General features: G+C 39.1%; 1 long non-coding RNA gene and 3 pseudogenes across 1 annotated transcript; 3 read left to right on the top strand and 1 right to left on the bottom strand.

Moving 5' to 3' along the window:
- Positions 1-634: 634 nt before the first annotated feature.
- On the bottom strand, positions 635-24978 carry LOC144368305 (uncharacterized). The gene is made up of 4 exons (XR_013428112.1): positions 24617-24978; positions 13316-15460; positions 3980-4159; positions 635-2897 (listed from the first exon to the last, which is right to left on the bottom strand). It is a non-coding gene; the product is annotated as an uncharacterized LOC144368305 (long non-coding RNA).
- A 2096-nt stretch (positions 24979-27074) lies between these two features.
- LOC144368649 (poly [ADP-ribose] polymerase 1 pseudogene) lies at positions 27075-41879 on the top strand (annotated as a pseudogene).
- Positions 41759-42993, top strand: LOC144368304 (myb/SANT-like DNA-binding domain-containing protein 3 pseudogene; annotated as a pseudogene).
- On the top strand, positions 42788-45591 carry LOC144368648 (autophagy-related protein 16-1-like; annotated as a pseudogene).
- The last annotated feature ends 15357 nt before the right edge of the window (positions 45592-60948 follow it).

Raw genomic sequence — 60948 nt, 5'->3', positions numbered from 1 at the left:
CAGGTACAAATATCACTTGCCTAATGGAATCTCTCATGAGCTGGGCACCTTGGAACATCTTTCTGTGAGCAGGGCCTCTGGGCACCTTACAAAATGCTCTGCCAACTTGTGCTCTTCAGCCAGTTCCTCTCGATGGCCCTCAGGGTCATGCTGGATGAGGAGGTCCTTGATATGCCTACTGAGGAAGAAAGAAGCATCTTCATCTTCCTGCAGCTTCAGGGGGCCAATTCTGGTGCCTGAAATTCAATCAGGAAATTAAAATCCCTAAGGTAGGATACAAGGGGAAATTTATAACTAGAACTCAATGAATGATGGGATAGTAGGATTTGGACACAGATTTCTATGACAATATCCCTTTGAAGCCTTCAAACCAATATTCTGGTAATTTTGAGCAATTGTTCACACATTGTTGCACTTGCCAGTTTACCTCCTGCAGACTACTACACACCCAATGCTGGTAATTCATGTACTTACTTGGTACTTTTCTTTTGATACTATGAAAAAATACATTTGTACATGTGTATATATTTATACATTTCGGCATATAAATGTATATGTATACACATGTACACGTACATATGTATAGATAAAAACATACATAAGTACAGATATATATCTAACTGCATTCCGTGCTTTGAGAGCCCTACTACAAAAGAAGAAGTATGTGGAAGGAAGTCTGAATTTAACCCTGCATTTAGACTCTACATGAGAAGGTGGATGGGACCTGGGTACAGGAAATCCCGAGATTGATTCATTCAGAGTGACTCTACAAGTACCAAAAGGAAAACAAACTTATGTGGGGAATGACATTGCTGTTTGGGTGAATGGAATTGGTAGTAATCAGCAGCTTGTGTGTACAGGGTCGTGTTTCTCTCTGTCCTTCCACCTGGGTTGAGCTTGGAGACAAAGTGCTGTGCCAGCCTGTTCCTATCAGCAATTTGCTCTCAGAGGACCTTCCCCAGGGGACTGTCAGAGTCTTCCATGTGAGGAAGTCCTTGAGATGCTGACTGAGGAACAATTAGGCATCTCTCCCTTCTGGGGACTGCTGGGGTAACTGGGTGACAGCTCTCAAGCCTGAGCATGACTTATAACAAAGAATTTCCTGACGCAGGTAGAAAGGAATGCATAAGAATGGATGCAGTATTGAGAAGGGATAAGGATTTGAGAGAGGTGTTTCTGAAGGTATCATGAGGAGTCCTTCAGTGCAATTCTGACTCATTTAATGCCAGAAGCCCATGAGCATTCATAGTTTACTTGAACTCTATTTCAGTAAGTTCAGAAATAATAAGATTTGACATTTATTACAGGAATATTGAAGAAAGCAAGCAATATCCTTTAAAAACACACTTTGAAACTCTGTGCAACACGCACAAACATACAGAAGACCAATTTTTCCCTGGATCTGGAGGGAAGAATATATACAATCAACATATCACATTGGTTAGCTCAGCACCCCTGGATGATCAGAATTACCTGGGGGCATTGGCTCCTGTCCTTCATCCTTACCATGGAATTTATTTCCTGCCAATAAAACCAGACTGGACCAGCCACATTAAACTACTCCTGCTTTACACATTGCAAACACGAGCATATAAATGTTCTCTGGGTACACTGGGATGTCCTGAGAAGAATACTGAAGGAGAACTTAAAAGAAGGTACCCTGCACTTACCATAAAAACTGGCCTTGTTTTGGAGACCAGGGGAGTAGGCAGTCCTGTTCTGATAAATTATTCACCCAGATCCTGTCTCTGAACTCTGGAAAAAAGTCAAGCATGCACTTTTTTCCCCCCAAGAGATTCTGGTAAAAGTGCCTAGCTGCCTTCTAAAACACGTGGGTAAGTTCCCTCAGCAGACACTTTGTTTTATGTTGGTTCAGATTAGAAAAGACACTGAAAATAGATTTAGATGGAATATGCAAACTCTCACAAAGGAAACATTTATTGGTGTGCCATTGACACAGTATCCTTGGCTATTAATGGATTTTGCAGGTGACAGGGTAAAGCCTTATCTTCAGGGAAAATGCCATACATAGGCAATGAGAATTTGGGACTGGAGCTTAGAGCCAAGCAAACATGGTACCATCTTTAAACATATAAGTGAATTTGCTGTCCTTCTTGGATAGCCACAAATGTTCAAAAAACACTGCGGAGAATTGATATTTTAACAGGACAAGTAGAGGAGAGATAAGAGGACCCACTGCAAAAGAGTCTTTTGGATAGATGATTAGGCATCTGCATGCTAAAGAACTAAATGAGATTCTTTGAATACATTCACTCTCCTCATCCCTGCCTGCAATGTTCCATAGCTTGCATTTGCCAGTGAGTGCCAGGAGGGACAGGTGGGGCTAAAAGTTGGAAGAGTGCAAGCTACCTGACCCACCCAAAGGCTGTACTTCAGACCTGGTGCTAGTGTTTGACTCATACCAATGAGTAACCATGGGACCTGCCTGCAGGGAGATCTCTCTACCCACATAGAGGGTTGAAATTGAAGAATAGGGAGGCTACCTGGGAACCCACCAGGAGCCACCTTTTTCTTTTTAATTTTTTTTAATAATTGTAGATGGACAGTTTTATTTGTTTTGTTTTTATGCTCTAATCTCTTTAGTTTTTTATGCAGTGCTAAGGATCAAACTCAGTGCCTCACACACATAGCCAAGCACTCTGCCACCAAGCTACAACCCCATTCCACCACCTTTTTCATGGAAGCAGTGTATTCACTGGCCCCATCCAGAGTAGAGTAAACCACATGTTCCTCAGAGAGGGAGGCTGGACTCTTGCTTGGGAGGCCAGAAAAGTGAGACAAGTCATGACAGCTGGAATGAGCCAAAAGCACCTCTTTCAATGAGTCCATCAGCATTTCATTCATATCCTCCTCCACTTGCAGCTCCACGCAGAGACCTGTATGATATACAAAACAATTACATGGCTGCATTTTCTTAGTTTCAGAAGAGTATATCACTGCAGTGTTTTGTACAAACACTAGATTTTCCTATACTTACACACAAAAAGCAACCTTCAGTGACAATAAATATACTCTACGTGAATGGCAGTAGTGATAATGATTTATATGCTACATTCAAAGTTAGTAACATGAAACGCAAAAGTACTAAAAGAAATGATCTGAGCAAGTTTGACAGCCAGAATCGAAGATTATTATCTTATATCATCTTGTTATTCTGAATAATTGTAATAAATGTGCGTGAGGTTGTATATTCTGAACTTAGTCCTATCAACAAAATTAATTATTTGACGGAATTAATTATTTTGAGTTTCAACATTCACAGGCAGGGATAGAAACATTTTTATATGCAGATCTAGCTTCCAGGCCACAGGTCAGAACACCCAGCATCACATTTAATTCCCATTAGTAGTCCAGTCATTATTTTATTATGATTATACAGTCTTGTAAAATGTCCTTTTTTATGAAATGCAATCAATTTTCATCTAATAACATTTTAGATGCCAAGTATTTAGAAGTGACTCTGAAGAACAAAGTTATTTCCTGAAAATGTTCATACTAACATACAAATTAGCACCAGACTGAAGACAAGGACAAAACAAAATCAAATATAAAGACTGGATTTTAAATGCCACTACTAATGCCAGATTAATTTTGAATATTCCTATTTGTACTGGAGTATTCATTACAAAAAGAACATTTCTAGTTTAACATCTTCAGAATAAAGTTTTAAATAGCAATCCTTAAAAGAGTTCATTTGAAAATATATAGAGAAATGTAATAAGCATGCATAAATGTTTTTTCATCAGATTTGATTACATACTTATTGTAGATATTTATAAGTTATTCACCCCTGATTATCAGTAAAGTTTGCTAGATGTCATGAAGTAAAAGGTCCGAAAAAAGATTCTAGAATAAACACTGCCACTGGAAAAGACACTGAAAAGCAGCCGTTTGCAACATTTTGAAAACCTGCTTTCATATTTCAGTTTTATAAGAAGTAGTTTTAAGTATTACATACATGATGATAAATTTATACTTGTCTCATGTAGTCCTGAATTTGGTACAAAAGAAACTACTTTAAAATCACATCAAGGGCTGGGGATGTGGCTCAAGTGGTAGCGTGCTCGCCTGGCATGTGTGCGGCCCGGGTTCGATCCTCAGCACCACATACAAGCAAGATGTTGTGTTCGCTGAAAAACTAAAAAATAAATAAATAAATAAATATTAAAAAGATTCTCTCCTCTCTCTCTCTTTTTTTTTTTAAAAATCACCTCAAATCTCAAATCGAGAAGAGTAGTTTTGTTTTGTTTTTTCCTTTTGATAAGTGAGCATGTGTTTTGCAATCTCTCAATTCACAGGAGTACAAAGTTAGACCCTGAACATGTTTTGTGGCTGTCTTTGCCTTCCTTCAGAGCTCCCAAATCACAATGAAGTACGTTGTAACACAGTACTGAGATTCAATAGTTGAACACCTGCAAAATATGACTGATTAATTGGTTAAAATGTAATCATATTTGTCAATATAATTTAAGATTAAAAATAATTCTCATATCTTACTACTGATTTTCAATATAGCCCATCATTTTGATTCTTTAATACTTGGTATATTTCTCTTAAAAAACATATTGGGAAAAGACAGTTTCATTGAGATAAGGACAAGAACAAAAATTATTGAGCTCTATGGAAACTTTGATGATTAAACAGACAGCAGTTCAAGGACCTCTTAATTTCTTAGCTAAAGGTACTATTGAGGAGCACATCAGGTACTAGGAAGGTCAAAGTGCATTGTGCTAACAGACAGGAGATTGTATTTAAGGTAGTGTGTTAATCAGCACTGAAGAGATCCATTAGTAACTACAATGAGGTTGTTTTAGTCAAAGGGAGTAATTAATAGAATTATGAATAATGGTTGTTATGCAATTCAACCCTAGAAAATGATATTGAATATGAAAAGACAGACTTGATATTATCCAATAATGTAGTGTTTGGCAAGTGTCAACGTTAGACTGAAAAGGAGTTGATTGTGTATATCTCTAAGTTAAATACTATTGCCTAATTGTTGAGTGACTTCTACAAGTGTTTTGTTTGTAAAAAGGCTTTTTTTTTTCTTTAAAAGTGGGAAGACACAAATTGCTATTTGCTTACTGTATTTCAAACTTTCACAAATAGTGAGGATGGGGGTTAAGAGCATAATGTTGGATAAAATGTTCAAATGTTCTAATAAAGACCAAAAAAATGTCAATAAATCTACAAGTGCTGCAAGACTACTTATTTCTCAGTTCAGAAACTGATTTTATGACATCAATGACAGCTCATTGTTAAAAAAAAAAATTGAAGACTAACTCTGATAATAGGAATTTCTTAGAAGATACTGAAATTGATCTTTTCCTTCATTTAATAAAATTGATTCACTTTCTGCATTCCCTTCTGCTTTCTACCTTTCTTTAAATACATTAACAGATTAAATATATTAACAGACTTTCCCACGAAATATATTCACAGATTTGTCCATTCTTATTGACTTTCTATTCTCATTTAACATCCCCCAGCCTTCAGTGCCAAAAGGAAGCACTAAAATAACAAAATGCTTGGCTCCAGAAATTACTCTAGGCAACAACCTTTATCTTCTGTCCATTCTTTTTCAGTTCATCTCCCATTGACCATGAGCAGTCTTCCTCCTTTCTTTTGACATCTTAGAGACTTCACTGGCTTTGAATCAGCTTCTACCCAGATGGGAGCTAAAAACTACTCCAGTAATCACAGAGGACTGTGTAAAGGCAAATTCAAAACCTTTTTCATGGTGAGGAAGAGATGAAAGGCTTAGAACCCTCATAAATTAATAAATTCTTCTAATCACAATTCTGAAATAGTATTCTTCCTTTATATTCATGTTTGTCTTTCCAGAGCTCAGATCTTCAACAATTATTATAATAGTATAATTATTATTCATTTCCTCCTCAATTCACTTAACTACATATACACACATACAATAAAGGACTCTAATAACTCTATCAATGCAATTTTCACAGAAAGTATACCCGATTGCATTATTGTCATTAAAATCATTCAATATCACTCTTTGTTTTTAGAAAAATTCTATTTGGGGGGATGGGTGTTTCATGACTTGGATCCTTTTCACTAATCGGACCTGCTTCTTTGCACTTTAAAACAAAAATGCTAATTCTAGTGTTGCAAACCACTTTGGGTTCTCTAGATGGTCAAGCTTGAGTATTTCTGTGCACCTTCAGTCCCTTACTCCTTAATATGGCATTTCCAATGACTTATAATTCCTGCCTCATATCATGTCATTGCCTGACTGATTCCTACCTAGCTTTCTAAAGTGAGTCTATCAGTGGGATGTTCTGAGAACTGGTGCTTACAGTTCGCTCAGTTGCTCTTTCTAGGTGATTCTATGGCACTCTGTTAATTCCCATCCAACAGATACAGAACGTGCACAAATTCTTTTTCTGCTTGCCACTTTATGCAACTATACCACACACCACCTGAGGGTCTTATATCTTGTATGTTTGAATTCCAAGCACTTTGTCACAGGAAAAGCACAAAAAATGTTTGCCAATTGCGTGCCATAAACTCCAGATACTAAAATATTAAAAATTTCATATATGGAATTTCAAACTTAAATTTGAAAATATGAATATTGATGTTAGGACATAGTTTCCCTTTTAGAGTCTTTCTATTTGACTAACTGGATTCTAAACTGGATATCAGAGCTCTTGGAACATGAGGCAACAACAAAAGCCAGGGACACTTAATACAGGAACTTTTCTCTACCTACTGGACTTCCAGAATACATCTCTGTGTTCTATAGATCAAACAAAGCTCCCAAATACATAGCAATTCTGGATGTTGAGAAACTTTAAAAAAGGAATGTCCAAAAGAATATCACTTCAACAAAACACAGAAGTCAAGGGGAAGAGAAAAGGACGAATAGCCAATAGTAGTGAGTGACATCTAATATTATGATGATAAGATGGAGACAAAATAGTCTTTATGCTCATTTATGATATGAAAATACTACAGTTTATATAGCGTAAGGATGAGAGATTAAATAGAATATCAAGCATAACAGACAGAAGAAGCTATTTAAATTTTTTTTTAAAGAGAGAGTGAGAGAGGGAGAGAGAGAAAGAGAGAGAGAGAATTGTAATATTTATTTTTTAGTTATTGGCGGACACAACATCTTTGTTGGTATGTGGTCCTGAGAATCGAACCCGGGCCGCATGCATCCCAGGCGAGCGCACTACCGCTTGAGCCACATTCCCAGCCCAGAAGAAGCAATTTAAAATCATGACTACACAAGGTATTTGTGACTAAATTATTAAATACATCTTATTCAGCTTTACATGGTTTCCTTTATTTTGGTAATTTAGCTCAATGTCAGTATTTCCCTTCAAATTACTGAAAATAACTTTAAAACACTTTGGAAGATATTAAACAGTTAAAAGCATACACTACTTATAATTCTTACGAATTCCACACTTAAATGTATGACTTGTACAGTTGTTAGTACGTATTATATTAGAAACAAAAAGTTGTCGCCCACATCTTTCTCTAGCTGGGCCCAGTTTTACCTTAGAAATTGTATTATTTTAGGAAGTCAACTGAGTGGTCCTCCCAATTATGCAACAGTGTGACGAAAAATCACGCTTCTGTGAATGGGGACAGAGATACTTGACCTTCAGTGTTCTGACTGAAGCTTCCCTGACCACTAGCCCCTTTCTGTGTAGAAATGATTGTAGAAAAAGGACAAGGAGGCTGCTGGGAAGAAAAGGAACAGAGTTCAGGAGTCAACATCCAGAGCCCACAGAGACTAAATTTCAGAGCTACTTCCAGCAATAGGGCCCAGAAGCATTTGAACATGGAAACTTGTGTGCAGCATACTTTGAGCTCATCAACTTACATTTGTGTATTCTTTGGAATGGAAAAACCTCCAAACTAATAGAATTCTGGAATTTGTGAGGTCCAAAACAGTTGATATTAGACTTCTTGGCAAAAAGGAGAGAACTCATGCCATTAATTGGGCAAGTACAATATTCAACGGTATTTGTACCACCAAACTTGTGAAGCAGTTCATGCAGCTTGTGCTGAAGGCGAAAAATAGCATTTGTAACACTCATTTCCAGATATGAAATATTTTTACTACAAAGACATCTGTCTCTGCATAACAAAGTTATAAATCATCTGGGGAAAAATTATTTCCTGTAACTCTACCTTGTATGGATGCTAAAGCATCAATCATTTTTCTTCTACAAATGCTATTTTGGTTCCAATATTAATAAATATAAACCTATTTCCTCTGTTGACCTCTCAGTCATGTTAAAACAACTGCTGCCTTAGCAATGCTTTTCTCAGACAGCACGTACATCCTAGCCAAGCTAGATTAATTTTATCTGCTTTCCTGTTTCTCTTTAACACAGTACAATAAATTAATTCAATATGAAGTAAACTTTAACATATCCAAAATTTTGTACACGTAACAGATACAGTATTTGTAAACTTGTTTTTGAGGGAAAAAGTAGCTTAAATTTTAGTTTTTTCAGTCCACTTAATCTGTATTAATTACTACATTCTTACTTTGAAGCCTAAAAGCAGGCAATATGTACATGAATGATCATGGTTATTCTAACAAAAGTTTATTTACAAAACACTCATAACAGGTCAGATTTGAACTGTGGGCCCACTTTTTTTTATCCCTGTCATGTATTAAAAAACTGGGAAATAATACATAAAAGAACGTGCAGTAAAGCAAACCATGACTAATACAAGTAACTACAAAAAATTTCTAGGTCATAAAGTATATTTACCTCAGATTTGTTATTATTATCTCATAATTAAGTGGCCTACAAATGGTTGAATAATGGAAATACTCTACCAGCATGCAGGTAATTCTAACCTAGGTCAGTGAAAATCATATTGCCTCTCAAAAATTCTTTGTTGGGGCTGGGGATGTGGCTCAAGTGGTAGCGCACTCACCTGGCATGCACAGGGCACTGAGTTTGATCCTCAGCACCACATAAAAATAAAATAAATATGTTGTGTCCGCCTAAAACTAAAAAATAAATATTAAAAAACTCTCTCTCTCTCTCTCTCTCTCTCTCTCTCTCTCTCTCTCTCTCTCTCTTAAAAAATTCTTTGTCAAAGCTCTAAACAATTGCTTTGGCTATTATTGAATTTTAATAGTACACTTGCAATTTTCAGATTATCATGTTTTCACTAGTGATCCTTAAATTGATGAGGAAAAAAAACTGTATGGAATATGGGTGTTAATTGAGCCACCTTCATTACACAGTCAAGAGTGTGGTCATGAAGTTTTGATATCCTCTGCACTCACTTCAGGCAGAGTTCATATCCACAGACCCTGTGATACTACCTATCCCTGCAATAAAACTACAGATTACATGAGCTATTCCTCACTGGGCATACAGTGTCAATAATGCAAGCTGAATAAATTCTTGACATCTGCTGTACAAATTTGTTCTTCTTAACCACACTGTCTTCTATACCTAAATGTTTGTTAGGGGATACATCTTATGTTAAGTGTTCTTACCACAATAAAGTAAAATTTAAAAGTCACAATAGATTAAATATAAGCACAGACATTATATTATTATAAACAGGAAGAAACAAATTGGAGTTACCTCATTTCTGTCATTCAATGTAACAACTTGAGTTTTTTTTAATATTTTCTGGAATTTATTTTGAAATAAACTTTTTATGTATCTTTCAAATTGATTTTTCTTTTTAAAACGTTCTGTTTATTATTCATGTTTCAGAGAACCTGCCCTTTACTAGTGTTCTACTAGAGCACTCCTCATTCCAGTTCACCCTGACATGTCACACCTCCCTGCCTTTGCATAGGTTCTTCCCCTGCCAGGTGTCCTTCCACTTGATGAGCTCTTTCTCCTCTGAAAACCACATTCAGAATTATTCTCACTCTCTTTGGATACCCCATAGTACTTTCTCTTTCAAATATTTTGTTTTAGTTGTAGTTGGACATAATACCTTTATTTTATTTGTATATGGTACTGAGTATCAAACCCAGCTAAGCCACAACCCCAGCCCACCCTACAGCATTTTAAAAGTATCCGCATTATTCTGCAGTGATAATTTATTAGATTATAGACTGAGGTTTTGGTTTTACATATTTATTTTACTTTCATGAACTCTTAAAATGATTAAGACCTTGTCTCCTCGCACTGGATTTCCTACAGCCTACTCTTATCTCTCACAGAAGAGAAACATCAGTAAATACTTGTTAAATGAGTGAGTTTATTGAAAGGTCTATCCATCTTCATTTCTAAGGCGCTATCTATTGTAATACTGTCTTTCAAGTCGACAAAAGTTTTTCAAAAAAGAAAAACTACATTAAACATTTACCAATTTAAAAATGCACCTTAATTTAGGGAATATGAAAATGGAAAATTATTTACATATCTGAATTGATGTAATCCAATAATGTCCACAAAACAGACTAAATATATTAAAATAAAGCATGTGCACAAAACAAATTAATGGAAAACAAAATATTCCAAAATAAAACTGCATCTTCTGTTTTAGAACATAGTACTGCATGGAAAATGTTGCTTTTGTTCAGAAAAAGCTTTTAGTTCTAACCCAGTATGTTTTCTCTCTAAGCAGTTTTTTGCAAAAATACAACTGCTTCCATTTCTCCCTTCTTTCTTGATAATTACTTCACTCCCAAGTAATTATCTCATCTTTTCATCAATTATTACATTTCCCACCTTTCGGTTAATGATGCCTTTGCTTGCTTGCCTATAGGTAGAATTAAGATTAAGGATAAAAGCACATTATTTAAGTGAATTGCAATCATTTATGTTATTATTAAATGGAGAGCCAAAGACTGTTAAGGTGAAGTTGGAATTTCTGGATTACTACCATCCTGTGGAAGTTATTAATCAGCTACATCACAATGGCCTGATGGACCATAAGAACTCAGAAGCCTTCAATTATGTCACAAGGTCTACACTGCTGCAACAACTAACACTCTATGTCTCTAGAGGGTGAAGGAGGAAAGTATGTACCTAGTCTTGTGTTTGAAAATTTATGTCTAATCTGCAGAGGAAAAAAGTAATTTAAGATCTACTGTTTTTAGAGTATTAGCTTCATACCATAGCCATGTAAATTAGGAAAAAAGTAAAATTACATTTAATGATAACAAACTAGAAATTGAAATAATTTTATATTTATTTTAAATGCTAAATGTTCACACATACTTAATTTCATTTTGATGAAATTCTAATTCTCCAATTTTTAGATCTTGAAAATATGTTCAAAGTATACTATAAGGAATCACAAAATCATTATCTTTAACAGTAAGATGTTCATTTAGACACAATAGAGAATAATATAGCTCATATTAATTATCCTCCAATTCTAGGCACAAAATCAATATGCTATTTTCACTGTGTGGCTAATAAGGGCAACAATTAGTCAACAGTAAATCAGTTACCTATAAGAGTGTCACCAGTCTTATTACAGTACACAAACTATTATATTTATGCTATAGTACAATAAATTATTTTGTTAGTTTGTAATTCTTTCAAGGATGAGTATATTAGTGGAGATCATTTTATACCTATAAGAACAAGATTAGATACATAGGTCCCTGGAGCAATTTAAAAACAAAACCCAAAACAGTGAATCACTATTTTTAAGAAAATGTGCTCCAAGATACACAGTTCCTTATTGTGTGTGTCTATTTTCTGTGGGACTTGCTTCATGACCATTTTGTGCAGCTTGTGTGTGTCTAGTTAGAGATTTTTAAGGTTGCTAAATGTTGAATGGAATTTCAGTGGCTGCTTGGCTGCAGAAGAGCATAGATAAAGGGTGTGATTATTTAACAGCTAAAAGAACACAAAGATTATTTAAGCATAAATCAGCACAAAAAATATCAAAAATGCAATTGATGATGTTCAATATTCAATATAACTATACAAGCAAAGATCATTTACCACAGACTCATATGATTAATATGAAAATAACCTTGTTACACAGGACACTTTTTCAATAGAAATACCTATCATGAGATTCCAAACTTAACATCATTTGACAAATTAAAACAAGGGAAAAAAACTGTTATTGCTTTGTTCTCAATAATGTGGTTCTATCACAAAGATTATTATTTTAAACTTTTTCTGGTTTGCTTAAGTACTAATGTAAAGCATAAGCTTATTAATTGAAGAAAAATTCACTATGGAATAACAATTTCTTGACATAAATTTGCATAAAACAATGCAGAATGATATTAGGATCACATGGTCATGCAAAAGTGCCTTTCTTTTTTTTTTTTTTCTTTTGGTGGGGAGGGAGGGGGGCGTCCAATGGACTTAACTCAGGGGCACTCAACCAGTGAACCACATCCACAGCCCTATTTTGTATTTTTCTAGACACAGGGTCTCACTGAGTTGCTTAGCGCCTCTCTAAATTGCTGAGGCTGGCTTTGAATTCGAGACCCTCCTGCCTCCACCTCCAGAGCCACTGGGATTACAGGAGGGCGCCCCCATGCCTGGCCGAAAGTTCCTTTCTTAATTTTCAGGATTTTTTCTCCTTTTAAAAAATAATTTATCAAAACTACACTGAGTTTTGTCTCGCTCCAGTTTGAATGCCAACCATCAAGAGTACAAATAGTAAGAAATGCTGACAAGGATGCAGGGAAACTGGAACAGGGACCCTCAGTGGAATCCTAACTTGATCCACCACTATGGAAATCAATATGAAGGTTCTTCAATAGTGTAGTCATATTACCACCATATGCCCCAGCTGCACCACTCCACAGTATTTATCCAGAAGAACTCTTAGTTAGCACATATAGAGCAAACATAATCATGTTTATAAACATGCAGAACATGCACAATTCATGTTTATAGTAAAACAATTAACTATAGCCAAGTCATACAAGCAGCCTAGGTGTCTGTCACCAGATGAAAAGACAAAAGAAAATGTGATACATACAGACACAACAGAGTTTTACTGAGCCCTGGAAAACAAAACAAAATTCTGTCATTAGTAGGAAAATGAATCTAGAGAATATGGTGTAACGTGAAATAAGCCAGACTCAGAGAGTGAGGGTCATCTGAATCCATTATATGTGGAAGGTAGAGAGAAAAGGGAGGAGGGGGGAATGCAACATCTCATAAAGACAGAAGAGAGAACAGTAGTGTAAAGGATGGGGTCAAGGGGCGGGAGGATGGGAGAGAAAGCGCAAGTACTGGGGAATGAAATTGACCAAATTGTGTTATGTGCAGGTATAAATATCGCAATGAAGAGGAGGAAGGGTCCGCAGAGGCGGCAGCGCTGGGGGAGCGGGGTCTACCTGCGAGCAGAAGTCCGTGCCCTGGACGCCCAGCTTGATGCACGTGGGACGCTGGAGCTTGGTCTCGCTGCTGCAGCCGTCCATCTCGCACACCCGGGTCTCCACCGCCGCTGTGCTGCCCGCCTGCTGCCAGCCTGCTGCCAGCGGAGGAGCGGTTCACTGGGGAAGAGGTGGGAGGGAAGGGGGACCGACAGCGCGAAGGGGAGGAGGTGGCAAGGGAGTCTAACAAGGAGTCCCGCCCCCTGCGGGTCCAGAAGCGAAAGTGGGGAAAGCGGAATCCCGGAGGGGACCATGCTGTGCGCTCCGCCCTAGTCCAAGAGCGCAGCTGGCGCCCCGCCTACGCCTTCCCCCGCCTTAGGGACCGAGCGCAGGTGGGGGCATCTGGGGAGTCCAGCCTTGCTTTGCGCTGGTTGCATGCAGTTCACTGTCTGCACTCAGCTCTCTGGAGCTCTGGGCGGTGAAGGCCAGTGAGAGTCAGCTAGGAGAAGGGGGTATGCCATGCCAACTCTGTGCCTTGGAAGACACATGCCCAGACGTCCTTACTGACCAAGGCTCCAGAGCTCTGCAGGTTCCCACGTCCTGCACCTCAGGCAGGTGAAAAGGGCGCTCCACTCTTCTGCTTTGGTTCCACTGGCCGCTCGGTGCAAAGTAATTTCTTTTTCTATTTCTCACTTATAATGTTTCCTCTGAGGCCTAAGGACCGCCGCTTGTCACAGAAAGGAGAATCAGAGCTGTCATGGGGATGACAGCTGGGGTTTGCATCTGTTCTCTCTCTCTCTCTCTCTCTCTCTCACTCACTCAACTTTTGCACACACCACCACCACTGCTGGTTTATCTCTTGCAAGAGAAAACATACCTTATACATATTTACATATATGTAGCCAGGGATATAGTAAGTTCTAAATAAATAATAAAAGAATGGAAGGTAAATGAAGTATTAAGAGAGTTCTTTTTTCAAGTGACAAGAATTTTTGGCTAGCAGCTTAGCAGTAAAAGAGAAATTCACCAAATCAGGGTAAACTGAGTATTTATACAAAAAAGACAAAATTGAAGTGCCAATCATATAGTTAGTAACATGAAACGCAAAAGTACTAAAAGAAATGATCTGAGCAAGTTTGACAGCCAGAATCCAAGATTATTGTCTTATATCATCTTGTTATTCTGAATAATTGTAATATATGTGTGTGAGGTTGTATATTCTGAACTTAGTCCTATCAACAAAATTAATTATTTGACAAAATTAATTATTTTGAGTTTCAACATTCACAGGCAGGGATAGAAACATTTTTATATGCAGGTCTAGCTTCCAGGTCACAGGTCAGAACACCCAGCATCACATTTAATTCCCATTAGTAGCCCAGTCATTATTTTATTATGATTATACAGTCTTGTAAAATGTCCTTTTTTATGAAATGCAATCAATTTTCATCTAATAACATTTTAGATGCCAAGTATTTAGAAGTGACTCCGAAGAACAAAGTTATTTCCTGAAAATGTTCATACTAACATACAAATTAGCACCAGACTGAAGACAAGGACAAAACAAAATCAAATATAAAGACTGGATTTTAAATGCCACTACTAATGCCAGATTAATTTTGAATATTCCTATTTGTACTGGAGTATTCATTACAAAAAGAACATTTCTAGTTTAACATCTTCAGAATAAAGTTTTAAATAGCAATCCTTAAAAGAGTTCATTTGAAAATATATAGAGAAATGTAATAAGCATGCATAAATGTTTTTTCATCAGATTTGATTACATACTTATTGTAGATATTTATAAGTTATTCACCCCTGATTATCAGTAAAGTTTGCTAGATGTCATGAAGTAAAAGGTCCGAAAAAAGATTCTAGAATAAACACTGCCACTGGAAAAGACACTGAAAAGCAGCCGTTTGCAACATTTTGAAAACCTGCTTTCATATTTCAGTTTTATAAGAAGTAGTTTTAAGTATTACATACATGATGATAAATTTATACTTGTCTCATGTAGTCCTGAATTTGGTACAAAAGAAACTACTTTAAAATCACATCAAGGGCTGGGGATGTGGCTCAAGTGGTAGCGTGCTCGCCTGGCATGTGTGCGGCCCGGGTTCGATCCTCAGCACCACATACAAGCAAGATGTTGTGTTCGCTGAAAAACTAAAAAATAAATAAATAAATAAATATTAAAAAGATTCTCTCCTCTCTCTCTCTTTTTTTTTTTAAAAATCACCTCAAATCTCAAATCGAGAAGAGTAGTTTTGTTTTGTTTTTTCCTTTTGATAAGTGAGCATGTGTTTTGCAATCTCTCAATTCACAGGAGTACAAAGTTAGACCCTGAACATGTTTTGTGGCTGTCTTTGCCTTCCTTCAGAGCTCCCAAATCACAATGAAGTACGTTGTAACACAGTACTGAGATTCAATAGTTGAACACCTGCAAAATATGACTGATTAATTGGTTAAAATGTAATCATATTTGTCAATATAATTTAAGATTAAAAATAATTCTCATATCTTACTACTGATTTTCAATATAGCCCATCATTTTGATTCTTTAATACTTGGTATATTTCTCTTAAAAAACATATTGGGAAAAGACAGTTTCATTGAGATAAGGACAAGAACAAAAATTATTGAGCTCTATGGAAACTTTGATGATTAAACAGACAGCAGTTCAAGGACCTCTTAATTTCTTAGCTAAAGGTACTATTGAGGAGCACATCAGGTACTAGGAAGGTCAAAGTGCATTGTGCTAACAGACAGGAGATTGTATTTAAGGTAGTGTGTTAATCAGCACTGAAGAGATCCATTAGTAACTACAATGAGGTTGTTTTAGTCAAAGGGAGTAATTAATAGAATTATGAATAATGGTTGTTATGCAATTCAACCCTAGAAAATGATATTGAATATGAAAAGACAGACTTGATATTATCCAATAATGTAGTGTTTGGCAAGTGTCAACGTTAGACTGAAAAGGAGTTGATTGTGTATATCTCTAAGTTAAATACTATTGCCTAATTGTTGAGTGACTTCTACAAGTGTTTTGTTTGTAAAAAGGCTTTTTTTTTTCTTTAAAAGTGGGAAGACACAAATTGCTATTTGCTTACTGTATTTCAAACTTTCACAAATAGTGAGGATGGGGGTTAAGAGCATAATGTTGGATAAAATGTTCAAATGTTCTAATAAAGACCAAAAAAATGTCAATAAATCTACAAGTGCTGCAAGACTACTTATTTCTCAGTTCAGAAACTGATTTTATGACATCAATGACAGCTCATTGTTAAAAAAAAAAATTGAAGACTAACTCTGATAATAGGAATTTCTTAGAAGATACTGAAATTGATCTTTTCCTTCATTTAATAAAATTGATTCACTTTCTGCATTCCCTTCTGCTTTCTACCTTTCTTTAAATACATTAACAGATTAAATATATTAACAGACTTTCCCACGAAATATATTCACAGATTTGTCCATTCTTATTGACTTTCTATTCTCATTTAACATCCCCCAGCCTTCAGTGCCAAAAGGAAGCACTAAAATAACAAAATGCTTGGCTCCAGAAATTACTCTAGGCAACAACCTTTATCTTCTGTCCATTCTTTTTCAGTTCATCTCCCATTGACCATGAGCAGTCTTCCTCCTTTCTTTTGACATCTTAGAGACTTCACTGGCTTTGAATCAGCTTCTACCCAGATGGGAGCTAAAAACTACTCCAGTAATCACAGAGGACTGTGTAAAGGCAAATTCAAAACCTTTTTCATGGTGAGGAAGAGATGAAAGGCTTAGAACCCTCATAAATTAATAAATTCTTCTAATCACAATTCTGAAATAGTATTCTTCCTTTATATTCATGTTTGTCTTTCCAGAGCTCAGATCTTCAACAATTATTATAATAGTATAATTATTATTCATTTCCTCCTCAATTCACTTAACTACATATACACACATACAATAAAGGACTCTAATAACTCTATCAATGCAATTTTCACAGAAAGTATACCCGATTGCATTATTGTCATTAAAATCATTCAATATCACTCTTTGTTTTTAGAAAAATTCTATTTGGGGGGATGGGTGTTTCATGACTTGGATCCTTTTCACTAATCGGACCTGCTTCTTTGCACTTTAAAACAAAAATGCTAATTCTAGTGTTGCAAACCACTTTGGGTTCTCTAGATGGTCAAGCTTGAGTATTTCTGTGCACCTTCAGTCCCTTACTCCTTAATATGGCATTTCCAATGACTTATAATTCCTGCCTCATATCATGTCATTGCCTGACTGATTCCTACCTAGCTTTCTAAAGTGAGTCTATCAGTGGGATGTTCTGAGAACTGGTGCTTACAGTTCGCTCAGTTGCTCTTTCTAGGTGATTCTATGGCACTCTGTTAATTCCCATCCAACAGATACAGAACGTGCACAAATTCTTTTTCTGCTTGCCACTTTATGCAACTATACCACACACCACCTGAGGGTCTTATATCTTGTATGTTTGAATTCCAAGCACTTTGTCACAGGAAAAGCACAAAAAATGTTTGCCAATTGCGTGCCATAAACTCCAGATACTAAAATATTAAAAATTTCATATATGGAATTTCAAACTTAAATTTGAAAATATGAATATTGATGTTAGGACATAGTTTCCCTTTTAGAGTCTTTCTATTTGACTAACTGGATTCTAAACTGGATATCAGAGCTCTTGGAACATGAGGCAACAACAAAAGCCAGGGACACTTAATACAGGAACTTTTCTCTACCTACTGGACTTCCAGAATACATCTCTGTGTTCTATAGATCAAACAAAGCTCCCAAATACATAGCAATTCTGGATGTTGAGAAACTTTAAAAAAGGAATGTCCAAAAGAATATCACTTCAACAAAACACAGAAGTCAAGGGGAAGAGAAAAGGACGAATAGCCAATAGTAGTGAGTGACATCTAATATTATGATGATAAGATGGAGACAAAATAGTCTTTATGCTCATTTATGATATGAAAATACTACAGTTTATATAGCGTAAGGATGAGAGATTAAATAGAATATCAAGCATAACAGACAGAAGAAGCTATTTAAATTTTTTTTTAAAGAGAGAGTGAGAGAGGGAGAGAGAGAAAGAGAGAGAGAGAATTGTAATATTTATTTTTTAGTTATTGGCGGACACAACATCTTTGTTGGTATGTGGTCCTGAGAATCGAACCCGGGCCGCATGCATCCCAGGCGAGCGCACTACCGCTTGAGCCACATTCCCAGCCCAGAAGAAGCAATTTAAAATCATGACTACACAAGGTATTTGTGACTAAATTATTAAATACATCTTATTCAGCTTTACATGGTTTCCTTTATTTTGGTAATTTAGCTCAATGTCAGTATTTCCCTTCAAATTACTGAAAATAACTTTAAAACACTTTGGAAGATATTAAACAGTTAAAAGCATACACTACTTATAATTCTTACGAATTCCACACTTAAATGTATGACTTGTACAGTTGTTAGTACGTATTATATTAGAAACAAAAAGTTGTCGCCCACATCTTTCTCTAGCTGGGCCCAGTTTTACCTTAGAAATTGTATTATTTTAGGAAGTCAACTGAGTGGTCCTCCCAATTATGCAACAGTGTGACGAAAAATCACGCTTCTGTGAATGGGGACAGAGATACTTGACCTTCAGTGTTCTGACTGAAGCTTCCCTGACCACTAGCCCCTTTCTGTGTAGAAATGATTGTAGAAAAAGGACAAGGAGGCTGCTGGGAAGAAAAGGAACAGAGTTCAGGAGTCAACATCCAGAGCCCACAGAGACTAAATTTCAGAGCTACTTCCAGCAATAGGGCCCAGAAGCATTTGAACATGGAAACTTGTGTGCAGCATACTTTGAGCTCATCAACTTACATTTGTGTATTCTTTGGAATGGAAAAACCTCCAAACTAATAGAATTCTGGAATTTGTGAGGTCCAAAACAGTTGATATTAGACTTCTTGGCAAAAAGGAGAGAACTCATGCCATTAATTGGGCAAGTACAATATTCAACGGTATTTGTACTACCAAACTTGTGAAGCAGTTCATGCAGCTTGTGCTGAAGGCGAAAAATAGCATTTGTAACACTCATTTCCAGATATGAAATATTTTTACTACAAAGACATCTGTCTCTGCATAACAAAGTTATAAATCATCTGGGGAAAAATTATTTCCTGTAACTCTACCTTGTATGGATGCTAAAGCATCAATCATTTTTCTTCTACAAATGCTATTTTGGTTCCAATATTAATAAATATAAACCTATTTCCTCTGTTGACCTCTCAGTCATGTTAAAACAACTGCTGCCTTAGCAATGCTTTTCTCAGACAGCACGTACATCCTAGCCAAGCTAGATTAATTTTATCTGCTTTCCTGTTTCTCTTTAACACAGTACAATAAATTAATTCAATATGAAGTAAACTTTAACATATCCAAAATTTTGTACACGTAACAGATACAGTATTTGTAAACTTGTTTTTGAGGGAAAAAGTAGCTTAAATTTTAGTTTTTTCAGTCCACTTAATCTGTATTAATTACTACATTCTTACTTTGAAGCCTAAAAGCAGGCAATATGTACATGAATGATCATGGTTATTCTAACAAAAGTTTATTTACAAAACACTCATAACAGGTCAGATTTGAACTGTGGGCCCACTTTTTTTTATCCCTGTCATGTATTAAAAAACTGGGAAATAATACATAAAAGAACGTGCAGTAAAGCAAACCATGACTAATACAAGTAACTACAAAAAATTTCTAGGTCATAAAGTATATTTACCTCAGATTTGTTATTATTATCTCATAATTAAGTGGCCTACAAATGGTTGAATAATGGAAATACTCTACCAGCATGCAGGTAATTCTAACCTAGGTCAGTGAAAATCATATTGCCTCTCAAAAATTCTTTGTTGGGGCTGGGGATGTGGCTCAAGTGGTAGCGCACTCACCTGGCATGCACAGGGCACTGAGTTTGATCCTCAGCACCACATAAAAATAAAATAAATATGTTGTGTCCGCCTAAAACTAAAAAATAAATATTAAAAAACTCTCTCTCTCTCTCTCTCTCTCTCTCTCTCTCTCTCTCTCTCTCTCTCTTAAAAAATTCTTTGTCAAAGCTCTAAACAATTGCTTTGGCTATTATTGAATTTTAATAGTACACTTGCAATTTTCAGATTATCATGTTTTCACTAGTGATCCTTAAATTGATGAGGAAAAAAAACTGTATGGAATATGGGTGTTAATTGAGCCACCTTCATTACACAGTCAAGAGTGTGGTCATGAAGTTTTGATATCCTCTGCACTCACTTCAGGCAGAGTTCATATCCACAGACCCTGTGATACTACCTATCCCTGCAATAAAACTACAGATTACATGAGCTATTCCTCACTGGGCATACAGTGTCAATAATGCAAGCTGAATAAATTCTTGACATCTGCTGTACAAATTTGTTCTTCTTAACCACACTGTCTTCTATACCTAAATGTTTGTTAGGGGATACATCTTATGTTAAGTGTTCTTACCACAATAAAGTAAAATTTAAAAGTCACAATAGATTAAATATAAGCACAGACATTATATTATTATAAACAGGAAGAAACAAATTGGAGTTACCTCATTTCTGTCATTCAATGTAACAACTTGAGTTTTTTTTAATATTTTCTGGAATTTATTTTGAAATAAACTTTTTATGTACCTTTCAAATTGATTTTTCTTTTTAAAACGTTCTGTTTATTATTCATGTTTCAGAGAACCTGCCCTTTACTAGTGTTCTGCTAGAGCACTCCTCATTCCAGTTCACCCTGACATGTCACACCTCCCTGCCTTTGCATAGGTTCTTCCCCTGCCAGGTGTCCTTCCACTTGATGAGCTCTTTCTCCTCTGAAAACCACATTCAGAATTATTCTCGCTCTCTTTGGATACCCCATAGTACTTTCTCTTTCAAATATTTTGTTTTAGTTGTAGTTGGACATAATACCTTTATTTTATTTGTATATGGTACTGAGTATCAAACCCAGCTAAGCCACAACCCCAGCCCACCCTACAGCATTTTAAAAGTATCCGCATTATTCTGCAGTGATAATTTATTAGATTATAGACTAAGGTTTTGGTTTTACATATTTATTTTACTTTCATGAACTCTTAAAATGATTAAGACCTTGTCTCCTCGCACTGGATTTCCTACAGCCTACTCTTATCTCTCACAGAAGAGAAACATCAGTAAATACTTGTTAAATGAATGACTTAATTGAAAGGTCTATCTATCTTCATTTCTAAGGCGCTATCTATTGTAATACTGTCTTTCAAGTCGACAAAAGTTTTTCAAAAAAGGAAAACTACATTAAATATTTACCAATTTAAAAATGCACCTTAATTTAGGGAATATGAAAATGGAAAATTATTTACATATCTGAATTGATGTAATCCAATAATGTCTACAAAACAGACTAAATATATTAAAATAAAGCATGTGCACAAAACAAATTAATGGAAAACAAAATATTCCAAAATAAAACTGCATCTTCTGTTTTAGAACATAGTACTGCATGGAAAATGTTGCTTTTGTTCAGAAAAAGCTTTTAGTTCTAACCCAGTATGTTTTCTCTCTAAGCAGTTTTTTGCAAAAATACAACTGCTTCCATTTCTCCCTTCTTTCTTGATAATTGCTTCACTCCCAAGTAATTATCTCATCTTTTCATCAATTATTACATTTCCCACCTTTAGGTTAATGATGCCTTTGCTTGCTTGCCTATAGGTAGAATTAAGATTAAGGATAAAAGCACATTATTTAAGTGAATTGCAATCATTTATGTTATTATTAAATGGAGAGCAAAAGACTGTTAAGGTGAAGTTGGAATTTCTGGATTACTACCATCCTGTGGAAGTTATTAATCAGCTACATCACAATGGCCTGATGGACCATAAGAACTCAGAAGCCTTCAATTATGTCACAAGGTCTACACTGCTGCAACAACTAACACTCTATGTCTCTAGAGGGTGAAGGAGGAAAGTATGTACCTAATCTGGTGTTTGAAAATTTATGTCGAATCTGCAGAGGAAAAAAGTAATTTAAGATCTACAGTTTTTAGAGTATTAGCTTCATACCATAGCCATGTAAATTAGGGAAAAAGTAAAATTACATTTAATGATAACAAACTAGAAATTGAAATAATTTTATATTTATTTTAAATGCTAAATGTTCACACATACTTAATTTCATTTTGATGAAATTCTAATTCTCCAATTTTTAGATCTTGAAAATATGTTCAAAGTATACTATAAGGAATCACAAAATCATTATCTTTAACAGTAAGATGTTCATTTAGACACAATATAGAATAATATAGCTCATATTAATTATCCTCCAATTCTAGGCACAAAATCAATATGCTATTTTCACTGTGTGGCTAATAAGGGCAACAATTAGTCAACAGTGAATCAGTTACCTATAAGAGTGTCACCAGTCTTATTACAGTACACAAACTATTATATTTATGCTATAGTACAATAAATTATTTTGTTAGTTTGTAATTCTTTCAAGGATGAGTATATTAGCGGAGATCATTTTATACCTATAAGAACAAGATTAGATACATAGGTCCCTATAGCAATTTAAAAACAAAACCCAAAACAGTGAATCACTATTTTTAAGAAAATGTGCTCCAAGATTCACAGTTCCTTATTGTGTGTGTCCATTTTCTGTGGGTCTTGCTTCATGACCATTTTGTGCAGCTTGTGTGTGTCCAGTTAGAGATTTTTAAGGTTGCTAAATGTTGAATGGAATTTCAGTGGCTGCTTGGCTGCAGAAGAGCATAGATAAAGGGTGTGATTATTTAACAGCTAAAAGAACACAAAGATTATTTAAGCATAAATCAGCACAAAAAATATCAAAAATGAAATTGATGATGTTCAATATTCAATATAACTATATAAGCAAAGACCGTTTACTACAGACTCATATGATTAATATGAAAATAACCTTGTTACACAGGACACTTTTTCAATAGAAATACCTATCATGAGATTCCAAACTTAACATCATTTGACAAATTAAAACAAGGGAAAAAAACTGTTATTGCTTTGTTCTCAATAATATGGTTCTATCACAAAGATTATTATTTTAAACTTTTTCTGGTTTGCTTAAGTATTAATGTAAAGCATAAGCTTATTAATTGAAGAAAAATTCACTATGGAATAACAATTTCTTGACATAAATTTGCATATAACAATGCAGAATGATATTAGGATCACATGGTCATGCAAAAGTGCTTTTCTTTTTCCTTTTTTTTTTTTTTTGGCAGGGAGGGGGGCGTCCAATGGACTTAACTCAGGGGCACTCAACCAGTGAACCACATCCACAGCCCTATTTTGTATTTTACTAGACACAGGGTCTCACTGAGTTGCTTAGCGCCTCTCTAAATTGTTGAGGCTGACTTTGAATTCGAGACCCTCCTGCCTCCACCTCCAGAGCCACTGGGATTACAGGAGGGCGCCCCCATGCCTGGCCGAAAGTTCCTTTCTTAATTTTCAGGATTTTTTCTCCTTTTAAAAAATAATTTATCAAAACTACACTGAGTTTTGTCTTGCTCCAGTTTGAATGTCAACCATCAAGAGTACAAATAGTAAGAAATGCTGACAAGGATGCAGGGAAAAGGGAACAGGGACCCTCAGTGGAATCCTAAATTGATCAACCTCTATGGAAATCAATATGAAGGTTCTTCAATGGTGTAGTCATATTACCACAATATGCCCCAGCTACACCACTCCACAGTATTTATCCAGAAGAACTCTTAGTTAGCACATATAGAGCAAATATAATCATGTTTATAAACATGCAGAACATGCACAATTCATGTTTATAGTAAAACAATGAACTATAGCCAAGTCCTACAAGCAGCCTAGGTGTCTGTCACCAGATGAAAAGACAAAAGAAAATGTGATACATATAGACACAACAGAGTTTTACTGAGCCCTGGAAAACAAAACAAAATTATGTCATTAGTAGGAAAATGAATCTAGAGAATATGGTGTAACGTGAAATAAGCCAGACTCAGAGAGTGAGGGTCATCTGAATCCATTATATGTGGAAGGTAGACAGAAAAGGGAGGAGGGGGGATGCAACATCTCATAAAGACAGAAGAGAGAACAGTAGTGTAAAGGATGGGGTCAAGGGGCGGGAGGATGGGAGAGAGAGCACAAGTACTGGGGGATGAAATTGACCAAATTGTGTTATGTGCAGGTATAAATATCGCAATGAAGAGGAGGAAGGGTCCGCACAGGAGGCAGCACTCCTGGGGAGCGGGGTCTACCTGCGAGCAGAAGTCCGTGCCCTGGACGCCCAGCTTGATGCATGTGGGACGCTGGAGCTTGGTCTTGCTGCTGCAGCCATCCATCTCGCACACCCGCCTCTCCACCACCGCTGTGCAGCCCGCCTGCCCGCCTGCTGCCGGCGGAGGAGCGGTTCACTGGGGAAGAGGTGGGAGGGAAGGGGGACCGACAGCGCGAAGGGGAGGAGGTGGCAAGGGAGTCTAACAAGGAGTCCCGCCCCCTGTGGGTCCAGAAGCAAAAGTGGGGAAAGGGGAATCCCAGAGGCTACCATGCTGTGTGCTCCGCCCTAGTCCAAGAGCGCAGCTGGCGCCCCGCCTATGCCTTCCCCCGCCTTAGGGACCGAGCGCAGGTGGGGGCAGCTGGGGAGTCCAGCCTTGCTTTGTGCTGGTTGAATGCAGTCTGCACTCAGCTCTCTCAAGCTCTGGGCGGTGAAGGCCAGTGAGAGTCAGCGAGGAGAAGGGGGTATGCTGTGCCAACTCTGTGCCTTGGAAGACACATGCCCAGACGTCCTTACTGACCAAGGCTCTAGAGCTCTGCAGGTTCCCATGTCCTGCACCTCAGGCAGATGAAAAGGGCGCTCCACTCTTCTGCTTTGGTTCCACTGGCCGCTCGGTGCAAAGTAATTTCTTTTTCTATTTCTCACTTATAATGTTTCCTCTGAGGCCTAAGGACCGCCGCTTGTCACAGAAAGGAGAATCAGAGCTGTCATGGGGAAGACAGCTGGGGTTTGCATCTGTCCTCCCTTTCTCTCTCTCTCTCTCTCTCTCTCTCTCTCTCTCTCTCTCTCAACTTTTGCACACACCACCACCACTGCTGGTTTATCTCTTGCAAGAGAAAACATACCTTATACATATTTACATATATGTAGCCAGGGATATAGTAAGTTCTAAATAAATAATAAAAGAATGAAAGGTAAATGAAGTATTAAGAGAGTTCTTTTTTTCAAGTGACAAGAATTTTTGACTAGGAGCTTAGCAGTGGAAGAGAAATTAACCAAATCAGGGTAAACTGAGTATTTATACAAAAAAGACAAAATTGAAGTGCCAATCATATAGTCAGAAAACTTTCTACTGAACAGTTTGCAATTTTATTAAATAGATATTAAATGGACATGTAAGTTATGTCCAAAGTATTGTATCTCAGTGTACTGTCAAGATTACAAAATTCACTTGTTTTATACGGGAGAAAAACAGTGTTTTTATATGTCATGTCAAACATGATGAGACTTCCCTGAAGGTACTCAATGATATATACTTATCTTAGAAAAACAAAGAACACAAAATCAGATATTTTTATGTTTCATGGATTATCTTTTTCACTTTTTAGAAAAATAAGGAACATTACATGATTACACAGGCCTCTCCCTAACCTCTTAAAGATTGAGTTGGGATGGGTGTCATAGGCATCACTTTCCTGGTCTTTTGCAAAGCCCACAAGAAGGTACCCCTATTTTGCATGAATTAGGCACAAATAGAACTTGCCTTCTTGGGTTTTCTATCTATGTCCTTGATCTTCTTTGCCAAAATGTGGGTATGTAGAAATACTTGTGTATGACGCAATCTATGACAGTTTTATCATCTGTATAAAATGATAAAACTGTCATAGATTTTATTCAATTAGAGACCTTTCCTATGGAAATGTTACTAATTTTTATTAAAAGATTGCCATTGTTCATGTAAAACATGAAAAAAAAAATCAGTGAATCTGATAGTGTGAACTTGGGGGACTAGATACTCAGAGCTATGACCAAGCAGAGGGATTCATGCAAAAAAGTATGTGCTTTCCTCTCCTGGGCTCAGTTCTGTTGCACACTCTCTTGCACTCCAGATGATAAGTGATGTCTCTCCAGCAAATGCATGATGAGATCATGGGCATGCCAATCTTGGCATCTGGCCTGCAGCACCTTGCTCCACATCCTGCCCTAGCTCACAAGCACTGTTGTGCAGTATTAGTGGGAATTGTTTTGTGTTGTTGGAAGGCTTCTTGGATACTCAGCAAGCATCAGCCTTTTAATTTTGGAGGCTTATTGTCATTCAGATGTGTAACTCTGCAGGTGTACAGAGTATCAGATTTTACTGTCAGTGGGTTGTACTTGACATGTCTTAAATTGTATGTTTTTTGGAGAAGTTTATATACTTTCTTGAGGACAGGATAGCCTTTTCTTTAATATCCATTTAAAATCTATTCATTTCATTTAGTGGGAGTGTTAACTTGTCACCAAACAGGACTCTACTTAAAAGAAAATTTAAAACTCTTTGGCTTATATGTGCAGGCTGGGTGTGGTGGTACATGTCTGTAATCCCAGCAGTGCAAGAGGCTGAAGCAGGAGGATGGGGAGTTCCAGCCAGCCTCAGCAAGGGCAAAGTGCTGTGCAACTCAGTGAGACCCTGTCTCTAAATAAAATACAACATAGGGCTGAAGATGTGGCTTAGTGGTCAAATGCCCCTGAATTCAATCCCAGATACACCTCCCCAACCCCCACCAAATTGCTTCTACACCCTGATGCCCCTTGACTATGGGATGAGAAAGTCATGCTCCTGAACAATGCAGACAGTGTGCAGGCCAAAGTACAAATGCCTGACAACTTCCTGGACATTGGGATGGCCTGCAGTTGGCTTAGGGGTGGATCTGATGACTGTAGCAAGGACCCCATTGATGTCAACTACAAGAAGCTCAAAAGTGACATTAAGGTAGTTGACAAAGACTCTGAAGAAGCAGAGATCATCAGGAAGTATGTTAGGAACACACACGCACAATGCCTATGACCTGGAAATTTGGATATCTCTAAGGTAGAGTGCAAAGGGGAGAGCCAACACTACAAACCCTTTAAGTAGCTTCACAATCGAAGTTTGCCTGGCACAGGTGCAGGGCCACCAACTTTGCTGGGATCCTGGTCCCCTTCTAGGCATAGCCCTGCCTGAAGCACCTGTGACAGGCTACATGTTTGGCAAAGGCATATTTTTTGCTGACATGGTCTCAAAGAGTACCTACTACTTCCACACATCTCAGGGAGACCAGATAGGCTAAATCCTGTTGGGAGAAGTTGTCCTGGGGAACATGTATGAACTGAAGCATGCTTCACATATCATCCAATTACCGCAGGGAAAGCAGAGTGTCAAAAGATTTGGGCAAAACTATCCCTGATCCTTTGGCTAGTATTACTCGGGAGAGTATAAAGGACTGGGATCTCATAAGGTGTTATCCACATCTGCCTACTATACAATGAATACATTGTCTTTGATATTACTTAGGTAAATAATAAGTATGTACTGAAACTGAAATTCAACTTTAACACATCTCTGTGGGAAACAGAGATGTGAGTTGCACCCTGGTGACTCTCATTTGAATTAACTGTGTGCTCATGCACCAACACACCCAGCAGAAACCTCAACTAAGCTGCCAATGGATGTTACCTTTACTAAATCTCCTTAGAAAGGGTTTTTACATGAACAGGTTAAAAGGTTTTTCTCAATTTTTCAAATCCCTTTTATGTTTAATTTTGCATTGGAGGGTTTGAGGGTTCTATCTAGCCAGGCACAGTCCTGACAGATACATCTGACAGTAGAGGGAAAGTGGGGGAGAGGTTTTTGGTTTGTTTTGTTTGCTTAGACTAGTCTTGTTTAAAAAAAAAAAAAGCCAAATTACAGCACTTGCCTTATTGGTTTCCCAAAAGATGGAAACAATGTGTTTCCACCCTTTTCTCTAAGTGTTCATCTTTAGTTTTAATTCTGGCAATGTGTGATGCATTTATTTTGAGCTAAACATAAAAACTAATTTCATACTAAAAATGCTATCGTTAATAATATTTGTCAACATCATCAGTGATCATTTGCCTATTATGTTTCTCAAAACCAGAACTCTAAAAACACAAATAGTTTTTGGTGGTTACATACATTTTCTTTCTGTTTTTCTTTTTTGTATTTTTATTTAGAGACAGGGTGTTGCTTAGTTGCATAGGCTGACTTTGAACTTGTGATCCTCCTGTATTAGCCTCCTGATCTGCTGGGATTGCAGATGTGCACCACTGTGCCCAGCTAGAAAAAAAATCTTGTCTGGTCTTCTGGTGGTGACATGGACAGAAGCTAATTGAGCCATGTAAGAAATGCTTGCTTGTGCATCAGTCCTATGATGAACCTGTCACCTGTTTACCCCACTAAATTCACATGACCAAGAGTGGAGGAAGCATGAATCCCCAAGGGACAATCAAGGTGCTATTACCAGCAGAAGGGGAAACAGAGGCTGGAAATCACAAAGTAGAGTGGCAGGTATTGCCACCATTCCACCCAGGCTCCTAGGGAGCCTGGACACCTCATCACACACAGTACCCACCATAGCTTTCCAAACTTCCTGAGTTTGAAAAAAGCTGAAGAAGCTGGTGGATTCCTTCTTGCCCTTTTCCTTAATTTTCTCTGGTCCAAGTATTTCTAAGAATTTTAGGACACCTCTGACCACAAGAAATTCTATCCAATTACTGTCCAGGGAGTAGAAGAGTTGAAACAAAACATTTGACAAATTCCTTGACACTGACCTCCTAAGGGAGTCTAAGTTCCTTTCCTCACATATTTTGCCTCCTATCCCAGAAACGTCCATAGGTAAAGTGGTATGATACTTTGGATATTCTTCCTTCTAGCAGGAAGTGGCCATCTCTTTATTTGGGGCTTTCCAGCCTCTGTTTCCCTTCTGCTGGTAATAGCACCTTGATTGTCCCTTGGGGACTCATGCTTCCTCCATTCTTGGTCATGTGATTTTAGTGGGGTAAACAGGTGACAGGTATGTCATCCTTCTGGCTGTAGAAATTGGTCTGGGGTCAGGCATGCGACCTAAGCTGATCCAATGAGGCTCAAAAGCCAGAATGTTCTTGGGACCCACGTGAAAGTTTGGTTTTTTTTCAGCATAGCTGAGCTATAAGGTGCGTGTCTGGAGCTCCTGGGAACCTCAGCTCACAGAGCCTTCTGAATATAGAGGACAGATGGAGACCTTAAGGGGAAAGAGGGAGGGTGGGACCAAATACTGATGATATTGTTTGAACCCCTGGGTCTAGTCAGGTCTGAAATATGTATTTCCACCTCTGGGTGGTTCAGTTAAGCAATCCAATAAATCTCTTCTTCCTGAGTGTAGCAGGAATTACTTTTCTGTAATTCTCAATCAAAAGGATACTAACTAGTAAAGGGCCAATGAGGAACATGGGATGGAGGAGTCATTGGAGCAGACTTCCGGGGGACACTACATCTGGGCCCATCTTGAAGGTTAGGGGGCACCTACAGATACCTAGAATCCCATGTGGTATGAATGCCCGGGATACCACGAGAGACTGGAATTTCTCTAGAGTGGATCTTACCTGCCCACAGCTGATAAGAAGATGCCAATTGACCTGAAAAGCTTTTCTAAACATAGGTAAAGTGATATAGCTGAACCACAAGTCAAAGAATGCTTTTCAGGGTAGTTTTCCCTAGAGAAATAGATCCTGTGCCTGATTCTGGGTAACCCTTCAGGTCCAGGATAACAAAGCAGCTGAAGTGCACCCTTTACTCTGAGAGGAGCTAAAGGGGAAGGGGAAACACACAGAGGATAGGTGCTGGGTCATTCCTTGTTGTCCAGGAAGTTCCTCCATGATAGTTTAGCCACTTGGCTCTGACAGGTTCCCTAGGGAGCAAGGATGCTTGCATCAATCAAAGGTGCATGAAAAAGCTGAGGGTCAATTTCTCAAGTCTCTCTAAGCCATGATCATTGTACTCTTTCATCTCAGTATAGTTCATTATTTTGGGCCCAATCCTAGATTTTAACTTCCTAATTAATTCTCAATTGTGTACTTGCTCAAAGTTTTACACTAGAGGTTACTGTCCTTATGAAGAATTGTATGGCTTCCTAATAAGAATAACAAGAGATGGTAGAAAAATTAAACTTTGATTTAAAACAGCCTCAATATTTAATGTTTATTTTTAAAAATCAGCCTTTGCAAAAAGTCTCATCATAATATAGCACCCAGAGCACGTGTCAGCTTGGATACAAGGTATAAAATCAAGCCACAATAGAAAGGGAACCAGTCAACAATTACTAGGCTCATAACATATCACAGGCTCTTTGAACACTTTAAGATATTAGCTGAAATTATTACAGCTCCTGGAGGATGACTGAGAGCTTCCAAGACTGATAAGAGCTAATGTAATGGGTTGGATGTAATAATACTTTGTTGGGGGAAGGGTGGGGGAATGAGTCAAATTGTCTCTGCTGCACCCTGGTTCCCAGGATGCCAATAGAAGTAAATACAGATTGGTTCATTAGGAAAGGCTCTTTACTGCAAAAACATCATTTGCTCTAGAGCTAGGCTCCCCTGCATGTTGCCACCATAGCTGGGGGCCAGGTTATCAGCCACATGGAAGTCTCTTTATCCCTACCTTATCCCTTCCCTGTTCCCCCATCCTCTGCCCTGTTCCTGACTCAGTACATTCTCCTTTTCTTCAGTGACCAGCTAGGCCAACCAACTTTTGTCACCATCTTTTCTCTCTGTACTAGACTGGTTTTCTTTTCATAGTCACTTGCTATACATATTTTGGGTCTATTATTTTCATTATTTAGTTCTAGAAGGTTGCCATAGTATCAGCAGTAGATAACAAGTACTAGGCAGTGTGCTAACTGCTTTGCTTTAATTGTCTCATAAAATCCTCACCACAGCTCTCTGGTGCTCACTGTCAGTATTTCCATTTACTCCATGAGTATAACATGAAGTTACCAAAGGTAAACTGGTGGATCTGGGATTTGAACCTGAGCAGGCTAGCCCAGGTTCTTCCTGCCAGGCCTTTCTACCTGTAGACATAGGGAGTGGGCGAGGCTGATGTGGGTGGTCTCCCTGTATGATGTTGCGGGTGGAGTTGTGGGTTTGCACTGCCTACCTAGTGAGAGATCCTGGAGTACAATAGATGGCCTGTGGGCTTTGGGTCAGACAGATCCATTCCTATTTACGAGTAAATTATTCAATCTTTCCAAGTTCATTTTTTCTTACCTATAATAAATGTCAGTCCTCAGTACTCCCCCCACCTCCCAAAGTTAGGAAATAATACATAATTCTGGCTATAGAAAGTGAATCTACAGCTGTACCTTTAAGGCCTGGTTCATCCAGTCATTGCATAAGCATTAGCTGAATGTCCACTAAATGTAAGGCACTATTACTAGCACCTGAGGTATGGGGAAGAATGACGATGCCTAGCACAAGTGCAATGACTGAGTAAGAAAGGAAGTGGGCTGGACATAGAATCCTTGGAAACACTAACATTTAGGAGTGGGAGGAAATTCTGCAGCTGAGACAGAGAAATAGCAATAGAAGAAGGACAAGAAGAGAGCTGAGAAGGGGCAGAGGCCATCAGGCTGGACTAGATGAGGTGAAGGAGGCACAGCACTTGCCTTGGATCTCGAATTTAAAGGGGCACCAAAGTTGTGTGCAATGGCAGACACCTATGATCCCAGTGACTTGGGCAGTTGAGACAGGAGAACTGTAAACCTGAGGCTTGTCCTTGCAACACAGCAAGACACCCCCGCCCCCAAAAAGGGGTGGGGATATAGCTCAGTGGTAAATCATCTCTGTAAACGGCACCAAAATAAAAAAAAAAAAACACCTCAGCAATAAAATCATATTTCAGTGCAATATTTAAAATAATCAAATTAATATAAAATTCATGATGAATCAAATATCAACATTTTACATAAAAACAGGATCTGACTCTGCACCTGAGATCCTGCCTCACTTTCCTCACCCTGTGTTCAAGTGGAAAATGTTAAGTAAGACAAGGAAAGAAAACTGGAAATCTAAATTTGGCTGCACAGAGGTTGCTGGTAACCATGGTGAGCTTAGTTTCATGACTTGAGGGTTTAGAAGCCAGATTACAGGTACTGACATTTCTCAAAGCATGATCTGTGAACCATAGCATCAGAGTTATTGGGAGCACTTGTTAGAAAAAAAGGTCAGCGCCCTATACTTAATCTGTTAAATCAGAACCCTAGGGGTGGGGTGGACGTAGGGAGGTAGACTAGTAATTTGTACGTGTTATTTTTAATTTTTTGCTGAGCTGGATTAAAACCCAGGGTTTTGTGATGTTAGGTAAGCACTCTACCACGGAGCTATGTCCCCAGCCTTAACTTTTATTTTAAACCTCTTTGCAAAGAGCCATAGCCAAGTAGGAATGATGCATGGCATTTTTGGTTGAAAGGCGATGCCAGCAAGCCATTGAGATAATGATTATGTTAAGATGTGCATTAAATTGGACATTGGACCCCTGCTGTCCTCCTAGGCCTGTTATTTTGGAGCTCTTGTGGGACTCCTGGAGAGTTCCCATTGTTTGGGGAAGTGTGGTAGGAGGGATTTCCAGAGGAGGGATTTTCCTGTTGGTGTGGTGTGTCCCAGGAGAAGGCTGCATGTGTGGTGTTCAAAGGAGTTTTGGAAATAAAGTTTGTTCCTACTTGAGTGGCTTGTGATTTTGTGCCCAGCCAGACTGTGGCAACTCTTTTATGCACACCAAAGGACGACATTAGGGTGAACCTAGAGACATATTATGATATTCCCTTTGGTCTGTGTTCTAGGTCTGAATCTGATCAATAATTAAAAAAAAAAAAGTAGGTGCCCTTTCTCACTGAGTTATATCCTCAGCCCTTTTTACTTTTTAAAAAGTTTATTTTGGTGGTATCAAATCCAGGGCCTCATGCATGCCAGGCAAGCATTCTACCACGGAGCTCCATCCCCACATCTCCAGCAGCCCCTACTTTCCGTTTTGAGAAAAGGTCACACCAAGCCACCCAGGTGCCCCAGAATTTGTGATCTTTCCACCCCAGCACACCCATAGCTGGGTTTACAGTCATGTGCCACCACACCAGGCTGTTTAATAATTTTATCAGTAACTTAAATGGAAGGAAAAAATAGCTCTGTTTAATTAAGTCTTTAGTCCTGCCCAGCTGCAGACTCTTTGGTTCATTCTTTCCTTTATTCAGCAAACAAGTGCCAGCCCTCCTAGATAAGAGAAATGCAGAGCTGAACAATGAAGGAGACAGATGCAGCTCCTGGTCTCTCAGTGGGGGTGAAAGAGATATTGACCAGGTAGTAACAATCAAATGTTATGACTATCAGGACACAGGGAGGACTGTGAGTACAGGTAATGGGAACCTCAGGTTCTCAAGTAGTCTGGGCCTCAGTGAAGGGCTTTCTAAAAACTGATATTTAAATTGAGGTCTGAATATAGAAGTATGAATTAGTTAAATAAGGAGGGGGATTTCAGAAGAAAAGGGGGTTCAGGCTAGGGGAAAACCCTATAATAAAAGGGTCTGAGTTGGGTGTAGTGGTGTACACCTATAAGCCAGTTACCAGAAAGACTGAGAAAGGAGGATTACAGTCCAAGGGCAAGCTCTGGCAATTTAATGAGATCATTTTTCAAAACAAAAAATTCAAAGGACTCGGATTATATCTCAGTAGTACAGTAACCCTGGGTTCAATCCTTTGTCCTGCCAAACAAAACAAAATAAATGAAATGGTCTGAGATGAATCCACAGGCAGACAGACCAAGAATATCCCCAGATCTTTCCATAATACAAACCACCTCAAAGATGTCCAAATCTGCTTTCAGTCCTGCTCTGCCTACAGGGCTCCTGAACACAGGAACCTCAAACTCAGCATGTCCCAAATCAAACTTAAGTACACCTAAACTTGCTTCTTTTTTATGTTATCTTCCCATTCACCTCGTTTCCCAAGCCAGAAATATGAGAGTCATCCTGAGGCATGAGTGGAGAGAATAGCTGGGTATATAAATATGGAGCCCAGCTTTCGGAAGGAAATTATCATGAAAACGCATGAGACCACTTAGGGAGAATTTGATAGTGTGAGCAGAGAAGAGGTAAAATAGATGGAGTCTCAAGGAACAACTACATTTAAGGGAAAGTATTCCCTTAAAGAAGAAAAAAAGGGAGAAACAAAGAGTCTTGGCATCACAGAAACCCAGGGAAGAGTGTTTTGAGAAGTGGGAAAGTTTGATTGAAAAATGCCACACGGGTCATGTATAAGGAATGAGGATGTAGTCACTGGGCTCCACAATTAGAAAACCATTGGTAATCTTGACCAGACCAGCATCAGTGGAGTCGGGGCAACAGGGATTAGGCTGCAGTAGGCAGAGAAGGAACCAGGAGAGCATGTGGAGACAGGGAGAGTAACTAGCCTTTTCAACAAGCTTCACTATGAAGGGCAGAATCTGGGTGCAACTTACGTTTGAGGCATGGATTTAATTTTATTTTTAAGGCAAAAGAGATTCCAGCATACAAAATACTGATGAAAAAAGCTGGTAATGAGGCAAAGGGGAACACTACAGGAGAGAAAAAATAAAGTCCTTGAGGAGATGGGAAGGGATTTAAATGTTGAACAAATGAGAATTATTCCTAAGAAAGAATAGCAACTTCCACTCTGATAGGAGAAAAAAGAGATAGAGGTCAGACTGTGGACACACTTACAAGTTGGGAATATGGAAGTCGATGGAATCCTTGACTTTGGGGATATGCCTGTAATCCCAGCAACTGGGGAGGCTGAGGCAGGAGGATCATGAGTTCAAAGCCAGCCTCAGTAACTGAGTGAGACCCTGTCTCTAAATAAAATACAAAATGGGGCTGAGGACATGGCTTTTTTTTTTAATCATCAAATGTCCTGTTCAAAAATATTAGAGAATATCAAGAGAAAAGCTCCCTTAAAACTGTTCTCTTTTTCTTTTGAAATTTTCTATTGTTTCCACCACTCAGCAAATGTTACCTGCTTCTAAGGCAGGATCAAGCTTACAAGGAACAAGCTCAATCCTTGGGAAAACTCCTGCTTCAATTCAGGGGAAGTCATGCCTTGGTGGGTTTGAATGAAATTGTTGAGGATGCGATTCCTTGTGACTTTGCCAGCATCGTCCCACTCTTGTAAAAAGCTTAAGAGCCTGCTAATTCCTGCCTGTTATTTTATAAAAGTCATGATCAATCAGTAGTCCTGAGGTTGGCCCACTACTCCCAAAGGACACTCGATATGTGATTCCAGGAAGGGTGTCCACTTAGCCTAGCCAAGCAAGACAACTGGGTGGAAAACTGTGGATCAATCTCCAAACCTGGAACTGCAGCTGGTAGTGGATAGTGGAGGCAGCTGGACAATGAAACCAAAGGGCACTGTCTTCACAGGATACTAATAGATGCAATATGGAGAGGAGAGACCCTCTGGGTTGGCAGAATAGGACACTGCAGGCTTCCTACCTTCACAGCTGTGTGAGGGGGTACATTTTCCATTTATGGCTCAGTTTAAGCTTTTTGATGTTCCATAAACAAGATAAACATATATATTGGGCAAATCTGCAACTGCCAGGAGTGGTGGCTCCTGCCTATAATCCCAGCAACTGGGGAGGCTGAGACAGAAGGATCAGGAGTTCAAAGCCAGCCTCAGCAACTGAGTGAGACCCTGTCTCTAAATAAAATACAAAATGCGGCTGAGGACATGGCTTGGTGTTCGAGTGCCCCTGAATTCAATCCCTGATACTCACCCCCTACACCCACCCCTCCCTCCCCCCCAAAAAGAAAAACCAAACCCAGCAACTGAAAACTACCCTCTTGGCTCCTTGCTGGTAGACCCTCTTCTTTCTCCTTTCTGTTGCTATCCCCTCCCTACACGACTGTCCAAGGCTCCCAACTCTTTCTTTTCAGATGCTCCCAAGTGCGTCCCTCAAAAAAGCAACCATTTTCCAAGGAAATTTAAAAAAAAAAAATCAAAGAAAAGCCTGTCTAGCGCCAGGTGGGGAACATTTTAACTAGACAGGAAGCTCCTTTCTAGTCCTCTTCTAACTTTCTCCGTGAAGAGGCGGAAATCGCCATAACTTTTCATGGTCTCCAAGGCACCTCCACAGAGCAGAGCCTGGCAGAAGCGAGGAGCAGCCCTGCGATGCTGGGGGCGCCCCTGAGCTGCTCAGGCTCCTCTCGCCTTCTCCCAGGACCAACTCCGCTGGGATGCCCTACACTGAGGCGCAAGACCCTGGCACCTGCGCCCCCTACTGGCCTCAATAGACACTCGGAAGCGCGCGGTTCTTCAGGTCAAACGTGGGTGACAGTTAAGAATCTAAGTAACTGACTGAACTGCTCCCAACCGCTTGAACCCAGGACTGGAAACTGAGTCTGATCATCCCACCTCTGAGCCTAGGAACACCTTTTCCTATTTCAAGTATTTTCTACTTGAATGGAAATAGGACAATAGGTCTAAATAGAAGCAGGTGTCCTGGTGAAGGATTTGGTGGTCAGCGGCTTAGGGTCACCTGAGGACAGAGGGGTCATGCAGGGTCATGGGGCCCATTGGCCACGGGGTGGAGACCTCCAGTGCCAGCAAGCATGGAGCCCTCAGAGTCACCGGGGACAGGATGTCCCAAGCTTGGACAACCAGATTTGATGTATCCAGTTTTCCAGTGGTTGTGGCCTCAGGCACCTGAATTAATGAGGAGCCTGGGGACATCACTGGGGGACAGGGCTGAATGGACAAGCAGCAGGGTACCATGGAGGACTCAGGAGCTGCCACTGTCTTGAGCAGCCTCTTTCCCTGTCCTGAATCCTGCCTGTCCCTTCAAGTAGAACTTGGAGGGGAAACCAAGTCTCACTTAAGGAGTGAGAGAAAATGGGCTTTACCCCAACTAGACAATAGTTTCCACCTAGAATTAAACGCTGATTGTTGGACTTAGAGTGTCCAGAGTGCTCACCATTACTGCATGGAACCACAGTAATGAACAAGTCCCAAGTCGCCCTAGATTTGCAAGCCCTTTCTCAGGTTCCATCATGCCCCAGCTTTTCTTCCTCCGGTGAGTACAGATATCACTCAGCTATTACTCTGTGGGTCTTCTAACCCATAAACACATTATATCTCCTAATTTAGGTGTTCGTTTATCCTTTTAAAATTATTTGCCACTTATACACTCTTACATTTTTTTTGAAGTATTTCATTTGGGGAAAACCATTTTAAATGGTATTGATTTCAAAAGTTTGCTTTCTAGTTATATATATTTCTATTAATAGAAATACATTTGAATTTTGTTTGTATACATTGCACCCTACAATTTAGTTAATTCCGCTCATTAGTTTTAATATTTTGGGGAGTTTTTTACCCAGAATCTTTGGGATATTCTATATGGACAACCATATCATCTGTAATAGAAATAGTTTTATCTCTGTCTTTCCCAGAATGGATGCCTTTCTTCTTCTGCACTATCTCATTGGTTAGGACTGACATAGAATGCTGATGTGACTGGTGAGGGTGGCCACTTTGCCTTTTTACCAGTGTGAGGGGAGGGCATTTGGTTTTCCCCAGGAAATATGATGACTGTGATGTTAGCTAATCCATTTCATAGATATCCTTTATCAGTTTGATAAGTTTTTCTTCTATTTCTAATATGCTATTTTTTTTATCTTCAAGAGATGTTCTCACTGAATTGCCTTTGCCCCTTTGTCAATAATCAATTGACCATACTGATGGGGCCCTCTTTGTGTAGGTTAATCTTTTTGCTTTTTTCATTTATGTGTTTATCCCTTTGCCCATAGTACAATATCTTGTTAACTGTGGCTTTATAGTGAGTCTTAAAATTGGGTAGTGCAATACATATTGTCAAATACAGTTTTATGCCAACTGATATTATTATGTAGTTTTAGTATTTAACTATCAACATAGTGAATTACAACAATTAATTATTTTACAGAGAGCCAGTCAGGCATCCCTGGGTTTAACCCAGCAATTAGGGAGATTTTCCCCCCACAAAGAAAACCAGTAAGATATATAGATATAAAAGAATGCATTATGAGATTTGTCCCACAATTGTGAAGGCCAGGAAGTCCCATGATATGCCATCAAAGCTGGACCACCAGGTGTAATTCAGTCTGAGTCCACAGGCTTAAGAAGCAGGGGAGCTTTCACTGCAGAGTTGAAGTGATGACTGTCCCAGCTCCAGAAGACAAAGTGAATTAGTTATTCTTCCATCTTGATTATTATTGCTGTTGTTATCCTTTGCAGTATTGGAGAATGACCCCAGAGCCTTCTACATACTAGGCAAGCAATCTGCCACCGAGGTACATTCTAGCCATTTTTATTTTATTTTATTTTGTGACAGGGTCTCACTGAGTTTTCCAGGCTGGCCTTGAACTTGAGATCTTCTTGCCTTAGCTTCTCAAGAAGTGGGAGTACAGGTGTGAGCCATCATGCTCAGCTCTCTATCTTTATTTTTTATGGGACTGTGGATGAATTGAATAATATGTACCCACTTCAGTGAAGATGGATCTTCTTTCCCAGTCCTGGGCCAAATACTAATCTTTACACAGGCAGAAAAAAAATGTCTCACCAGTTATTGGTGTGTACTTTAATGCAGTTGAATTCACATTAGAAAAAAAAACCACACCCACTTATTGTATTGCTCATTTTGTACATTGCTGGAATTAATTTTTAATACTTTATTACAAACTTGCATGTATGTTCATGAGGGTTATTGATATGTAGGTTCTGGGGTTCTTTGGTTAAGTTTCTTTTAGAAAGCAGGGATCTCTTTAGTATTGTATTAAGGTCATGCTGACTTCACAAAATAAATCATTAAATATTTCCTCCTTTTCCATTTTCTGAAAAAAAAATTCTGTAACTTTTATAATGTTTCTTCTTGTTAACAAAATTATCCAGTTAACTAATATGGACATAGAGATTATTTTTTATTATTAATATGGTTTCATTTTGAGTTAGTTTAGTAGCTTGGGGTTTTCAAGAAATGAATCCACATTTGAATTTATATGATAGGGTAGTTTATAATGTTATAAAATTTCCATATTATGCTCTTGATATTTTTAGGATCTTTAATGATATTCCATGCCATTCTTGATAATACTAATGTGTGTTTTCCTTCTTTTTTCATAAATACCAGTTAGAATATTACATTTTTTACTTTCTCAGAAAATAACATTTTCAAAAATTAGAGGAAGAATTGTGGGAGAGAGAATCTGAACAGTGGAGTTGGAGAGTCAGAAGAACCACTGAGAAGGTAATGAAGGTAATGCATAGAGCTGATATGTCCATTAACTCAAGTGTGACCTCAAGGAAAGAAGTGCTGGACTCACCTAGGGAGTTATTCCTTTGTGGTTCTGCACCCAGATATCTGGGTATGGGCTTCATGCCACTGTGGGTCTATGCTGGCAGCAGTCACGAAGGAGAGCTCTGTGCAAATGGAGGAGAGCAAGGGAAAGCTGGAACCCACCAGTTCCTCTCCATCTGTTCATCACCACATTAAACCAGAAGAGTCCTAAATTTATAATCTAGACTAAAATTATAATTGATATTTTAAGAAAACATGCAATTCATAAATGTGTGTGCAACTAATATAAGAGTTTCAAAATACGTGTAGAGAAAAATGACAAGAATTAAAGGAAATCTACCATCACATATAGAGTTATAAACATTTGTTGTCTGTAAAAGGTAGAACAAGTACAAGAAAAGAAAAAAGTGTGTATGGCTATAAAAGATTTAAATACTACAAGGGTATTTAGATTATTATATCTAGCAGATAGAGAAGAAACATTCATTTCAGGATTACATGAACATTCACCAAAGTAAACTGTAAGGAACATCCTGGTTATAGTATTAATCTTGTATTTTCCACACATACTTATGTGCTTAATGTTCGGTCCCTCACCGATGGCACTATTAGGAGTGGTGGAAACTTTGGGAACGGGAACTATTTTGAGGAAGTCAAGTCATTGGAGGCATGTCCTGGAAGGAGGCAATAAGGACTTGGACCTCTTCTGCTCTCTCACTTCCCACACACCGTGATGTGAACACCTTTGCTCCACCACATGACCCCAACCAAAGTGTTTGGCTTCACCACAGGTCAAAGAGAAGGGGCAAAGAATCCATGGATTTAACCTTATAAAACATTTGCTTAAACATATTTTTCCTTCTTTTAAGTTGTTTATCTTAGGTATTTTGTCACAGTGTTGGCAAGTTAACTCATACAATATAAAGTGAGTCTCAAGATTTTCTTAAGAATTTTTTTCAGTGTATATTATTTGACAACAGAATTAAATTATGTGTCAAAATTGTAAGTATCTGAAAGATAACCAAACCTTTTGGAATTGAGTAGTGTATTACTTTTTAAAATACATATGTGTTAAAAAAAATTACAAGGGAAATTGGAAATTATTTTGAGCTGAAGGATAACTGAGATTCAACCAAGCAACAGCAGTAGTAGGTAGATGAAGAAGATCTTAAAAGAGCATTTCTACGTCCACCTGCTTACATTAGAAAAAGACACATAAAATCAAGGACGTCTTGAGCTCCCACCTTGGAAGCTACAAATAAAGAAAGGAAATAAGCCAAAGTAAATGGATGAAGGGAAATAATAAAGATAGGAGGAAAAATAAAAGAGAAAATGATGACACCATAAAGAAAAACAATAAAATGGAAAATGATTCTTCAAAAAGCTGAGAGCAAGACCAAGCAAGAGAGAGAAGTGCAATAAGCAATACCAAATACAAAAAGCATCTCACTAGATCCTAATGTACTACAATAATGTAGTATTGTGTGTCTTCCTGTAAGGTTCTATTGTAAAAAAAAAAAACATTTAATTCAATGACTACATATTTTTTTAAAAATCCAGAAAAAAGTGAAAAATCTGAATAAGTATATATACATGTGATAGTAACCAAATTTATAAAAACATATCAAATGTACTCTAAAACTATGACTTCATTGGTGATTATGTCATATATTTAAGAGAGAAATAAGACTAACCTTATCCAAAGTTTTCTGATAGCATTCCCTGGATATACGATACAGCCAAACCCATAATATGAGGTCAGAAGGATCCTGGTCACAAAATGCCCAAACAACACTTAAATGTTTTATTAAAACTTATAACTAGTATCACTTTTTTCAGTGCTGGTGATCAAACCCAGGGCCTTGTGAACCCTAGTCAAGGATTCTACTGCTGAGCAAGCACCTCAGTCATCCCAAGGGCGTCCACCGACCGGCAGGCGGCGGCGGCCCGCGAGGGGGCGGCGGCTTCGGGCTTTGTGGCCGCGGCGCGCGCGGCGGGGCCTGGCCGGCAGGGGGCGCGCCGCCGCCGCCAGGCGCTCCGGAGCCCGCGGCCCTCCCGGCCGCTCAGCCCGCGAGAGGAGTCGAGGCCGCCGCGCTCGCGCCTCGCCGGCCCCTCCCCGGGTCTCCGCGGCCGCCGCGCCGCCCCCTCAGGATAGCTAACTGCCCAGAGAAACAGAGTGGAAAATGCAAAACAACGAAATTATAAAACCTGCCAAATACTTCTCAGAGTGGGAAAAGAGCATCTTGCTTGCTTTGGTAGAAAAGCACAAATATGTGCTGGAGTGCAAGAAAAGCGATGCCCGAACTATCGCCCTCAAGCAGCGGACCTGGCAAGCGCTTGCCCACGAAGACAACTCTCAGCCCAGCGTGTCGCTGCGGGATTTCAAACAGCTCAAGAAGTGCTGGGAGAACATCAAGGCTCGGACCAAAAAAATTATGGCCCAGGAAAGGAGAAAGTGAAGCGAAGCGTCAGCCCACTGCTGAGCACCCACGTCCTGGGGAAGGAGAAGATGGCCAGCATGCTGCCCGGGCAGCTGTACTTTCTGCAGAGCCCGCCCGAGGAGGAGCCCAAGTACCATCCTGATGCCGCAGCCCCAGAATCATTTGCTGTTTCAAATAGAGAACTGTGCGACGATGAGAAAGAGTTCATACATTTTCCGGTATGTGAGGGGACCTCTCAACCTGAACCCTCGTGTTCAGCTGTCAGAATAACAGCCAATAAAAACTACAGGAGCAAAACCTCTCAGGAAGGTGCTTTAAGAAAGATGCATGAGGAAGAACACCATCAACAAATGTCCATCTTACAACTGCAGCTGATACAAATGAATGAGGTGCATGTGGCCAAAATCCAGCAGATAGAGCGAGAGTGTGAGATGGCAGAGGAGGAACACAGGATAAAAATGGAAGTTCTCAATAAAAAGAAGATGTATTGGGAAAGAAAACTACAAACTTTTACCAAGGAATGGCCTGTTTCTTCATTTAACCGGCCCTTTCCCAATTCACCCTAAGACTTTGGGGGTGGCTCCCTTGTAATCAATCTGTGTTGGCAAAGGAAATCTGGAACATGAACTTGCGGTCAGTAACCTGTAACAGAGCTACAACTAGGAAAATTAGAGTGGTAGTAGTCACTTATTTAAGAATACATTCAGGTAAACAGCTGCACCCTATGTACCCCTTAAGTGGCAAAGAAGCTGTTATAGTTTCTGAAAATTATCTCTGAGTGCTATAATTCTGAATGTATTGTCTCTTAATTAGAATTCATGTAAGAACCATGTGTGAGTATTGTATCTTTTTCTAATCAAATGCAAGTGTGACTATAAAGGAGTGTGGCTGATGTTTTTCTTTTTTTAAGCAGACAACAGAATTTTTCTATCAAATGAATGCTCTCCCCATTGAAAGTGGCTGTCCAGGCAGGGTGCCCACCCATTTCTCCAGTGGCTGTGTTATTACTCAGAACTTGCTAGAGGTCTTTAAGGAATTTCTGCAAAAGCTGCAGCACCTCTTTCATTTTTTCCAGTGTCATCCTCTGACTGTGGATTTTCTGTTTCCAAAAAGCCCAGCATTTGAAAGGATAGTTTCTAATGTGGCTCATAAACTGCCTTTTAAGGATCTTCCCAAAAGAGGAATTCCAAATACTGTCTCCAATAGTAGAGAGTTTTGTTGGGAACTAAGGATGTAACAACTTTGAGGGAGAAATGTTTATTTAGGTTTCTACACTGTTATGTTTGTTTTATTTAAAAAAGACTTGGAATTTAAAAAAAAAGGAAAAAAAAAGAAAAGTAAATCTCAAAAAATTAAAAAACGGACATGGCATTGGGAGCACCTGTGTCTGGAGCTGATCTCTGGGGCTGCTCTCCTTCCTGTCTCCTTTGGTCCCCTTATGCTGTGGTCGCAGGCCTCCATTAGGATAGGAGTCCCTTAGGTGCTGTGGCAACATGCCACTTCTTCAGGCTTCAGTGTTGCTGGCATCTCCAGCTGACATGCCACCTTGCAGAGGAGCTGAGGTGCTGTAACTGGATGCAGAGAGAGTCTTTGGGGAGATAATCCTGCAGTTCCTGGACACAGTGGCACATGGAATGTTGACATATCCAACCAGACCTTGAAAGACAAATATGATGCCATGAAGGTCATTTTACTGTCTTTGAGGAGAACCTGAGGAAAACTACTGCAGAGAACCAGGAGCCAGTCACTAGGCAGTTGGCCAAGAAGGCCCAGGAAGCCAGCCACCTCAATGCAGAGAAGGAAAGGGACTCCAGGAGACAGCAGGCCTGGCTGCAGAAAGAGCTTGCCGAAGCCACAAAGGAACCGCTGCCCATTGAACAGGATGATGACACTGAAGTCATTGTGGGTGGGACAGAGCACACAGAGGAGATCTCCCCTGTGCAAGCTATCAGCAGAGCAGCTGCTAAGTGACTCTCACAGCCCGCTGGAGGTCTTCAGGATTCTATCACTAATACCTTTAGGAGATGCTCTGTCTCTCCATTTCCAGTCCCCCAAGACAATGTGAGCACTCATCCTGGCTCTGGTAAACATATGAGGGTACCAACTACTACTGCCTTATGTGTCTTTGATGCACATGATGGGGAAGTTAATCCTGTGCAGTTCAGGGCAGGTTCCCTATTACTGGCCACAGGTGAATGGAAATGTTAAGTTATGGGAAGCATTTGAAGACAAATATGAGTTCAAAGGCTCCCTATCTGGTAGTAATGCTGGAATTACAAGCATTGAATTTTTTTTTGAGAGAGAGAGAGAGAGAGAGAGAGAGAGAGAGAGAGAGAGAGAGAGATTTTAAATATTTTTTAGTTTTTGGTGGACACAACATCTTTATTTTTACGTGGTGCTGAGGATCTAACCCAGTGCCCCATGCATGCCAGGCAACCATATTACCACTTGAACCACATCCCCAGCCCCAAGCATTGAATTTTCATTTTTTTCTTTTTCTATTTTTTATTAGTTCTTTTTGGTTATATATAACATTAGGATTCATTTGATAGTACTAGAGCTTACAACTTCAAATAATTTTGGAAACTGAATCTGGACTGTGGATGATTATTGATTATAGCACATGCTCACAGGACATAGTGGGAAAGTGTTCCCTGCTGATTTCCTGCTGGACAATGCATGGATGTCTCAGGAAGTCATGACCTGACTCTTGAACTCTGGGATCTATGCAAGAAAGCATAAAGAGAGCATTTGCAGGATTCAGTTACAATGATGTTGTTTGCACAGAGCAATGTGTGATGAGTGGACTTTTTGACAAGAAAAGTCATTTCAGGGACATCTGGTCAGAGTGTGGTGTGAGAAATGGAGCTGTTGGGGAAGATTTTTGCTTTGGATCTAAACCCAGAAAGGACTGAACTTCTGAGCTCTTCCCATGATGACTTGCTGAAAATCATTGATTTTCAGACAAATGCTCTCAAGCAGAGGTTCAGTGCACCTGGATTCAAGTGCAGCTCTGTACCAGAGTCTTCAGGCCTGATTGCAGTTATGTGGCAGCAGTCTTGGCCAAGGGCTCTCTCTGTTCTCTCTCTATGTCTGGATAGTGCTCACAGGGAAAGAGGAGAAGGTTCTTTCAAAACAGCACAGCTGCTCCCTTAGGCTGGATTCAGTGAGGCCCGACTGCTAAGTGAGCCAGACTTACAGTGCATGGGGAATTTCTCTAGAATTCTTTTGCTGTCAACGAGTCTCTGCCTGGGCAGGTACAGCTGGATTTGGAATGCACTGGGTATGGTTTACAGTCTTGACTCCAGTGCTCTTCTGGTCTCTCCCAGAAGCTCTTCTGTCAACACTGTGGTGTGGTCTCCCTCCAGTGTACATGTTGTCAGTGTGAACAAAAGCAGCAAATCTATGCTAAGGGCACAGAATTGATGACCTTCAGGAGAGTAGGAGGGATGCACACAGTCCTGTCCTATGGGCACAGGTCCTTCCAGAGAAGAGCCCATGTCATGCAACATGGTGGCCTTCCTTTGTACAGGATTTCTGAGAATTTTGACTAAGCTCTCTAATGGCTCCGAGGAAAAAATACTGAAACAGCCTGACCCTGCAAGTCACCTGGCCAAGGATCAGGCTCTTGTCTCAGTTGGTGTGGGAAACACTAGTAATTCTGATCTTCCATACCTCATTGGGGAGCCACAGGGTCCCCTCTAGCTCTTCTCACTGGATGACAGTGCCAGTGACACCCACATCTCCAGGTTTGTCCACAGCTGTGCTGCTCCCATCCAGTTCTACCAGATGCACAGCTATGGGAGGCCATCCTTGCACGTGATTTGAGTTACCTCCCTGGCTGGGTGAGAGACGCTTAGAAACAACTGTGTTAGAGCCTTCCCCAACCTTTTCCAGGTCTGAGGGCTTGTCCTTGCAGAGGCATGTCTGGCCACTGCCCTGAAGACCCAAGCATCACCCCTGACCTTGGGATGCTGCCCCCTTCATCTTCATTGGATGATATTTTCCCTGGAAGTTTTTGTTCCCCAATAAAAGCCCACTCCCTGACATGTTCTCTCTCTCTCTCTCTCTCTCTCTCTCTCTCTCTCTCTCTCTCTCTAGCCTCTTCTGTAAACCTCGCCACCACTTTAGGTGGCTGGAGGCAGGAGCTAGGAGAAGCCATCTCAGAGCTGGTATTAAAGGTAATGAGAGTCTTGTCTCTTTAATTTTAAACTCCCTAGCAGTTACTTATGAACCAAACCTTCTTTCATGAAGTCAGCGCTGGTCGCATGGCAGACACAGCCCTTCAACTGGAGGTCCTTTGCCTAGTGGACTTGCTCTAAGCATTGGATTAGAGGAAATCCCAAACACAGGGCCTGGGCTGATCATTGGGCTCTCATGAACTCATTATTGCTGAAACCTGAGGTCTTTTGAGTGGTCTTAAAAACTTTGACTCCATCCAGCTCAGTTCTTCTACATATCTACTTCTTGGTCAAGAAATGTATATTGATTTGGTTAGAAAAATTTTTGAGACAGGCAAGAACATGTGCCAGCCTTTTCAAGTGAGGTGGGTTTGTGACAGAGTTGAAAATTGGGCTCCTGAATCATTTTGCAAATGCATGGAAGGTGTGTGCTTGCCACATTCTTACTGATGATAAAGGATTAGAGGTATCTGATGTATTTTCTCCAGAGCTGCTGGTGGTGATTCCAGCCACTGACCCTCTCCAGTCCTGCATGCACTGACCTTGGAGTTCAGTGCAGGAAGCCCAGTCCAAGGAGCATGGTGGTGTTGTGTTTCCTGTTGGGCTGTGATGAAGGCTTCAGAAACATTTATCCTTATCCATTGACCTGTGTAAGATTTTAATTCTGTGTCAGTGTCCATAACATCATGCTTTTATCACATTTTCATTTGCACTTTTTTCTTCCACACTTGTTCTCTGGACATGAGGTACATGGGTACCAGAAAAGGAGAAAGGAATGAGGCATCTTTGCTCTGACAGGGACATCATTTTCATTTTCCATCATTTCTCTGCTTGCATCTTCTTTTTTGTTTTGCCATTCAAAGAACTTGTATTGAGGGGAGTGGAATTTCACAGCCAGGGCACATCTTTAATTTATTTAACTATGTATGTTGCCCAACAGAACTTGATCATAAATTAAAAAAAGAATCAAGAATCAAGAAAGGCAGTCTTCAAATTGCAGGGTGGGTCAAGCCCATAGAGACATTTTGATTTCTTTATTTTTATAATCTTTCTTACATCACTGCATAATGATAAACTTGCCAGAAGAAAAAGTTTGTCTTCACTGGTAAGTGAGCTATTCAGGACAAATAGTATAAACATGAAAAGTTTTCTGGATAGAAAAGGCACAGACAAGTAAAAGAATGTGTACAGGGCAATGACCCAGACAGAGCAATATGACAACTGTGGCAAGAAGAAGAATGAGAAGAAGCCACAGAAGATTCAATGAACAGGACTGAAGGCTTTGTTGCGCACAGAAAATTTTCTAAATTCACATGACACACAGAGGACCAACAGTTACTTGCATTAATAATTTTCCTTCATTGTGTCCAATTCCTTTAGTTTGTCCTGGTGACAATGACAGTACCTGAGCCAGGAGAAGAAAAAGAAGAGATGTCGAAGACCAGAGTTAGAGAACCCAGCCAACACCCCAAACTACAGAGAAAATAACTGAATCTAGGGAGCAAAAACAACCAGTGTTTAGGACACCACAAACAGCCTGCACCCCAAATCATACACAGTTTAGCCTTTACCACACAAGGTTCCAGGACTTCCCTCTCATTAGCATGCATATGCCACATAAAAAACCAAAAGTCGTCAGATGGACAAGTATTCCAAATGAATTTAACTTCCAGTTTAAAACTTGTTAGGTATAAATTTATAAACCAATTGTGAATATAATTTTTTATGTGCTGTCTAGTACAATGCTTTGCAATGAAACTTAAATATGTACAGAATCACACATATATAATACACATATGAATATATGTGATATATGTATATGTTAAAATATTGATCAAAGGCTGGGGTGCAGTTCAGTGGTAGAATGCTTACTTAGCACACAGAAGGACTTGAGCTCAAACTTCCTGTATTATGAAAGTTGATCAAAATGTTATGTATCACAAAAAAAGTAGTGTGGTAAGAGGAGAGCGGGTCAGAGCCAGGCTCTAGTTCAGGAATCTGGGGTCTATGAACAAGAAGAGCTGGGACTGAGCCATGGTGTTACACCTTAGCTGGTACATGGGAAAACAGTGATGGGGAAGACTGTGTTAGAAGGAAATGAAGATGTGGCTCAACACCACACCCACCATGGCAGCTCCAAAAGGGGAAGGCAACAACCTGATGTATGCTTATCAGTTCCTGCCAGCTGGGTACTGTGCTTAGCACTTCACAGATGTTTCTTACTTAAAGGCCACAATTAAAAATCCATGAAATTGTCCATTTTTATTTGACAATTGAGGTCATCATCTGAGAAATAAGTATTCAGGGCAACCAGAGACAATAAGGACTAACATGACCCAAGAATATCTGGCATGAGAATTTCAAGGTTCAGACTTAGAGAAACCTGAGCAGAAGTGATTGAGGATATGGCCATGCAGGTGATTGGAGACGGCGAATCAATTGGAGCTCCCAAAAGGCAAAACAGAAGACACAGAGTGGAATGATGTGTCAAGAGGTTGAGGAGTGGGGCCTCTGTTAACACTCAAATTAACCTAGGGAAGCAACATAGAGTCTGGATATTGAAGAGAGCCAGAGAAAGTTGGTGAACATGCTTATCTGAAGAGGCAGGCAAGAGATTGGGGAAGGACTGAAAGTCAACCATGTGAAATAAATGTGCCTTCCACCCAGTGCTTTCTTCACGTCCTCGTTTCCTTAGAATCAGGAGCATTTTGCCACATACTGAGGTCCCCCTAGGTGAAGAAAAGGAAGCCACTCTAGAGAGTGTGGAAGGTCTATAAAAATGAGACAGAGCCTAGTGATGTGGAAGGAAGACCAACTAAAAAGCAAAGCACTTTATTAGGTCTCTAAGCCGTGTAAACCCCAGCTTGTCTATTAAAGTCTCAATGCCACACTTTGCCAGTTGGGTCGTGTAAAGTATAAAAATATAGTAAAACCTGTCCTACTATAAATGAAATTGGAAAAAACAGGCTCCAGGCCAATATATGGCTCACACCTATAGCCAAACTTCCATAGAATTTTTGTTTTTGCCTTTTTATATTTTACAATAATTTTCTTACATTTTTTAACTTTAGAAGTTTATAGTCATATGTAGCAGTGGATTCATCTATGCAATTTCAGTTCATGATTTGCCCCTTTCCCTCTCTCTTTTTCCTCCCATCCTTCTTAACTTCTCCCAAATAGCCTTCATCTGCTCTACTAGACTTCCTTTTTCTAATATATTAATTTATATTTGATTGGTTCTTTCTACCTATGTATAAAGGTGGAGATCCCTGTGGTATATTTATATGTGCATATAACAACTTTTTCAGAATTCATTTTGGGGCTGGGGTTGTGGCTCAGTGAAGAGCACTTGCCACTCATGCCCAAGTCCCTGGGTTTTATCCTCAGCACCCAGTAAAAATAAATAAAGATATTGTGTCCATCTACAACTAAAAAAAATCATTCTTCACTGCCTCCCCTTACCCATCCCTGCACTCTGCCTCACAATCTTCTCCATTACTGTTCTTTCCTTTATGTGTAAAATATCCTATTCTGCCCTCCCCATTTCCTTTGTTTTACTCTAGTTTCAGCATGAGAATAAACATTCAAGCTTCAAGTTTTTGTGTTTGCCTTAGTTCACGTAGCATGATATTCTCATTTATATCCATTTATTCGCAAACACCATAATTTCATCCTCTTTTATGGTTTTGTAGAACTCCAGTGTGCATCTCTCCCCCCTCTCTGTCTCACACACACACATACACACAAACATTTTATATATATATATAATGTATATATATATATATATATATATGATCAGAATTTTTAAATTCATTTATCTATTGTGGGGAATATTGAGGTTGATTTCATAATTTAGCTATTGCAAAATGTGCTGCTGTAAATATTGAGGAAGCTGTCACTGTAGTATGCTGATTTTAGAAGTTTTGGAAAAATACCTAGGAATGGGAAGATGCTCATAGGATGGTTACATCTCTAGTTTTTTGATAAATCTCAATTCTGCTTATGGAATGGTACTAGTCTGCAGTTACAATGTACAAGTGCACCTTTCCCCCACAACCTTGCCCACATTTTTTGTTTGTGTATCCTTGACAATTGCCATTTCCAGGTGAGGTGAAATTTCAGTTTTGTTTTCATTTTGTGTTTTTCTGATTGCTTGTGAGGTTGAACATTTTATTATATATTTGACTATTTGTATTTCTTTTGTTAAGAAGTTTCCATTTAGTTATATTGCCCATTTATTGATTGGGTTTTTTGGAATATTTTTGTGTGAAGTGTTTTGAGTTATTTGTATATTCTGGATATTAATTCCTTATCAGATGAGTAGCTGGTCAAGATTTTTTCCCATTCTGTAGGCTCTCTGTTCACACATTTATTTCTTTCCTTTGCTGGAAAGAAGCTTTCTAGTTTGATGGCATCCCACTTATTTATTCTTAATTTCAATTCATGCATTATTTTCTTTTTTATTAGTCATTCAAAACATTACAAAGCTCTTGACATATTATATTTCATACATTTGATTCAAGTGGGTTATGAACTCCCATTTTTACCCTATATACAGATTGCAGAATCTCATCGGTTACACATCCACGTTTTTACATACTGTCATACTAGTGTCTGTTGTATTCTGCTGCCTTTCCTATCCTCTACTATCCCCCCTCCCCTCCCCTCCCATCTTCTCTCTCTACCCCATCTACTGTAATTTATTTTTCTCTCTTGTTTTTTTCCCTTTACCCTCACTTCCTCTCATGTGTAATTTTGTATAAAAATGAGGGAATTTCATGCACTTTTGAGTATCCTGTTAAGGAGGTTGGTGCCAGCAATTTTATGATGGAATGTTAGCCCTATATTCTCTTCTAGCAGTTGTAATGTTTCTGGTCTAATTCTTAAGTGTTTGATCCATTTTGATTTGAGTTTTGTGCAGGGTGCAAAATAGGGTTTTAGTGTTATTTTTCTACATATCACTATCCAGTTGTCTTAGCACCATTTATTTAAAATATTTTTCCTCCAATGTATATTTTTTTGCACCTTTGTTAAGTATTAGATGGCTCTAAGTTTGTGGATTTGTCTCTGTCTTTTACTCTGTCCTATTGGTCTTTGGGTTTATGTTGGTGCCAATATCATGCTGTTTTTGTTATTACAGCTCGGCGGCATTATTTATTGTCTGGAGCTACAATATAATATAGAGTTAAAAGGAGTCAAGTGCATTCCAGAGCCAACATACCTGAAGCTTGAAGGTCAGGGAATCTACATGCACTTTCTCAACAGAATTTGTCTTCTGATTATCTTCTGTTTGCAGACACCTCTGGCAACATTAAGGACATGCTCTTGAAAACCACGTGTGTTGTCAGATGATCCTTTAAGAGCATCATCCTCTATCTTGGCATGATTTTTTATTGGAATGGAAGCATCTAAATTCAGCTCTGAAAATAAAACCAGAGACAACAGAATCCTTTATTATCTATGATCTCACTGTGACACACTCTTCCACTAAGAGGGTCACCAAATGAAGAAAGCAGCTTTGGACAAGGAAGCCCATGAGTTGATATGCAGCTTATAATGACTCTGATATTTTATTTTTCCTTTCTTTTACTCTTATGCTTACTTTTATGTGTAGAGCACTACACAGACTCTGACTGATTCTACCCTTAAAAATGTCCACTGTACTGGGCACAGTGCTCAGGACTGGGCACAGGGCTCAGGAGGCTAAGACAGGAGAATCATGAATTCAAATCCAGACTCAGCAATAATAAGATGCCCCTACCTCCTAAGTGCAAACAATATGCAAATATATGGCTGGCATATCAAAGGCACAATAAAAGAAAACTGACCAGGATATAGGAAATTAGCAAAGCTTAAGATCCACCTGACCTCTGTACCTACTCTGAAACAAAATGGGTCTCCTGCCTTTGTATGCATATATCTTAGCCTACACAGTGGAGTTGAGTGCAGAGAATTTGTGCTTTACAAAGGAGACAAGTTGGACTCATCTGAATTATCATAGGAGTACTCACTGGCTTCATCCACAGCAGAGCTGACTTTAGGCTCATTGATGGGAAGACAGAGCTTCTGAGAAGTTCTTGTGAGTCAGGTGAATCAAGTTGACCAGAGGGTACAAAATACTTTTTGATCAGCAGGAGGTCATTTTCTTTCTCTTCCTGCAGTTCACCATTGAGACTTTTGAGACAGTAAAGAATAACAGATGAAATCAAGGTTGTTTAGAAGCTAGAGCCTCCCAGCTGGTCCTGCTTCAAAGCTGAAGGTTGGAGTCCCCAGAAAGTCCCTCCCTTCAAATATGATCTAGGAAACCATTTTTTTTTAATTTCATGGACATAGTTATCACTCTATGAGAGTGGGAGAGCCACCAGTGCCCAGTGTACTAGCCAGAGAACAAGCTAATGAGGAAGAAGGCTCAACTCCATCTCTAAGGTATATGGCCTCAGAAGGAGCACACAATGAGAAACAAAGCTCTGGTTGAACCTCCTGCATGACTATATTGACACTTACATATAGATGGCCAGCAAATACAGCCTGGTATATAACAGAGTGCCAGAGAACTTGGGCCTTCTGTTAATTTATCTATCCATTTTTGACATAATACTTTTTGGGGGGGCATAGGGGGTGTCTTTCTGCTTTTCTTGCCATTGCATACCTGTCCATACTCTCAGACCATTAGTATAGAAAGACAGTTATAAAATCCTGATTTTATAACTTAAAAGTTAATAAGTGATTTTTTTAAAAGCAAGAAATGTTCAAGACTGCACAGTTCTTCTTAGCCAGGGTATAGGTGGTACATTTACATAAGAATTTTTTTTCCAAATCTCAGAAACTCTGTGTTCTTCAAATTCATATTGTAATTCCCATATGATTTCTTTAAGATTCATTCCAGGCCCTCCTTCATGGTTCATTTCAGCCCCGAAAGATACTGCCATTATGGTGTTTGTAGCAGTACACAACATCTAGGGCCTGCAAAGAAGGAACCCAAACATGTTATGGGTTAAAAACAAGTGAACCTGAGAGCGGGCTTCAGTGGTGCACACCTGTAATGTCAGAGGCTCAGGAGACTGAGACAAGAGGATCTGGAGTTCAAAGTCAGCTTGAGCAACTGCAAGATGCTAAGCCACTCAGTGAAACCCTGTCTCTTAATAAAATACAAAAAAGCCTGGGAATGTGGCTCAGTGGTTGAGTGCCTCTGACCCCCCACACATACACACAAAAATTAACCCAAGTAGAATTCATCAGGACTAATGGATGACAACTGCTGTCATGATTAACTTACTGTTGAGAAATGAGTACTCAGCACTTCAAATTCCTTCACCTTCCAAACAAAGATTCAGATACGTGAGTCTATAGCTCAGACACAAAACAGGAGTGAGGAGGTAGGGATGAGTGTGCTAGGTAACAGTCTAACAGAATTAGAAAGTAGGAGATGTCATAGAATGTGGAGAGCCCCTGCCATCCAATGGCCTCATGCTGCCTGATCCACTGTTTTTTTTCAGAAGGTCACCACAGACGTAGACCACCACTCATTGGGCAGTGTCAGTAGTTGTATACCCTCATGCCAATGTTACCAACTTCTCTTTGTTCCCTTCTCCAAATTTACCATATTTCACTTTTCTCCTATGGGTGGATGTTGAGAATCCTCAAAGTAAAAACGGTTTCCCACCAAGGTAAAATTATCTGCAGGAATTCCCAGTAATCACTTCATTATTTCCTTAATATTAAAGTGGTCATAAGACTTTTTCTTAAAATGCAAAACTGACAATCTAAAACAGTCATAATGTTCTTCTCTGACTATCCAGCCATTATTTCCAAATCCATTAAAAATCCTGAACAACTAGAATTCTATAACACTAAAAAGTAAACCATGTTTGAAATTGTTTTCTGCTCTTTCTCAATATTTTTTTTTTTGTCATACTCCATTTTTATTGTGGCCTCTTTTCTCTCACTGGGACATCTGTTGGTGTATAGGACTCTGAAGGAATTCCTCACTTATTACAAAAGTTCCTATTGGCTCAGACAAATACATGATGAAATTGGTAGAGAGTGGCTGCAGATCATAGACTACATATTTAGCATCCACTGGGTCCAACGTTTTGCTGTACTTTTCTAAGAAATAGTGCTAATCTGAGCCAGCTAATGTGCTCTTTTCAAAGCCCTTGGGATGCCTTTCCTTTCTTGGCCCTAGAGTCACAATTATTTTTCCAGCTTGTTTAAGTGCAAGAGGGGCGTCAGGTTACTGTGAGGTCAAGGGAAGTCTTTGCCATTTGGCGTAGGGCCACCAATTATATTACATGGAAATGTATTTTCTCCTGAAGTCATTAAGAGTTCTAAGTGCAGTGAATATTCTCACAAAAGGACAGTTAACCCCCCCTAATGCATTGAATTCCTCTGGCTTCACTTTCTGGGCACAATCTTGACCTTGTTGGAGAATCACAAAGTCATATATATCAGGCTTATCCACTTCCTCTCTGTGAGGATTCTCTTGATTTTGCTACTATCTAAATATGATCAGTTAATAGAAACATGGAGGGAAACCATGCTAAGTATTTGTGAACCTTCAACTGTGGGACACTCACTGGAGGAGGTTTCCAGATCCCTCTTACTATGTCCCCAGCAGATAAAGTCCAGTGCTGACTCTGTTCTTCATGGCAATCTTTCCTTCAGCAGGTCGGTCTACTGGTGTCTGCTATGGATGTTCTCACCTGCTGGGAACCATGGCTGCATTTGGAGCAGATATTTTAAGCTCCTTTCAGTAAGGTTTGGATACCTTCCTAGAATGCCCCCAGTGAAACAAGCACAATGCTTTACCTGTAGGAACTCAGCAAATGCATTCATTGAGCTTAACTCATTTATAATGCAAGTTCTCTAGATACAGTTTGATTTTACATTTTATAAATATAATAGGGTAAATTGAGTAACAAAACTGAGAATTTTATTTTATTCTGCTTCTTTGGACACGAGTCATTGACTCTCATCCACTTGAACTTCAGAAAGCCAGGCTTTTGTTTCCACCTTCCTCCCTTTGGACTGCAAACCTGAAAATTACTTCAATTCTTTCTCTGCATTTGAAAAGAAGTTTGAGTAAAAACAAGAGTTACACTTTGAGGAGTGACCAATATTAGTTTGTTTTTAAGTGGATAGAGATTGCTGACAACTAGAGAATACATCTCAATAATTTTTGCAAGGATGAACTTATGTGTCTTACTTAATTTTCCTCTTTCTCCAGTTGGCCAGAAAATACTTAGTAGCTACTGCTGTCATCAGAAACCCCTTTAGACCTTGAGAGTATGAATTTCTATGAGTCAACCTGGAGAGCATGTGTTGACAGTAATCTGAGAATTCATTCATCATGATTCTGGGATCTGTTGGAAACAACCAGTAGGGGGATCAACCTGACTACCAACATTAGTTGATAGAGCACTAGCTACTCCCATCAATTATCCCACTACCAATTCTTTGACTTGCTGTTCACCAGATTGACATTTCTGTGAAATTTAAAATAATGTTCTACCCATCTCTGTCTTCCTAGTTTCCAGTGAGGTCCAAGAACTTAGGCACCCAGCAAGGTAGACTCAATGAATGCATAAAAGTTGTTCCATACCACTGTTATAAGAATGAAGAATAAAGTCCCTTTACCGCATTATCTAATGTCTTCTAGTTAGTGTCCCCTTCAATGAGTCCATGAGTACCACATACAGAGTCCTGCACATAACTCTGCAGATGAGATAAATAGACAACTGTCTTAAGAACAATTTGTTTTCTACCTATAATCCACCTTGCACTTTAGGGTTTGTAATTGGGGCTCTTGTCAATTTAAAATTTTGAATTTGTATAAAAGTTAAATATTGACTGAAAAAAAGGCCTACATGTTTACTTACTATTGTTTTAAAAGCTAGGTATTTGAAAAGCATCCATTTGCCAATGATTTATAAACATCATGCCTCCTAGTAAAAACAGGCAGTGGATCTGAGGGAGCTGGGGAGAAAAGGCAAAAAAGCCTACAAAGTGTGGGATTTCAGGGACAGTATCTTGTGTTTAAAAGACAATTTTCATAATATTTGGACACTGAGTTGGCTCTGCTTCAATGTGGCAGTTACATAGAAGAGCAGGACAGCAGCTCTGGGAAAAGAAAATTTCAGAGTGAAAAACATAAGAGAGGGTCAACCTTATGCATAACCAATGTTGAGTTTTATACTCTTCTATCCAGTGAATATAGCTTCCTGCATGTGGAAAGTTCTAGAGAGCTTGTGCCTTCTATGCCTCTTTCTCTACAACATTTTGACATGTTGTTGTTTGTGTAGCTGCTGTTTTTTTTCTATGGCAGAACTATCCATGATATTGGAATAACACTGAAGAAAAGAGATGTTCATGTCATTCTCATTTTAGTTCCTTCAAGAAAACAAGTGACTTATTTAAGGGAAAAAGTCTCCCAGACTCCTTGGATGAAAAAAAATACCCAACAGAAAATAGGCAATACAGACTGGTTAAACAAAGTGAACCAGAGACACCAGCAGATGGTTTTACCCTTGCAGCTATCTTGGCCTGTTTGTGTGCTCCTTTTTGTCTGATAATTACCCTCCTGTGAAGTTTCCCTGGGGACAAGTGATCTGACTTATGCTTTTTCTTCATCATCATGCTCTTTACTATTTCCTACAACCAAATTTATATAAGTTCCTTTAGATTTTAGGCAGTTTTACCTCATCCATTAAAAACACAGTGACCTATCATGGCACAGAGAGATTATTAATATGAACTTAGAAAGGTCTCATGCATTTCTTTAAACAAATACCCTACCTAGGTATTCTTATCCATGAAACCAAGTGTCCCCTGCCAAAAGGATATCCTTAGCAGCATGCTAGTTGCTTAACTGGGTAGAGGGATAAATGTCGTTTTATTCCCACATGAACAGAGACTGGAGATAACCAGTGAGCATTGGAAAGCTCCAGTTGTACCTACCTCCTGTCACATGGCTGCTTCCTAGGCTCCCAATATGACCTTCATAGAAAATGTACTCATTCCTCTTCAGGGAAGAAAGACAACCCTGTCCCATGACACTCCATACATCTAGGAACTACACAGGACCTTCCAGGCTTCTATCACTTAATAAGAGAAAATTCTCTCCATGCCACTTTTTAAGTATTCCAGTGTACCTTATATCCCACCCTCAGATTTTACTACTTCAACTCCCTAAAACAAACCTTAGGAGTGACTTTAGAAAGTAAACTCATAAACACTCCCTGTTTGAATGCTACAGCTATCATGCAATGTGCATTTTAAGCAATATTTTTGAAAATATTTGAAAACATAAACTAGAAAGGGTAAATCTCCCTTGGTCCACACTTAAATCAGCCTGCAAATTTCATAAAGTTTTCTTTCTTAGGCCACGCTCTTTTCAATCTCACACACTTGCACCAGTAACACTCTCCTTCCTGAAAGTAAGTTAGGTAGTTGCTGCCTGCCATCTAAAGGACACATGCCTGGTTCAGGTAGGAACACGTTGGGATAGTATGACCTCTACCTAGTGGATGAATCTACTATCCTCCCACTGAGACAGTCTCCATCATTCAAGACTACAAACAAAATGCAGATACAAATATCACTTGCCTAATGGAATCTCTCATGAGCTGTGCACCTTGGAGCAGCTTCCTGTGAGCAGGGCCTCTGAGCAACTTACAAAGTGCTCTGCCAGCTTGTGCTCCTCAGCCAGTTATTCTCAATGGCCCTCAGGGTCATGCTGGATGAGGAGTTTTTGATATGCCTATTGAGAAGAAAGAAGCATCTTCCCCTTCCTGAAGCTTCTGCCTTCAGTGAGCCAATTCTGGTGCCTGAACCTCAGTCAGAAAATTAAAAAAACCTAAGGTAAGATACAAGGGGAAATTTATAACAAGAACTCAATGAATGATGAGATAGTAGGATTTGGACAGGGATTTCTGTGACAATATCCCTTTGAAGCTTTCAAACCAATATCCTGGTACTCTTTGATCAATTGTTCAACATTTTTGCACTTGCCAGTTTACCTTCTGTCGACTGGTAAACACCCAATGTTGGTAATTTGTATACTTTCTTGGTCCTATTCTTTGGATACTATGAAAAAATACATTTATGCATTTAATCATATGTAAGTATGTGTATACATATGTATAGGTAAAAACATATGTAAGTACAGACATATATCTAACTGTATTCTTTACTGTGAGATCCCTACTACAAAAGATGAAATATGTGGAAGAAGGTCTGAATTTAACTCTTCCTTTAGACCATATATGAGAAGGTGGATGGGACCTGGGTGTACAGGAAATCCTGAGAGTGGTTCATTCAGAGTAACTCTACAAGTACCAAAAAACAAACAAACAAATAAAAACAAGAAAACAAAACAAAACAAAAACAACAAAAGACATACAAACTTATATGGGCAATGGCATTGTTGTTAGAGTGAATGGAATTGGTAAAAATCAGCAGCTTGTGTGTGTGTGGTCATGTTTCTCTCTGTTCTTCCACCTGGGTTAAGCTTGTAGAAAAAAAAAGTGTTGTGCCAGCCTGCTTTCATCAGCAATTTGCTCTCTGAGGACCTGTGCCAGGGGACTGTCAGTGTCTTTCTTGGTAAGGAAGTCCTTGAGATGCTGACTGAGAGAAAATTAGGCATCTTTCTCTTCTTGTGACTGCTGAAGTAATTAGGTGACAGCTCTCAAGCTCAAGCATGACTTAGAACAAAGAATTTCCTGATGCAGGCAGAAGGGAATGCATCAGAATGCATGCAGTATTGAGAAGAGATAAGAATTTAAGAGAGGTGTTTCTGAAGGTATCATGGGGAGTCCTTCAGAGCAAACAGAGTCATTTAATGCCAGACGTCAATGAGCATTTATAGTTTACTTGAATTCTATTTCAGTAAGTTCAGAAACTAATAAGTTTGGGCATTTAATACAGGAATATTGAAGAAATCAAGTGACATCCTTTCAAAACACACTTTAAAACTGTGGACAATAGGTACATAAATACAGCAGACCAATTTTTCCCTGGAATTGGAGGAAAGATGATATACAATCAACATATCACATTAGTTAGCTTAGCAGACCTCAATGATCAGAATTACCCGGTGGAATTTGACTCTTGTTCTTCATCCTTACTATCTTGTTTGTTTTTTGCCAATAAAATCAGACTGGACCAGCAACATTATACCACTCCTGCTTTACACACTGCAAACACAAGCATATAAATGTTTCTCTAGATACAATGGGACACCGTGGGGAAAACACTGAAGGAGAAGTTAAATGTAGGTACCCTGAACTTATGATAAAATATGGCCTTGTTTTGGAGACCAAGTGAGTATGCAGTCTTGTTCTGACAAATTATTCACCCAGATCCACTGTCTGAACTCAGGGCAAAAGTGGAGCATGCACTTTATCTCTCCCAGAGATCCTGTTAAAAGTGCCTAGCTGCCTTCTAAAACACATGGGTAACTTGATTCAGCAGACACTTTGCTTGATGTTGGTTCAGATTAGAAAAGACAATAAAAGTAGATTTAGATGGAATATGGGAAAGAATTATTGGTGCTCCATGGACACAAGACGCTTGGCCATTCATGGGTTTTGCAGGTGACAGGGTGAAACATTCCCTTCAGAGAAAATGTAATATATGGGCAATGAGAATTTGGAACTGGAGCTTAGAGCTAAGCAAACATACCATATCTAAAAATATAAACTATTTTGCCATCCTTGTATAGCCACAAATGCTCAAAAGCATTGTTGAGAATCTTTATAAGAGGAAACATGGGAAAAGAATTCTGTATAAATGAGGCATCTGAATGTTGAAGAACTGTTTAAGTTTCTTTGGATACATTCACTCTCCTCACCCATGCCTGCAATGTTCCATAACTTGCAATTGCCAGTGAATGACAGCTGGAACAGGTGGGGCTAAAAGTAGGAAGAGTGCAAACTACCTTACCCATCCAATGTCTGTTCTTCAGACCATGTCCTACAGTTTGACTTGAACCAATGAGTAACTATGGAATTTTCCTGCAGGGAGATCTCTCTACCCATGTAGATGACTTAAATTAAGAATAGGGAAGCTACCTGAGATTTCCTCAGGAGCTGCAATTTTCTTTCTTTATAATTTTTTAACAGTTGTAGATGGACAGCTTTATTTGTTCATTTCTTATACCTTTATTTGTTTAGTTTTTTTATGCAGTGCAAAGGATTGAACCCAGTGCCTTACACATGCAATGCAAGCATTCTGCCACTAAGCTACAGCCCCACTCCACCACCTTTTTCTTGTAAGCATGGTGTCCTCGCTAGCCACATGCAGAGTAGAGTATACCACATGTTCCTCAGAGAGGGAGGCTGAACTCTTGCTTTGGAGGCCAGATGAGTGAGACAAGTCACGGCAACTGAAATGAGCAAAAGCACCTCATTCAATGAGTTCATCAGCACTTCATTCATGTCCTCCTCTACTTGCAGCTCCATGCTGAAACCTGGTATATAAGGAGAGCAGAATGCTCTAATTGAAATATTGGACTTTACAACGACTCACCTGGTCTTGGTTAAAACATTCAAGGAAAAGCTCCAGAAAGCAGAGTGTTTATCCCTTCAAAGCAGGGGAACAAATA

This window comes from Ictidomys tridecemlineatus, chromosome 11 (assembly GCF_052094955.1).
Source record: "Ictidomys tridecemlineatus isolate mIctTri1 chromosome 11, mIctTri1.hap1, whole genome shotgun sequence".
Taxonomy (NCBI): Eukaryota; Metazoa; Chordata; class Mammalia; order Rodentia; family Sciuridae; genus Ictidomys; species Ictidomys tridecemlineatus.
This window is presented reverse-complemented; position numbering and strand designations above follow the sequence as displayed.